At 36.3% G+C, this 72,089-nt stretch overlaps 2 protein-coding genes across 3 annotated transcripts in view; one reads left to right on the top strand and one right to left on the bottom strand.

Annotated features, from left to right (window-relative positions):
• The window catches only part of LOC144965273 (uncharacterized), a 41,546-nt gene extending 20,455 nt beyond the window's left edge, over positions 1-21,091 (bottom strand). Inside the window, exon 1 of the mRNA XM_078900447.1 lies at positions 20,767-21,091. The gene's annotated coding sequence lies outside the window, so the exon portion shown is untranslated. The remainder of the gene's footprint in view (positions 1-20,766) is intronic.
• Positions 21,092-33,361: 12,270 nt separating this feature from the next.
• On the top strand, positions 33,362-69,796 carry LOC144962876 (uncharacterized). 2 transcript variants are annotated; one of them, XM_078896237.1, is made up of 25 exons: positions 33,362-33,611; positions 39,989-40,017; positions 40,669-41,018; positions 42,147-42,201; positions 43,264-43,335; positions 44,624-44,700; positions 45,111-45,162; positions 45,722-45,793; positions 46,595-46,647; positions 46,966-47,011; positions 48,735-48,806; positions 49,462-49,499; positions 50,622-50,751; positions 51,184-51,255; positions 52,216-52,253; positions 53,182-53,230; positions 53,501-53,572; positions 54,498-54,520; positions 55,069-55,370; positions 55,595-55,879; positions 56,198-56,507; positions 57,892-57,991; positions 59,238-59,508; positions 61,070-61,183; positions 63,560-69,796. In XM_078896237.1, exons 1-25 carry the CDS (start codon positions 33,570-33,572, stop codon positions 63,656-63,658), a joined length of 2,823 nt encoding a protein of 940 aa, XP_078752363.1. In that variant the 5' UTR covers positions 33,362-33,569; the 3' UTR covers positions 63,659-69,796. The 2 variants fall into 2 exon arrangements, with proteins under 2 accessions (XP_078752363.1, XP_078752365.1); XM_078896239.1 differs by having other exon boundaries at positions 33,363-33,611; positions 52,219-52,253.
• The last annotated feature ends 2,293 nt before the right edge of the window (positions 69,797-72,089 follow it).

The raw sequence follows: 72,089 nt of genomic DNA, 5'->3' as shown, positions 1-72,089 counted from the left end.
TACATTATTGGTTTCCTGAACGCCTCCATTCTGACCAAGGTCGATCTTTTGAAAGCAAAGTAATACAGTCCTTGTGTCAAATGGCGTGCATCGCAAGGTCGCACACCACCCCGTACCATGGGCAGACTGAGCGATTCAATCCTACTCTGTTAGGAATGCTGGGAACTTTAACTGCCCAACAAAAATCAAAATGGAAAGATTTTATTCCTCAGCTTACCTAAGCCTACAATTGTACAAAACATGCTAGCATTGGTTACACGCCTTTTTACCTTATGTTTGGGCGAGGGCCGAGGATGCCAATAGATGTTGATTTTCAGCTAGCAGATGGGAAAAAAGATCTGCCCCAAACTTATCCAGATTATGTCAGCTCCATGCGAGACCGCCTGGAATACGCACACAAAATTGCTAAAGCCAAAACGGACAAAGCTCAAACTGTGCAAAAGACACATCATGATAGACAAACTAAAGGTGCAAACCTTTCAATTGGTGACTGTGTACTGGTTAGAAACCTATCACATAAGGGGAAACACAAATTGGACGACAAATGGTTGTCTGGTGTATTTATTGTGGTCAGTCAGCCCGATAACCATATCCCCGTGTACACAGTCAAACGAGCCAGGGTAAGCTAAAAACCTTGCATCGCAACCTTCTGTTGCCATATGATTGTGACAATCACCCCATTACCCTTCGCAACTCCCAGTTGCCTGGTAATACCAAACCTTTGGCAAGCACTAGTAAGAATAGGCGGGCTGCGCATCGCGGTGGTGGACAAGAGTCCGCCGATTCTTCCAACAGCTGCCAATTGCCTGTTATGGTACCAACAGACTCGAGTGATCGTGACGATTTGGTGCTGGTATTGCCTCAGGATAATGTTTCCAATGGTGACGTCGTCCAGACAAATGTTTCTGATATAGACAGTACACCGGACGGACAACTCAATTTTGACGACAATGACAACGACAGTCTGGGGTCCTTGGCTGGATCAGAATCTAGCGAAATGCCTGATCGGCCCCAGAGACAGAGAAGACGACCGAATTTGATGGCCTCTGGTGAATTTGCTATGTCGCAGCCATTATTGAAGGTTAAATCCAGCATAGTGAATGCGTCATCCAAATTCAAATCACGATTAAAACATATAACTTTTAATATCAAGATTCATGACATGCCCTTCGCACTGTATATCATATGATTATTATTCCTGATTGTGTTTTTTATAGGTTGTATATGCACCAGATCCTATGCAGTCTTACGTTTTTTAGTCCTGTTCATTTTTTTTTGGTGTGGATTGTATAGTTCATTGCTCTGTATTCCCGGGGTCAATTTTTTAATGTCATGTATATGTCTGTATTTCATTATGAGCGCTCATACATGATTGCATGGACATTATGATAACAATTGCTAATAATAGTTTTTATGTAATTTTCCTCTTTATCTGGGATTAGTTGCTTATAATTTATTAAGTAAATCGGGGACGATTTTTGTCTTGAGGGGGAAGTATGTAGTATGATGGTTTCATACTCCCTGTTTTTTTTAAATAGCACTTTCTGTTATGGTCTCCTTCTATTCGTCTTGCGGTATGCTGCGCGCCGTCGCACATACCACGCACATTTTGGTTGCGTGGGGAGAAAGGATAAAACTAGTGGCACACCTCGCTTCAACGTCATTCGCCTCCCGACTCACGTTGAGAGCTCTCCTAATTTAAATAAAACTATTAGAAAGTAAAATTTAATAGTGTGTTATTTCTATTTATTTATTTGACAGTGTCGCCCTTCGTTATAAGAACCAATCACGACCCTGAGCATTGCGCAAGAGAAAACCCAGCATATCTCTGTTGCTTTGTTCTTTCACTCCCTCTTCATTCATCACAATCCTCAAGAAGCCTGTCACGCTGCCTGCCAAAATAGCGGCACTGGACTACATCTCATTCTCAACAACAAAACTACACCTCATTCTCAAGAAATATCTCGCCACCAAACCTCTCAGAACAACTCCATACATCCTCCCTATTACATCTCCCTCATTTACTCCATCGACTATATTACACCCTCCTCATTAAAAACTGCATACGTAACTTGAAGAAAACTACAAAATATACTACATTGTCCCCTCTGCAACTCGAATTCAAGATATTATATATATATATATTATATATATATATATATATATATTATATATATATATATATATACAGTAGAATTACTTTAAACCGAAATTTTGGGGACCTTCTAAACCATTTCGGTTTAAAGACATTTTGGTTTAAAGCAAGTTCCCGTTTTGCAATGTTTTTCAATGGTAGTAACTTTTTAAGGAATTTGATCATTTAATGGTATCATGGGTTTCCCGTTAAATGGAGTTGTTGAATAAATGCCGTCTTCGTAACCATTAATTTTTTTATTTTTTTTTGGTGTGTTTTAATAATATTTTTGGGGGTTTTCGTTTTCAATTCAAAATTGTTGAAAGAGTTGAGTTCGGGATGCCGTGTTTTTTACATATCTCTGTCTTGATCAACTTTTTTTTCATCGACTTCACATAGTATTTTAATTTTAAACTCCAACGTGTAAGCACAGTGCTTTCTTTTAGTAAAATGCAAAGCTAAAATAAGATCGAAAGTTCTTGTGCGATAATTGATAATGAATGACGCGCAGCTACTCAGAGGTGAAGTGAAATGGAAATGAAAAGGCGTGTCAATGCTAAGCTGTCTACTACTACTAGGCATCTCTCTTTTGAAAAGCCATTAGGTTCAAAGGCCTAATTTCATAGACCCCCCCCCCCCTACACACACACACACACACACACACACACACTTAAACAAAGTGGAAATGAAATGGCATGTCAATGGTAAGTTGTCTACCCCCCCCCCTCCTTCCTTATTCTCGTGTTTAAAATCCAGTCAGTTCCGAAGCATCAACACACGAGCGAGAACATCTCGCTTGCGTGATTCTACACCCCAACTCCTCCTCTTTCCTCATTTTTCGCCTGCCAGTCACCCGCTGTCTTCCTTTTCCAGTCTGTGCGATTGTGGTGTTGGCCGAGCCCAAGTGCAGTGTTTGCCTACACCCCACCCATCACCCTCATCTTATACTTACGCTCTTGTTTAATATCGCCGGGCATTATTACGTGTGGCCACCTTCCCCAATTTTTGAAGAAAAATTGAGAGAGAATAAAGGAAGGTGGTCTCAAATTGATTCGGTTTAAAGAAAGTCCTTCTTAGAAGTATTTCGGTTCATCGTAAGAATTAGTACAAAGATAATGAAGAAACTAGTACAATTTATTAAATTCTTTGAGGTTTAAGGTATTTTTCGGTTTAGCTTCTTTCGGTTTAAAGTGATTTTACTGTATATATATATATATATATATATATATATATATATATATATATATATATATATATATATATATATAGACCGTCTATATATATATATATATATATATATATATTTATATATATAAATTTAATAACAATTAAACACAAATAATTAAATATATATAATATAGGGTTTTGAAGGCCTATGTATGGTCAGTATTATTATATGGTTGCGAAATCTGGACAATTACAGAACACATTAGAAAGAGACTGGAGGCAGCAGAAATGTGGTTTCTTAGAAGGATGTTAAGAATCTCATGGACAGAGAAAAAAACTAATGAAGAAGTATTAGAACAAGCTGAAACTAGAAGGTTATTAATTCGTACAATAAGAAAAAGACACATGCAATTTTTAGGGCACCTAAATCGACATAAATGTATTGAACATCTTGCTCTCACAGGAAAGATAGAAGGTAAAAAGAGTAAAGGTAGACCAAGAAAAACATATTTGAATAGTTTGAACAGCTGGGTGACAAAGAAAGAGAAGAGTAATATTATTAGTTTTCTGAGGTTATCTGATCAGAGAGATGAATGGCGTAACATGATCACCGATGTCTGGCACAGACTTGGTACTTGAAGAAGAGGATATATGTTATTAGAAGAAAAAAAAATATATATTTATTTTATTTTTTTCTCCTAATAATAAACTGCTTGACTCAAATTAGATAACGGCTGATAAAGTAGACAATATTACTTATGTTTTAAGGACAACCTTTTTTATATTTCACGAATAAAACCACTGTGGTTGCAACAGCATAATATTATAATCTTATGCTTTTAATCATTCATTCCTTCTTCAGCCAAAGCATCAACTGCATTATAGAAAACCAAACTACAATACTCGGTTATGAATCAAGTCATTTGTTATTCCATGTATGGAGTGACAGGAACACTTGCATTATTCACCAAGGGCAAGACGAGCCAATTTAGAATACATTCCCTCGCCATATGTTACTAGACAGCAGACAGGAGAAAATATTAAATTTATTATAATGTGCCCCTTCCTTCCCGTTTTAGAAGCGTTTTTTTTCCAGTGTAATTCTTGTATCAGATCGAATGCTGAATGGATTTTTAAAAGTACAAGAAATCATATAATGCTTCTTTATTATGGTTCAAAAATAAAAAAGGACAAAATGGAAGAAGAATTAAACCTAGATGCTTATATATCCAGTTTTCAACCTCCATTTCTACATTCTAACACCACAACCTACATTTAGCAACTTAAGGGGAGCGGACAATAATGGAAGATACAAATAAAATAAAAAGTGTGATTAAGAATAAGAAATAATAATAAGAATATTAAGAAAGACTGGAAAGAACCATACAAGAAAAAAATCTGTGCTGAGAGAATGCACCCCAGAATGATTACCATTCAGACGCGCTTGCAGCCGAAAATCAGAAGATCTGATGTTTGATCCTCTGCCGACAAAAGCTTTTATTTTTAAATATATGTTTTCTTCGAGGTGGCATTATGTACTACAAATATAAATATGAAAACTACACTTTCCTTATTTATGGTAGCAACATAACACTCTTTAGTATTGGAGAATGACTTTACGACATTCAGGCTGTCTGTAATCGAGTTGGGGGGGGGGGGGGGGTTTTCTTAAGCGATTTTATTTCACTAATTAAATTCCAACCGAACGCAACCTTTAATAACAATCACAGAATGAAAAACATGTCAAACAATCAAGGAGAAAATTCAATTCAAGTGTTGAAATAAAAAGGATTGTGGTAAGGTTAAAAATCGACAGACATATAGATAGATAGATGGATAGATTGATAGATAGATAGTCCCCATCTTCGTTCTATCTTTCAGGCCATCTTTCATCTTTATCACGCCCACACAAATAATCAGTCGTAAAAATCTATGACAACAAAATCAGACGTAACACGCCATCAATAACAATTTAAAAATCACAGTGAAAGCGGAACGTTAGAGAAATTGCTGGATTGGATGGGGAATTAAATCGGGGGGGGGGGGGGGGGGGGGGGGGGGGTGTCAAATTGAAAGGATAACTCCCGACCTTTCAGGATCAAAAAGGTATCAGTCACCTCCTACTCTTCAAACACACAAGATCGATGGTAATGGGTACACCCGATAATTGAAATACGGAAGACGCTGTCTCGCATGGATATTACTCTTTTTTTTTGTTTTTTGGTTATTTGTTATTTGTTTGCTTGTTTGTTTGTTTTTATTTGTTTTTTTTTTAATTTTTGCTTTTATAGGTTATTGTTGTAGTTGTTTTAAACATCGGTTCCTACCGCGAACTGACGATGTAGGGGTGAACCAATTACTAACAACATTGAATTATGTAGTCGCAATTTCAGATTCCAGTAGATATATTGATGACCTCAGAACTTTAAACAGCCCTGACCTCTGTAATCCAATCGCCGACGGACTTGACGGAGGAACCGCCATTTAAAGACCTTTCAAGTATTTTGAAAACAGTTCAACTAAATTCTGTCAGATTTATCTTACATCTGTACATTTATTTGTTTAACCATCTACCCTTTTGTTTAAAGTGTTATTTTTGTTGTTTTGTTGACAGTTTAAGCCCGGTGTAGTTCGTGATATAATTTGAACATGCACTGAAGGAAGGTAGGAGCGTCCTGTCACAACCTGTTTTAACATTCGAAGGCTTAATATCCCTGAAATAGCACACGCAGATGATGCAGACTTCATCGGAAAGGGTTTCTTATCAATGTTGATAACGTGGGAAAACCGTTACAAAAACACTACCTCCTTGATAATTCAGACAAAACCAACATAACTGTTTTGTCAAGAAAATAAGAAAACTGGAAACGTACAGAAAAGGTTGGAACAGTGACATGAGACACAGAAAGAAAAAGATGTAGAGATGCGTACTAAACAAGCTTACAAAGGTATGGATCTGAGAGGACGAGATCAAAACAATCACTAAACTCAAACTATACCGGACTCTAGTGAAGTCAGTCTTACTATACAACTGCGGTACATGGTCCTTGACAAAATCAGACGAAGGAAAGCTGGATGAATTCCACCGCAAGCAATTAAGAACAGTACAAAACGTTCGATATCCAAAAAAAATCACAGATAAATCCTTATAAGAAAAAAATAAAATAAATGAAAGACCACTCTCCATCAAAATTCCAGAACGGAGATGGCGTCTTTTTGGGACATATTCTGAGACGAGATTTGAACATTCCTGCCAATATTGCAATGACCGTGTATTTCAAAAAGAGTAGAAATCCATTCAGGCAAGACCATTAGCAGCCTAACTCGTCCGGCTCAACCAAAATCCGAGGGCACTGGAAGATCAGCGACTGAATTTCAACATCATTAATTAAGGATCTTCAGGCACTGCAGACGATTGCTGCGGATAGATAACGTTTGTTAGATCAAAAGCACGACCTGGTGGAGGCAGCCGAGACGTCCAGTCCGATGACAGAGATGCGAAAGGCTCATAATTCAAGTAAGTCAAATATAGACTCCACCAAAGAATTAGAACCACAAAATTACTACATCTACTCATTTCAAACTTCCAATTACTGCATGGCCTCTGTGAATTCACGATTACAGCACAGAGAGAGAGAGAGAGAGAGAGAGAGAGAGAGAGAGAGAGAGAGAGAGAGAGAGAGAGAGAGAGAGAGAGAGAGAGTGGGGGGGGGGGGGGAAGGAGAGAATATCTTTCATTATATTGAAATGCTTCCTCCATCTATAATTATAACCATAATTATAATTAATTATAGACAATTTAGAAGTATTCATGGTGACTTGATTCAAATTCATAGATTGATACACAGGATTAATAATGTTGATCCATCACAATTCTTTACTTTCTCTCTTGTAATGTTATGATGTTATAAACAGATAGATAGAGCATGCCGTTAATAGTGTTAAGTAATGAGCTATTTAGTGGAGGGAGATGGTTATTGTCATTGTGTGCAGGCGTTTGTGTTTGTAAATAATACTGTAATATCAAACAACTCGAAAATGTTGCCTTCATTGTATACTTGTGACCACCAAGGACTTGAAGACCACTTATATGTAATATGTTAGATAGAATATTTAGATCTCATTAAGTGTTCCCCCCCCCCTCCCCTGGTAAGTAGTAAAAGTCCATTTTTTGTGGTTTGGGACTGCATCAAAATAAGTGAAAACATTTCTAGAAATTCAGTAAATATTAGTATTTAGATCAAGGGTTATCCATGGAAGATCATGTTAAAAAAGTATGCCAATGTTGTAACTATCACATTAGAAACATTGGAAGAATCAGACAGTATATTGATGAGATATTACAAAGATGCTTGTTAATTCGTTTATTACTAGCAGATTAGATTATTGCAATTCCCTTCTCATTGGCTGTCAAAGTAGATTAATTCATCAACTACAAAAAATTCAAAATAAAGCGGCTAGACTTATAAAATTAACGAAAAAAAGAGATCATATAACACCAGTTCTCCAGGAATTGCACTGGCTTCCTGTGAAGTATAGGATAGAATTTAAAATATTGTGCTATGTTTTTAGATGTCTGGATGGATTGACACCTGAATATTTGCAGGAACTGATTAAAAAATATGAACCCACTCGAAATTTAAGATCATTTCAGTCCCAACTTCTAAAAGTTACCACCTCAAAATCCACTTTCGGTGAAAAAGCCTTTTCATTCATAGCTCCACGTCTATGGAACGCACTTAGTCCTCGGAGAAAGTCCTGTGAAAATTTATCGTCTTTCAGGAAATGTCTGAAGACTGAGTTGTTCCGCGAGGCTTATTTTTCATAAAATAGATGTTGCTTTGATTCTGTTTTTTGTATGCATGCTTATTATGTATCATGTAGTGTCGTGATTTTTTAATTTTGTAATTTTTAAACATTTTTATTTTTATTTTTATTATGTAAAGCGCCGTAGAGCACGATTAACGTGGATGTTTAGGCGCTATATAAATTCATTATTTACTGTATTTACTATTTTATCACAATTACATTTAATCCAGATTACTCTGTTTTCTTCCTGAGATTTTCATGAGATGTATCGAAGAACAAATATACTTATGATAAAGTGCACATATAAAACTATATCATACCATTGCTTTTGACATGTTATTATCACTCATAAGAGTTTTATGTTGTTGTTGTTGTTGGTGGTGGTGGTAGTGGTGGTGGTGGTGTCAATGCTAATGGCCAACGTGTACCTGTATTGCAGGCCCAATAACCCAAATTGTTCTGGCTCATTGTTGCCATGGAAATATTTTCAAAGCATTAAAACAATATTAAATCAAGTCAATAATTAAATTCGGTTATCAGACCTGCCAATTTGTCCGCATCTGTAATGCCACTTTTAAAACCCATGTAAACGGTTGTAATGAAACGTTCCAATTTAAACACGGACAAATCGGTGGTTAAAGATCAAATGTATACAAAACTCAATAATGATTCAGAGCTGTCATCAGTTTCTGTTATGGAAAATTGCATTGCTAACATAAAGGATTGGATGAAACTAAACAAACTTAAATTTAATGATGACAAGACGGAAATGATAATTTTTGGAAATAGGTATCAACTCTCAAAAATATATGCAAATGAGATACTAGTGGGTGAAAATGATATTAAACCTAGTTCTTGTGTGAGAAATCTTGGGGTGTATTTAGATCAAGGAGTATCCATGGAAGATCATGTTTAAAAAATATGCCAATGTTGTAATTATCACCTTAGAAACATTGGAAGAATCAGACATTATATTGATGAAGATATTACAAAGATGCTTGTTAATTATTTTATTACTAGCAGATTTGATTATTGCAATGCCCTTCTCGTTGGCTGTCAAAGTAGATTAATTCATCAACTACAAAAAATTCAAAATAAAACGGCTGGTCTTATAAAATTAACGAAATAAAGAGATCATATAACACCTGTTCTCCAGGAATTGCACTGGCTTCCTGTGAAGTATAGGATAGAATTTAAGATATTATGCTATGTTTTTAGATGTCTGGATGGATTGGCACCTGAATATTTGCGGGAACTGATTACAAAATATGAACCCACTCGAAATTTAAGATCATCTCAGTCCCAACTTCTAAATGTTACCACCTCGAAATCCACTTTCGGTGAAAAATCCTTTTCATTCATAGCTCCACGCCTGTGGAACGCACTTGGTCCTCGGACAAAGTCCTGTGAAAATTTATCATCTTTCAGGAAATTTCTGAAGACTGAGTTGTTCCGTGAGGCTTATTTTTCATGAAATAGATGATGCTAAGATTTTGTTTTTGTATGCATGCTTATTATGTATCATGTAGTGTCGTGATTTTTGATTTTGTTGTTTTTAAACATTTTTTATTATGTAAAGCCCCGCAGAGCAAGATTAACGTGGATGTTTAGGTGCTATATAAATTCATCATTTACTTATTTACTATTTACTAAATGAAGTAATGAAATCGTGTCGATATCCTATGAAGGGTTTCTCAACACGAGATGTGGCCTGGACTTGCTGTTGTTGTAATTTGAAAACCTCTGAGATTACAAGGTCTTTTGCCTCTTTTGACTCCTACATTAATCTATCTGCCTTTGAAACTGAAACCATTCATCTGTTTAATAAGGCATGATCAATCTCGTACCGGAAGTAATTAAACCGCAGGCCGTTACAATACCAACATGCCTTTTGATATTAGCCATGTTAAAAGCATGAAATGTATGAGACATGTTTTGCTCTGTAAGTTTTTCAAATTACCTTTTTACTTTAATGACATAACGTAGAGAAAGCAAGGTAGGTACATATATATATATATATATATATATAAAATGATATTAACCTTTTAAGAGTAGCACATATTAGATAAGTGGTTGATTTGAGTTAGATTGACATTTTTCAAGGTTATTATCGATGTTATGTTTGAGTTAAATAAATCCTGGCCCCTTTCAATCCGGTGTCGTGTTGAGGTGAACCAGATGTACGGTATATAAAAATAATTGACTTGGAAGTGAAAAATCAAAAGAATTACGAGACTTGAGGATAAGTGATTGTTTTGTTTTGTTGTTGTTGTTGTTTTTTGGGTTTTTTTTTTTTTTTTTTTTTTTAGGGGGGGGGGGTGTTTTTGTTTGTTTATATGTTTTTTCCTTTTTAGTTGTTTTTTTTTTTTTTTGGTTGCTGTTGATCGTTTTCCCTCCTTTCTTTGTTTTCTATTTGTTTTTATTTGTCTTTTTTGTTTTGTTTTGTGATATCTTATTTTTATACTTTTGGTTATATTTAAGCCTCTGTATCTATTCTACTCAATAACCGGTTTAGCTAAGATGACATAATTTCGAGTATAAATTCAATCACCAGTGTATAGCTCATCCCGACATAACGGCAAATTAAGACAATAGATCACGTATAAATTCGTGGGTAGGTGAGATGATTACAGACTTATTTGACATAATATGTATTCCTAATTCCAAAAGTTCCATAAATTATAGAAACTAAGAGGTTTATATTTTGATTAATCTGAATCGTTGAATGAGATTCATGGCTTTGTTTAAAACAATTTTTTGAATCTACAAGATCAATCCTTTTTGCATGTTTTTATTCCATTTCAGTGTTTTCGTGCTCAATCTAAGCTTTACAGACTAGAGGGGAAAATTCAGCCTGTTGGAAAAGGTAGACGCGATGACTTCCGCATTTTTTACAAACATTCAAAAAAGGATGGGGACTATTGTTAAGTGGTCGTATAATATAAAGCTTACACCCAAAGCAGCAGGAAGTTTATACTGAAATCTGGTTGTTAACATCATTTGGGTAAATAATGTGTATCTACATAACATCGCCGCCCATTAACTTAATGGAAGTTGAAGCGTTTTGTGTCAAATATCTTATTTCTCGTTATTATCTATATTATTCTCGTTTATCGATAAAAGTTTGTGCCTGTAGCAATAGCCTATGGTTAAAGAAAAAGAACTGAAAAGGACTAACAAACAGAAGAAGAATGAAAGAGTAAAATCCGCAAGTAAGAATGATAACAACAAGAGATGGAGTGAGTAGGAAAGAGCCAGAAGACAATAGAGAATAAAAATTTCGCGGCGGCGATGGGGGTTTGAACCCGCGACCTTACTGGTACGACAACTCCGCCTAGCCGGGGAGAGTGTGACTCTACTCACTTCATCTCTTGTTGTTATCAACACAAATTCCTGCTCCACTCACTTTTCTGAATTAAAAATTCTCCGCAAGTAAGAATGAAAGAGTAAAATCCGCAATTTCAATTCCTATTAATATGTTATTCAGCAAGATTAAATTCAAATTATGCAAAGATCACTCCATTGATACAACAAAGCCGTTAACATTATAGCCATAAATTAACTACTACAATTAATTGCAAACACAAACACAAGATACTTCTCCTTCTTCATATAAAAGGAATAACTCAGACTATCTAATATTAAATGCAAATAATGCAAATCCAAATTTTTAAAAAGGGATGGTACTTATTTGAAAGTCTGTTATGCATCTTTACGGTCTAAATTTTATAAAAATCTATATATTCTAGCGGAACCTATTTTGGGAGAAAGAGCGAAGATGATCGTCAATTTGATAGAGAAATATTAAACGTTTGATATACCGAGTGTCTAGAGTTTGTCTATTTGACTTCACTTACTTCTTTTTTATCTATTGGTGTCCCTTTAATGACATATGACTTATGTTTTACAACGTTATTTTTGCCTTAGTCTGTAGCTACTTCTTTATGAATTTACCATCCTAATATTTTCATAATGTGTGCACGTGCTTTACCACTCATGAAAGAGTATCTAGTCATTTGCAAAAATAAAACATATCGTATTGTTTTCTCCAACATACAATATTTGGGTATGAAATTATCGTCCAATCTTTGATAAAGTGTGTTTTAAAATACGAATTAGGCTGGTAAAAATGTGTTAACGTTGTTAATTCACGTGATAAAAATTTTACAACCAGGTCCTTTTTCCCCTAAAAGATCTAGCATGACTGATAAGAGAATTTAGTGGAGTCATTCAAGAAAGCAAGCTCATTGTCATAATTTAAAAGACAAACACGATCGTTTGATGAAGAAGCTATAGGAAATGAGGAACTCACAAGATTCTGGGGGAAAACAATGTGACAGATATAGATACAGCAAGTAGATAACAAAGAACATGGTAAAAAGAAATCAGAGGAGTAGAAGGGTGTGAACAGAGTGCTCTGGGTGGGGAGGAGGAGATAGAGAAAGAAGTTGACGAGTAAAAGGATATGGAGGGGAAAGAGGAGAATGTTTAATGAAAAAAAAAGTTAGCAATTGTATGAAAGTTTAAGGAATTGTTAACCGCCTAATCAACAACAGAGGACAAACCATAATTAATGTTAGTATAGTAGTCAGATTTTTTTATTAATGGCACGTGGATAAGCGAATAAGTCATAATTTTGATTCTGTGAATCATCTATGAGTTCAGATCCTTACCAGTTGTCTATTTTAATAAAGCTGTAATAAACGAAATCCTTTCTTATTGTATTAAAATTCATGAAAAAAGATTTTTTCATTAAGACAAATTGATTCCAAGTTCCATACAATTTTTGCAGCAGTGCATTCGGGGACTGTTGGGAAAAAGAAGAAAAAGACACGCCACTTGTTAAAAATCTGACTATAGTTAGGACAAATTTTCTTATAATTCTAAGTAATAGATTGGGTTTTCAAAATCATTCTATATATTTTAATTTGTCGCCCGATTACTTGATAGAATCCCACTATTTCCGATGTGAGGTTTTAAAAAAATCTGATATCTTGAAAAGGAATTTCAGAGCATGGATATAAAAGAAAGGACCTTAAAAAAGTGGACGAGGTCTTCTTTTTGTTTGTTAAAATACAATTACTTCCGCCATGCGCAGAGCCATTTCCATTTTAATGGAGTACTGGGTCAAAATCTCAAGTGTTTGCCTTAGATACCTCTTAATTTTCTATAAAATACTCTCGGAAGTCTTTGCGATTTTTGCAATCATAAGAGTTGCTATGATATACATTTTTATCTCAATGATAATGGTTAACTTTAGGCTTATAAAAACATACTGTTTTTCCCTTTTAAACGCTAAATTAGTTTAAAACTAGATTCAAAAATTTCTGTGGAATGATAGACGCATCCAAATTTACTGCAAACTTTTAAGCAAGTCAAATTTTAAAGTTTCATTTAAAACTTATATGTATGATTTTTTCCAAATAATAATTGTCACGATAAAATATTTTTTTGTTTCGAATTAACACAAAGTATTATAGCAAATATATAGCAAATAAAAACAAACTGTTTACAGTCAACAATTCTGAAGTTACTTCCGTATTGTGTTGTGCGATATCAGAAATGTTCCATATCAATAAGATACGATATAGCAGCGATACTGATATTTTAACAAGAAATATTGATTATCACTTACCTCGTTTGATCTTATCTATGGAAACGGCGACTGCCATCATTCGCAGCTATATTGTTGCATTTATAAACGCAATGTGTATGAAACATGATGGTTTTGTCAATAACTCCGTGAGAAATATCTGTTGAAAGAGTCGCTTAATTTTGAATCGAGGCGAGGGAAAATAGCGAAAGATAGCGCCTCGCTTAACTAATCGTCAGATGAGAAGAGTATATTGATAGTGCGGATTTTCCTATTCATCAAATGAAAAGAGCCAGTTCCGGTATGACACAGTAATAACAGCTGATCGACCCGCGGGAATTTCCTCTTCGGTGGCAGTCTAGTCATATGTCAATGGTTCAGGGCCATGTAGACACTAGAAAGCTGTTGTCATTTTTGGCAACTGTTATCGACTCTTGGTCATTCAACTTGATTGACGATTGATTAATTCAGTTGACTTAAACAATATATATATATTTATATATATATATATATATATATATATATATATATATATATTTATATATATTCTTTTCATTTACATCGATATTGCAGACAAATTCATTTTTATGTGACATGGAAATGAGCAAAATGGAAAAAGCAGAATTGACGAATTAAATGACGAAATACAATAATAATAACAACAAAGAAAAACAACCCCCACCCCCACTCCCTCACAAAGAAAAAAAAAGAATTAAGTAAATAAAAGATAAATGAAAACAACCAATGAGAACTAAAAAAAGAATCGATATGATTTTATGGTTTTAAAATTATTCCAATTAATTAAAAAGAAAAAGAAAGAATCAGAGATCATACCACCACCTTGCCACAACCATCCCATATCTTTATGAGTCAACATTACATAAACTTTCTTGGACCTCAGTCAGGAAAAAAAATGTTCACACGATACCTTTGACTATTGAAAGGTAAAAAGAAAAGCAGTTGTTTTTTTTTAAAGTAGTAAACGGCAGCGGCCAGTTGGCGATAATTTCAGACTGCTATATAACAATTCACAAATCTGGTATTCGATTTTAGGATCTGATAAAGGGACAACTGGAAATGTAAGCAGCACCTGTTGCCAGCAACGAGAGGTAAAATAATCACTCGTACGTTCATTAACCACACGCCTGGTGCTTTAAAACAGAGGCAGAATCTGATACTTCCTACAGGGGCTGTAATTTTCCTAAATTATCGCCAATTTTAGACTTTTGTTTGTCGGACAGAACAATGATTTCTTTTATTATAACACTCTCCTATTTGGCACTCAGAATCTCGAAAGAGAGAGAGAGAGAGAGAGAGAGAGAGAGAGAGAGAGAGAGAGAGAGAGAGAGAGAGAGAGGGGGGGGGGGGTTAACGGAGTAGACCATGAACGCTTATGTTGTGAATCTTAAATTTAAAATTATATATTATGACAACAGTGAAAAGAAAGCATATAGTTTTATAACGAATAAATTGTATTTGTTTATTACGATTACAGTCAATGAGGCAATAAAATAAGATGCAATTCTAAAATAGTAGTTTTCCCTATGGTTAATCCATGGAGTAATTTGTCTTTAGGCTTGAGGGTATATCTTATCTTAAAACAGAGCAAGATTTCTTAGGTGTCAGCTGCCGTGCTGAGCTGTAAAGACTATACTAAGGTTTTAAAAAATTATTTTTACTTATATTTACTGTTTGTTTGTTTTTGATTGTTTTTCTTTTCTTTTCTTTTTAATTTTTAAATTTTGTTGTCTATTTCCAGGAGAAGAATGTGCAGGTCAGCAGTCTCCAACCTTCGTGGTGCATAATATGTATGTCTTCGTGGTTTATGATATGTATCTCTCTGCCACTTTTCATGGGACCATTTTTATGTAAGGTGACGAGATTTAGGCCTTTACCAGTCTATTAAAAGATTTACTGGTCTAAAGCCTGGTCGAAGCAAATGACTAAAACTTATTTTAATTTCGTCCGAAGGTGTCGTAATTTTAGTCTGGGACTTCCTTGGTCAACTCACTTAAGCGGTTTTTTTCCCCAAGTCTTTGACTAAGCGCTAGTTCTTTGTCATAAAAATAACGGGCCATGGTCGTGGAACCCCTCAAGTTTCAGTGTCTTTTCTGCTTTCAATACTTGTTCACGAAAATAAGGTACTTAAGCGGTTTTTTTTCCCCAAGTCTTTGACTAAGCGCTAGTTCTTTGTCATAAAAATAACGGGCCATGGTCGTGGAACCCCTCAAGTTGCAGTGTCTTTTCTGCTTTCAATACTTGTTCACGAAAATAAGGTAAAGTGGGTTCAGAATCGTTCCCCGTCTTGGCTTCGTTATAGCTGGCTTTTAGGATTCAAATTTAAAGAACATTCGCCACCCCCAGGCTGCAATTCTGATTGCCGGCTATAATTCTTGTCAAACTAATATTCTTCTCTTTACACACAAAATTCACAAATCTTTGTTATTTATTTTGCACAATAGCTACACGTTGATTGTTCGTGACGATTTGGAAACATCTTGAGACAGTGTGAAAATACTCAAGCAAAAACAGCAACGGTAAATTTCTTCAACTATCGGTAACAACAACAACAACAACAACAACAACAACAACAACAACAACAACAACAACAACAAAAAACAACTAAAAAAAAAAAGAAAAGAAAAGAAGAGAAATTATGTGCGGATAGCTCAATAATCAGGAATATTTATTTTTAAATCATGTCAAGGAGTTTAACATCGTCAGAATAAATTGATATGTCACATTTACACAATAAAAAAGGATAAAGAAAAATCTTGGAACTTTCCTAATAATCTGTACCACATTTTTATATGGCATAACATTGCTTAGTAACTTCATACCAGCAGGCAGGTGTTCCATAAGCGGAAGGAACTCTCTCTCTCTGTGTGTGTGTGTGTGTGTGTGTGTGTGTGTGTGTGTGTGTGTGTTAGGGGGGGGGGGAAGATAGTAAATATGGTTGTCAACATTAGATGGAGGGATTTTAAAAATGTTTTTCCGTCTATAAGTTTGGGTTTTCATTGACTTCAATTAATTTAGTAAAGATCTATTGGGATCTTTATGAGGTACGGTGTACATAGATATATCATTTAAGACCCGACTCTTATTTACAGTGTGATGTGGCAACTATCCTGATTTTGTATGTATATCGAATGAGTAGTGAGTAGTTTATGGGGTATAGAGCAGTATCTATCAGTTACGGAATTATGGGAATTATGTGAAACTAAGACTTGCAGTTATTTAGAATCACTACAATGCGCCCCCCCCCCCCCCCCATGAAACCCATTTTGTTAGGATTTATGGATTGCCCATTATACAACGTGCAACGTTCGAACCACTGGGTCACCCCTACAACACTCAACACAAAGCTCTATGGTGAGGCTGAGGACCTAAAGCGGACCACATACTTCATAGCAGATATCGGACTGCAGCCATAGATGTCCATCAGAGGAACGAAGAAGAAGAAGAAGAAAGATGAGCGGGGATGAATGAACCTTCTGCTCTTGATGAATTGATAATGACAGAACAATTAATAAGAATTCTCTTTCCTAATTGTTGCATATAATGAGCACCACTGATGTATAATTCAAAATGTCAGCTGGGGCGCATTACTCTCTGACTTTGTCTAACCCAGCGAGTTGCTCCAGACAAATTAAATTATACTTGTCTTGTCAGTGTTAATACATTAGATATTGATGCCAGGGGAGTTTGTCTACGTGTCGTATACAGTCGTACTCTGATAAAAACACTATTTTCCGTTTTGGTTTGAAAACTTGAAAATCCAGTGGATTATAATAACTCCTAACAACTTGTCAAAATTGTCAACAAGTCTCAAAGCCGATATTATTTCTTCAAAAGATGTCTAGATAGAGTCATCTTGGTTTTTAATGGATATTTGAAGTAAAAGTTTTTTGTCTGTCAAGATGAATAAAGGGTCTTTAGACAGAGCACGGCAGTACAACCTTTATTGTTAAATGGATGACGTGGTGACATGCAATGAAGGAGAGGCTTTGCTAGAAATATCACTGGCGTATGTCCAAGAACAAAGTGGAAATGTGTTAAGAAAGGGTGTAAAACATAAATTAGTTGGCGTAGTCCGGTATTGTATTTCTCTTTACTTTGCAGTGGGGTATCTTTCTTATTAACGGGGATAAGTGAATGCTAGCTGTTTTGTATCGTTTGTATATCTTTTTAATCAATGAAAAATGAATAAAATATTTATCAAAAATTTAAAATGCCTGTTAAAAAAAAGGAATATATTTGCGGCCTATGTCTCAAAATGTCTAATAGGACAACGAAAGGTGATTGTATTATGTTTTTAGCGTTTGCTCCGAATGTACGGAATGTACAAGAACAATAATATGTGGATGAATTACCATGTGAAATGAAATTCAAAGAGACTCAGGAATCACTTTATGAGAGCTAAGCAATATAGATAGTATGCAGATGACGTCACTCAGGCCTTTGTTATTGTTTTTGCCATCCGCGTTTGTGAGTTGTTCTCACTAAACTGTATTAACCAGACTATAAAAGTTCATGGTTACACAGAGTTTGTGTGTTGGTCCGTTATACTTCCGGATGGCAATGTTGTGAACTCCTTGGCCAAGCGCATTCTATCTATAGAGTATTGTCTACATTGGAGAGGGGGGGGGGGGGGGGGGGGTGGGGGGGGGGGGTCTCTATACCTTTAAATAGAAGGAAATTAGTCTCATAAGCGAGGGGTATCATTACGAGATTATTTTTTGCTTGTTTTCTCCTCTTAACTCACCTATCTATCAAGCATGGATTCGTTGGGTGTGAAATATGGTGAAGGAATGTCCGAAAGACAAGCGTCCCATCGTAAAGGCAAGTAGCAATGGGAGCGATCAATATTTATGTTTTCGTCCAACCGAGTCATCAATTACGTGATTTGTTGCTGTCCAACGATTGGGCATTTCTGAACAAATGTAAACACGCTGCTTTGTTTATGAAAGTTGTAAACATACCCATGTGTCAAGCTGAATACAATGACCAATCGTAATGTTATATAGTTAAAAATTTGTGAACACTTTTCACTATGTAGGTCACTTTGAGCACATTTTGCAATGTGACCAATGACTTCGAGCCCATGGAAAGTTAATATAGATCATGTCCATTGTTACAATCCTAGAATAACAATGTACCAGATACCGTGATAAACTGATTCCATGGACCTTATTACTCTGAAAGACTATTATACTTCAGGACATGCAAAGAACGAATACACGTGCTTGTTATACTTACAACAGTGCATTTTTAAGGGTTTACACTCGATGCGTTTTAGGGAGTTTCATTTATTCCTTTATATTTATATATCTATATATAGCTAGCTATGCACATGAAATCAAATTTCATTTTTATTCGGTTCACGTCATCTTTTAGACCACCGCTCACTGCAGGCACATTAATTAAAATTATATGCTACCAAATGTGTAGACATATTAATTTTTTTAAATATATAATCAGAATCGATTGGGGTAATGTACCATATAAAGGGATAATAACAAAAATGACGTGAATAGAGAAGTGAGAAAAGCCAATAGAGAATAAAATAACTTTTGCGGTCATGAAGATTTGAACCCCGGACCCAACTGTCATGGCACCTGGCCACGAGAGGGACGCTCTACAATTGACGATATCCGCCAGTCCATATAAAGCCATATACCAAAGGGTGCAACTCTGGGAGAAGAGTTATGTGTCAACAACCGGGGGCCGTTTTCATGAACGCGGAATAGATATAATTATTTACTAGTCTAGTAAATGACTTGCTAGTCTTAAGCCTAAGCGGAGCAAGTGACTAGAAAAAAAATCAGAAATCATTAACGTTTTCTCGTCTCTGACTAGCTAGTCTCTTGCCTAGAAGTGGGTGTTGTAAAGGCGCTGACTGAATCGGCTATTTTGGCTGGTTACATCGCGCTCTCTAGTACACGATGGCAGGTAAGATACCAGCCTTCACACTTTCAACGCAAAAGATTTCCAAAGAGGAAATTAGCAAAACATCCGGTATAGATAACATTTCGTTACGTTTCATATTTGAACTTACTTTTGCCATACTTTTTGAATAAAATCATATATGATATTGACCGTCGACTGATAGACTACCATGATGCCCATGGCCGATTCTATATTTAGCCCTATGAAAGTTTCATTGAAACTCAAACAAATTGAACAAAAAAACAACAACAAAAAAAAAAACAAATAAACAAACAAAACAGAAAGTGTGTTCTGATGAATCACATTATTTCAGTCAATTACAATATCTCCACCATGATTTCTAATGGGTTTTTTTGTTTTTTTTTTTTTTTTTGGTTGCTTTTTGACGCAAAGCCTTCGATTTTGAGTCTCCGTTCACTCGCAACTCGCGAAACGATTAGATTAATTTATTTTTTTCGTTTTTGCTCCCAAAAATGTGTACTTTCGACGATCTGCACTTATCTTATAGTTTTTTTTAAAAGCCAGTGTCAATAGCAACGGGACACTTTTTGCCTCTGTTAATCGTAACCGAAGTATTTTCCTTTTGAATCGAAGCTCTCTCAATCTAAAAATAGCTTCTATGATGTAACCTGGTAACTAGTCTCAGACTAAGCTTAGAGTCAGGCCACAGTAAATGACTAAAACTTGGCCAAATTTAGTCCGAAGGTGCCGTGATTTTAGTCTGGGACTTGCTTAGTCAACTCACATGAAATCCGATGGGTTTTTTTCCAAGTCCTTGACCAAAGCCAGAGACAAAGCGCTGGTCCGCTTTCATGAAAACGGGCCCTTGTTAATGCCGCGCTCAAAATCACATAACTTTGTTACAAAGCGAAACCCCATACGGCTCATGAGCACCTGTGCCAATAATAGTTTTGATGATCGATGCTCAAATACCCAAGGATGCAACACTGGGACAAGTGCTGTATGATCATTGTCACCAACCTAGTTATTGACACGCTCAAAATCAATTGACTTTGTTACAAGACGTAACTCCATACAGCTCATCAGCACCGGTCCCAATTAAGTTTCGAAGATCGATGCTCAAATACTTTTATAAAGATAAATTATTTCTTACCTTGCCATAAAATCCAAATTTATAAACTTGTTCAATTGTTTTGCACGTCACTTGTTCCGCTCCTCTCTCATTTGATATTTCCTAAGAATAATTTTCTTTCTTTCATTTTTTTCTTCAATGTTAAAACTGGTCTTTAAAACTCGTCCTCTGAATGTTGCAAATTTGAGGCTATAATGGAACCACCAGATGCTCACCATCCATTCCACACCTCTCACTTTGCTCACGGCATGGTACTAGCCACTATTGCATTTACATGATAACGCTGACATTATAAAGCTGTGAGTGATGCTAGAATAACATTTTTAAAGACACTCACCTTCTTGGCAAATAGTAATAGGCTGATCGGTCCGGAAAGGTAATCTCTCTCTCTCTCTCTCTCTCTCTCTCTCTCTCTCTCTCTCTCTCTCTCTCTCTCTCTCTATCTATCTATCTCTCTCTCTCTCTCTGTCTCCCTCTCTCTCCCTCCTCTCTCTTCTTCTTTTTCTTTTATATCTATCTATCCATCTCTCTGTCTGTCTATATATATTTATATATCCACCAATCTATCACAGCCCTCTCTATCGATCTACCCCCCCCCCCCCCCCTCTCTCTCTCTCTCTCTCTCTCTCTCTCTCTCTCTCTCTCTCTCTCTCTCTTCCACCCCCCCCCCCCACACACACACACACTTCTCTCTCTTTTTCTTGACCACCTGCTTACAAAATTGATTAAGAACTGTAGTTGTGTGACGAGGAATACACCGTGGCTATCCACAGTCCATATTGATCTACAGTTTCACGCTTGTAAGCATTCTTTCTTCAAGGGCTCAGGATATAGAACCGATTCTTTTGTTTTCAACAATTGTAATTGTATATTCTCTATCTATCTATCTATCTATCTATCTATCTATCTATCTATCTATCTATCTATCTATCTATCTATCTATCTATCTATCTATCTATTTATCTATCTATCTATTTATCCATCTATCTATCTAACTTCTTCTTCTTCAAGTACCAAGTCTGTACCAGACATCGGTGATCATGGTACGCCATTCATCTCTCTGAACAGATAACCTCAGAAAACTAATATTACTCTTCTCTTTCATTGTCACCCAGCTGTTCAAACTATTCAAATATGTTTTTTTCTCTACCTTTACTCTTTTTACCTTCTATCTTTGCTGTGAGAGCAAGATGTTCAATACATTTAATGTCGATTAATTAACTATAGGAAATGAGATTAGCGTCCCTTGATTGGACGTCACCTTTCAGAGAGAACGTCAAAATGGTTTTGCGCATGCGTCTCTCTCGTCCTCGCTTTCGGTGAAGTGTCTCATGCCGCTTTCACCAGAAGCGAGGACGAGAGACACATGCGCACAACCAACATGACGTTCTCTCTCTAATAACTTTTCCGCCGGTGACGTCCAATCAAGGGACGCTACTCTTCCGCTAATCTCATTTCCTATAGATGTATTTTTAAAAAACATGAAATAAAATTGATCGACTTTAATTAAAGGAGCGGTAAATAAATAAAATTATTACTTTTCATCCCTACAATGCTGTTTCGTACTTAGTACAGTCTTCAGGGAGTGTAATGTCGCTGTTCCTCGACTAGGAATGGAACCTCAGACGAGATACTACCATTACACCACAGCGTGTGTAGTTTTGTAAATGGGTTTTGTACCTGACGTGGCTTTGTATCCAAATGATAACCTTAATAGTCTTGGTTAAAACCTAATATGCGCGCTTTGGGCTATCGTTACCAGCTGCGCCACCCAACCTACACCACAAACGGCTTAACTTTAATCAGGGATGATAAAGAATAACGTTACGACCACTTATAACTAATTGTAATAATAACAAGTGAGTCAAGACAATAGCAACACCAAATCCAAGAATAACAATTATTCTATACAAATTTAATTAAACTTTTACAGGAAAAGATAAGATGGAATAAGTGGAAGGTAGAATTAAGAATATGAATGATGTATAATTTACGATATCTATAAATCATGTATCTAATTAATCCCACAAAGAATGACTCTTTCAATCATATTATGTGTGACTGGATTTGTTTTTTGAAAATGGTATAAGCTAAAATCGCTTCTCTTTGATCCATCGGCGATTTGGTATTCAACGGTTGTTGCTGAAGTCTTTCAAATCAATGCTTGGTTGTTTGATCGGTACCCTTCTTGAGACGGAAATGACGTGATGTGCACTGTCAACGAGTTCAAGAGTTGGTTCTGGGTCCTCATGGACCTTCTTTTATAGCAAGGGCTGTTTATGTGTGCTAAAGACCTTTCAAAAAGATATTAGAGCCAATTCTAGTTTATCTTTCGCCACCGTTTAATCCTAAACAGGTATATTTTATAATTTAGATATTTAAATTATGATTAGGATGTGTGGCAGGGGATCGATGGTAGATTACAGGCATTAAATATTGAATATAAAAGAAAACAGTAGCGTGGCTCATAAACAAAATGTTAACTATGGTATAATATACTTAAAGCTATAGTTTTATACAAGTATTTCAACTTACGAACACCAGTAGAATCAAGCACACATGAAATAATAATAATAATAATAATAATAATAATAATAATAATAATAATAATAATAATGATGATGATAATAATAATAATAATAATAATAATAATAATAATAATAATAATAACAATAATAATAATAATAATAATAATAATAATAATAATAATAATAATAATAATAATAATAATAATAATAATAGCATTTGAATTTCACAGTAACATCTCATTCCGCTTAGAACAGGTTAAGCCAATTCATAAAATTACCGTCAGCCGTCATAATATAGTTAAAACTTTTTTTTTTTTTTATTAAGTTTGAAATTTGAGAACGGGTTCTTTTCTGGGAGTTTTAGCGTGTCCGACCGTTAATTCTGAGAGAGATTGAGTTTTGCCAAAATTAGCATGAGAATCAAATCAAGGGATAGCCAATCCGGAATTAAGGAAATCTCTAGACGACCAACCAGGGTCCAGTTATTTGGATTAAAAATGATGGGAAGGTGAGATTAGCAGTGGCGTGGGGCCATTGGATCGAATGGTGCCAGGCACCACACCAATTTTTTAAAAATCATTTACAGCATAATTTAATAAAAATAAAACAGAAATTTTAACTCCACTGTCTTTCGCCAACTCGCCAACAACATACTGCCTTTTTAGTCTCCGCTCTATTCAAGATTCCGAATCACGCACTGCGCCGACTCGTGTCCCCTCGTGGATCTTTACCTTGCAGCTGGTGAGGGGGCTTGAGGCACACGGGAGGGCAAAGGTGTAAATCCCGGTCGACCGTCACGAGACCATCCCGGGTATCGAGCCAACGAGCCACATGAGATGCTCGCCCCGGTGTGTGACTAAATTTGATCCAAACCCGGTGCCCGAATAGCAGCCCTATCCCGGGCGCCACACTATTGTCCTTATGTCGAGTCCCAAACAGTCCCGTCAATGGCGAAGCGGTCTGCCGCCTAGCCAAATAATACCGCGTTCGTGTCGCCCGGGTCGTCGGCACGTCCGAGAAAAAAGCAAACGTCCCATGCATCAATCGATCCGCGGCCTGCCGATTGGAAAATGCGACGGCGGGGATGGCGAACTGACGCGTATATTGTCCCTGAACGTCGAGAGCCAGAGTATGGCAAAAAATGAGCTTTTATCAAAGCTACTGGCCGTTCATTGCGTTGATATCCTCCTTTTACAGGAGACCCACCTTTATTCAGGCGCGCAATCTTCCCGATTCCAGATCCCAGGCTATACGGTGGTCCAACGCGAGGACACTTCGAGGCTCAAAGGAGGGGTTAGCGTTTACGCTAAAGACCCATCGAAGGTAAGGGTCATTGAGAGCGTAACGGACAGCAATGGGGTGAACCGAATTTCCGTGGAAGTAGGTGGACTGTGTTTGCATAATATTTACAAACCACCTAGAGCGACTTGGACTACACCACCGGTACCGGTGGTCAGCCATCCTTCCATCTGTCTGGGAGACTTTAATAGCCACCATCACGAATGGGGCTACCGAGACTGCAACGAGGCAGGAAGACAACTCCGCTCATGGATGGACTGTAATGATCTACACCTAGTGTACGATCCTACAGCCAAGGGTACCTTCCGGGGTACCCGCCATAAGAAGGAGTATACTCCAGACCTCACCCTCGTAACGAAAGGCGCGAACGGTGAACCGTTGCAGGTGAAGCGGACAGTCCTCGGGGACTTTCCGCATAGCCAGCACAGGCCGGTTCTTGTCACAGCTGGGGTGACAATACCGAGGGTGCAGTCTCTCCCACTTTGCAGATGGAATTTCAGGAAGGCTGACTGGGAGGAATTCAGTTCCTATATCGAGCAGGTCTGCCCTGCCATTCCTCCCAAGTCCAAGAATATAACCAGATTTAGTAGGCTACTGGTTAAGAGCGCTCAACGCTCTATTCCACGGGGCAAACGGAAATTCTACACCCCTTGCTGGACAGCAGAGTCGGAAGAGCTGTACCGAGAATACCAGCAGACCCAGTCCCAGGACACAGCCGATAGACTACTCCAGTCTCTGGCAGAGGGAAGGAAGCAACGGTGGCAGGAGACCGTGGAAAGCCTCGACTTTACACACTCCAGCCGCCACGCTTGGCGTTTGATAAAGAAATTGGACCCAGATCGGAATTTCGCGAAGGCTGCACCGGAATGCGAGGCAGACACAATTGCCAAGAATATTAAGAACCGTAGCAAGCGGGTCCCTAATCAGGCTTTTGAGCGCGGTGTCCGCAAGGCATACCGTACGATTTTGGACTCGCTACCTGCGGAGGAGTCGGACTGGACGGCCCCGTTCAGTCCCCGAGAAGTGGGTGCAGCCATTAGCGAAGTGAAGAACGGCAAAGCAGCTGGGATAGATGGTGTATATCCCGATATGGTGACGCATCTGGGCCCCAGGGCACGGGCCTGGCTAGCAGAGGCAATGTCTGACATCCTTGCAAACGGAAAGCTTCCACAAGTGTGGAAGCATGCGAAGATAGTTGCCATCCTGAAGCCAGGGAAGCCGGCGAAGGAGGCAGACAGTTACAGACCCATATCGCTGCTGAGCTGTCTTTACAAATTGCTGGAGCGTGTTCTATTAAACCGATGGGGGCCGGTCCTAGACGCTGCCCTGCCACCTGAGCAGGCAGGCTTCAGGGAAGGGAGGTGCACCACGGAGCAGGTCATTGCCCTTACAGAGCATATTGAGCACGGGTTCGAGAGAAAACAGCAAACAGGTGCTGTGTTTATAGACCTATCAGCGGCGTACGATACGGTCTGGTGCGATGGGTTAATGCTCAAACTTGCAAAAATCATAAGGTGCAAAAAGACCTTGAAGTTGTTCTCTTCGATCTTAGGGGAAAGGCAATTCCACGTCGCGCTGGGAGACGTCACGAGCAAAGTTAGGAAATTGAAGAATGGGGTCCCTCAGGGGTCGGTACTTGCGCCAATGTTGTTTAACGTTTACATTAGCGATATGCCAAACACTTCCTCCCTGAGGCTGGGATACGCAGACGACTGGGCACTCGTTACTCAGAGTAAAGTGTGGACCCGTCTCGAGAGCGTACTCAGCGAGGACGTCACCAGACTCAAATCCTACTTTGACAAGTGGTACCTGAAGATGAACACTTCAAAAACCGTGGCCACTGCATTTCACTTATGCAGTGGTTGGCACACCCGTAAACTGAATGTCCTAGTCGGGGACCAGCCACTCCCATATGAGCCGCGTCCAAAATACCTAGGGGTGACGCTGGACCGCAGCCTTACCTATCGGGTTCATCTCGAAGGGGTTGCCCGGAAGATAGAGAAGCGGAATAGTCTTCTGAGGAAGCTGGCGGGATCGACTTGGGGCGCTAGCCAAGCGCTCCTGAGAACATCCGCCCTGGCACTATGCTATTCCACCGCGGAGTATTGCGCTCCAGTGTGGGGTAGAAGCAGAAACGTTGAGAAGGTGGATGTAAAACTTCGCAAGTCGATGCAACAACCCCTAGAGAATGGGGCCCGGTGATGGCAGCGATCCAGCCCCCCGATGTCCGGAGGGAGACCATTACGGGAAACTGGCTGAGTAAGATCAAAGAGAGAGGGAATGGGGATACCCCTCTCATGCGCATAATGAACGGTGCCCCCGTTTCGAGCCGAAATAAGTCCCGGCAACCCTTGTACGCAGAATCCCTGACTACGGACAGAGCTGCACATACGAGATGGAAGTCGGTTTGGACGAATTCAATCCCTCGTGGGGGCGGGGACCTACACTCCTCTAAGCTTGGTGAGAAGTTGCCAGGCTTTGATACCAGTAAGAGGAGACACTGGGTAGCTGCGAATCGGCTTCGGTCGAGGAGCTGCCTAACGGCCGGTGCGTTACATCAGTGGGGTCTAACTTCCTGTCCTTTATGTCCACGCTGTGGGCAAGAACCCGAAACGGCAGAGCATCTAGTCGAAAGGTGTGTTGTGACGATGCTACCGGGCGGGTTCGCGACGGTGCACGAATGCGGACCGGACTTTGCTGATTGGGTCGATCGTCATAACATAATAGTGTGAACCATAAGAAGCTGCGCCGACTCGTGTGTTGGTGACATCACTGCGCGAATTAGTGACTAAATCAACACCGTGGTGCAAAGCAATCCAAGCCCCAGTTAAATGCTCTATCCTTTAGTATCGCTACAGCTGATTGAGCGAGAAACTGGGTCGAATTATACTATCTTCAAATAGCGGAAAACCCCTCGACTTGTGCCAGGATCTGAGAGCTCCACCGTTGGACTGGAGGGATGCGCCAATGTTGTACCATTTACGTCATAATTAGGGGAACTTCGGCCATCCAAAATATTACATTAACTGTTAAAAACACTGATCATTGTTAAGTTTATTTGTAAATAGCAAAGAAAAACAACATAAAACTTAAAAATATGACATATCAAAATCCCCCCCCACTCCCGCCTCTTTTTCACGATTATTGAATAAAGTAATTCTTTGCAAGGAAGCATTGTGGACGAATTTACCAACATTTTTCTTGCTTGTAGTGCCGAGTTGATGGTTACGTGTGTATGAGTGTTTATTTTTGTGTGTGTGTGTGTGTATGTGTGTGTTTGTGCGTGTGTATTTGTGTCAGTCAGAGAAAGAAAGCGAAGATTGTCAACAGTTATACTTTGGTGTGTTTTTTGATTTCTTAAGTAATTAAGTGGAGTGATTTTTTTCTTTGTGATGCTTTAAGATCTGAATCTACCTTTTATTTGTGCAATCATTAATCGTATTCCACTGATTTCCATTATTTGAGATATCTACTTTGAAGTTATGTTTTGTTAAACAATGAATTGCAATGAATCAAGTTGACTCTTTGCTTCACCGACCGTTTGGGAGATTGGCACTAGATGACAAAATTTAATTAGAAATAAAAAGACTAGTTCCTCACCAACCAACTGATTTTGAATTAACACAGGAGTGGAAATCTCGAAAACGCTCTTTTTCAGTGGCATGGTATGACAGACATGAATGGCTCACAGTTAGTTTAGAAAAAAACCGTTTCTTTTGTTTTTATTGTCTACTTTTTACAGATAGAACAAACACTGACAAATCATGGACATCTATAGGCTATAGTGACCTTAACCACTTCCATCGTATTTCTTGACCTCCTGAACGTTGTTTTAGCACCCTTAAAAGAGTGAAAAATTTCTTGCGAAATTCAGTGAAACAGGAGCGGTTAAATTCGTTAATGATTCTGTCAATTCACAAAGCCGAAATTAATAGATGCCATTCCAGATTTCAATAAACAAATTATAAAAAGATTTGAGATTTTCTTTACAAGTACTAAAAGTAAGTAATTTCTGTCAAAGGTTTCTTTTCTCTTTTGATTTACATTTATCACATATTGATTGCATTCTCTATCAAATCCAATCCTTTAAATGGTGGACAAAGAATAATTACAAAGACCTTTTCACACGGGACTTGTATCTCAGTGTTGTGGCTTGTTGTTTTCATGAATCATTTGTTTTTGTGAGTTTTGTCCACTCGTACTCCTAGAAACCATCGACCCTCCCCCCACCCTTCCAAAAAAGAGAGTTTTTAACAAGTGCTCTCTCCTCTTAATCGTGTTCACTGTTTTAGAATTTTTTTTCCTCTTCTAAACATGGCACCACCATATGCCGTCAATACGCCACGCCGCTGGAGATTAGTAGTCTTACTAATTACGATTTACCTGTCTCCGTAGAGACGCGACTCTGAGAGCATAGCACGCACCTGGACTCAAGTTGAAATAGAAGAACGGGATAAATGCTTAGCAGGAAGTATGCAGACAATTGAACAAATAGGTATGAAGTAGATTAGGCCCGAGGCGGATAGAAATGTGTAGGAAATAGCGTTCGGTTAACAATGGGCAAGTCTGGGATATCGGGACAATTTAATGATTTTAAATTAGACGGGAGAGCTCCTTAGCCTAAATTGTAGTTACTCGATATATAATAGTTGTGACGATTTTAATGCCTATATTTTTCACAAGACGCTAGCTGTGAACCACTGCTTGCGACGTGTAAATATATGCAGATCTGACATCCGAACCCACTTATGGGCTTACTTTAATATTGTTGTAATAGACAATATTTTGCGTAATTTTTAAAGATTTCCATTACAACAATGAGTCCATAATTAATTGGGTTATCAGACCTGCAAATAAGTACACATCGATCACTTGCATCACATGATACAAACATTGATCACGAGATTGCGAGGACGGAGACATTAGAGTAGCTTCATTTTTATTTTTGAAAATGGAGAAATTACGGAACTACTCTAATGTCGAAGATCACGTGACCTTAAAACTATGAACGTTTAATGGATGTTTTGCAGGACATTGAAAAACTCTAACGTTTTAAATAGCCATAGAACTTTTCGTAGACAACGGTTTTTGAAACACTTATATTATAGGCACGTGGTGCGCGTAATCTTTTATTTCAACAGAGAAAAAATAATTGGGTAACGGAATACAAACAAAACACGAATTTTTGTTGTCGTTGTTTTCGTTTTTTTCGATAATGTGGGTCGTGGTATTAATAGCAGCAACAGCAGCAGTAGTTAGTAGTATTAGTAGTAGTATTAGTATTAGTAGTAATAGTAGTAGTAGTAGTAGTAGTAGTAGTAGTAGTAGTAGTAGTAGTAGTAGTAGTAGTAGTAGTAGTAGTAGTAGTAGTAGTAGTAGTAGTAATAGTAGTAGTAGTAGTAGTAGTAGTAGTTGTCGTAGCAGCAGCAGAGTAGTAGTAGTAGTAGTAGTAGTAGTAGTAGTAGTAGTAGTAGTAGTTAGTAGTTAGTAAGTAGTAGTAGTAGTAGTAGTAGTAGTAGTAGTAGTAGTAGTAGTAGTAGTAGTAGTAGTAGTAGTTGTCGTAGCAGCAGCAGAGTAGTAGTAATAGTAGTAGTTGTTGATAAAGAAGAGAATGAAGCAGGATCATCAGCGTCAGGAGCAGAGATCTTCAGTGGGACAATGTTTGAAGGCTGTGTTATGTCAATAATGTATCCACGGTATGATGGTGTGGGGATTTGTGAGTAATCCGCTTCAGTGATTTTTTTGTGATAACATCTCGTCAATTGAAATTGAACACCCCTCCTTCCCATCTTATCAATGTTATTAGATAACTGATTTTGTCGCGCGTTCCGTTGACAAAAATAAGTAGGCTTTGGATCCTTGCCTATTTTCATCTTTCTTCTTGCTCTTTAACTTAATCTAACCTCCCCCCCCCCCCCCCCCCCCCCCCCCCCCCCCGGTGTTTATTTGTTCATTTTTGCTGCCGTTACTCGTATATCAATCTGTAAAAATTAGTCTTATACGTTTTCGAATTGGCAATAATTCTGTGCTCATTGACAAAAATTTAACATTGGCTATACGGAATAATGCTAATCCCCAATCCTAATTTTAAAAAATAAAAATAAAATAAAAATAATATATAGATAAGGTATTTTTCGACACGCCAGTTTCAATTGTTGTCTCTTTTCTGTCAAAGAATTAGTATCATTACTGACTTTATTCCATTCTTATTTTTTGTTATTTATTTGACCGAAGAGAATATTTGATTTAAAAGTATTTTATTTATTTACTAATTTGTTTTCTTTCTTTTAACGTTTATTGGACACGTTAGATTAGATTGAACTATTGGCTCTCCTCTGTCCAAAAAGTAGATTGGTGTACTTTTGCCGCGAACTGAGGTCTTAATGTCATATCGATAGTGTGATTTTTTATTCTGATCTTTTTTACTTTATCCTTTAACGACCTATTTTAAGGTAAACGCAATTTGATAGCTGGATTTAGTTTATAAGATTCCCTCATAATTGAAAAATATCGACAAAAGAAATAATTACAAGATGAAAATTAACTTTAAAAATACCGCCCAAACAATTATACAAGGTCATCAAATTTATCGATATTCTTGTCTCTAGTTAAACACCCTGTGTTGTTACGATGTTTTGTAAATGGGCAATAACTGATATTTACAACTTTAATTATCACTCCAAAAAAATCCGATGCAATATCAATCGATAATCAGTAGTGACTCCATCCACTGTTGCCTATTTAAACTAGATTTTCGAACGATCAAAACATGTAATTCGTGACATACCTTCGAACCGGTCATAGGAAATATAGCTGGCTGTTTATTAACAAATAACAACAAAATGAATTAGATTGACGTCACACTGCTCTTTTTTAAAATTACTTTTAGACAGCTAATTGGGTGATTAGATCTAATTAGATTCTTTACTCGGATTATAAACGTTTAAGGTTACACACATTTTTCTGTGTTTTCTGGCGAGTAAAAATGATGATTACTTGACTTAAACGCATATATGCACGTTGCCTTGGATCCTCCAGAATTTTCATATCCATTTTTTTCTTCAGATTTTTCTCCATCAACTGCCATCTCAGGATCATGTCCATGTTTGGATTGTTTTAAAAATGTCTGATATGTACCTTTTTAATTAGGTAAACGTATATAAGGGACTTTGTGGAAGGCTTTAGCACTTTTCCCCACATCTATCCTGTTCTGAAGAGCGATCATAGATGACTGACAGTAGTTGAGTTTCAAACTCTCTCTTTTTTTGTTTGTTCGGGATCAGTGTTGGGTTCGGTCAGTATATTGTTGGCTCCTGTGTGTGGTATTAATCGTATTATGTGTCCAAAAAGTTTGCAGCAGATTATATTAGGGAAGCAGGATAGCACTTTCTTCCTGAACTTGCTCTGGTCTTAACTTAACTGCATCAATGGCATCTTTTGACATTGGTGAAGTATCTACCATATGGACACGCATCGTTGCTTGCCCTTTTTTTTAAGAAAATAAGAAAGTGCCAACTCGACTCAGGTGTGAATATGTATCTGGCTATAGGCAGTGACGGATATTGTAAGAGTGGTAGTACAAAAAGGACTCCTGACATGAGTCTGGAACTGTATGAAATGGAAATATGGTTCCATGTGGCCTGCTGAGCGAGAATAAAAGAACGGGAGGCGCATTTTCATTTAGCATGAATCCGTGAACTTGCTCGTTGTAAATATTCATTCATTTATATATTATATATATATATATATATATATATATATATATATATATATATATATATATATATATACTTTATACAGGACAACTTAGCCATAAACATTTTTCAAGGCTGTTTGATTAATACGAGTGAGCGAAAAATGCAATCACACTAACTCATGTGCACAAGCTTAGATGACAGTTCCAAATGTTTCCGTCCTTGTAGTCTACTTTGTCACAAATCAAAGGGCTGAAATAAGCAAGAAACGCATTCACAATATTATGGCAAGGCAAACATTCAAATATGATGCATGCATTCGTGTAAATGTTTGGTTATAAAGCTTACTATTTGAAAGTACTGATCCTGCCTTCAACAGTAGCGCGTCATAAATAAAATATGTGGCTTGCCAAACTCTTTGACCCCCCCCCCAACAACAACAAAAACGCCTGTAACCATCGTCTTTATATTGAATCATGGAAGAATCGATGTGAAGTTCATGTTGTTTTCATAAGTACTCATCATACGATAGCACAGTAAAGTTGGTGCCCCAAACGTAAACAAAGGTCGAGAAGCACATGGCAAACCACATGTTCCTGTCTTGACAGCTCACGTTCCAATGTAAATAATAGAAAGAAAATAACCTTTAAAATGTGGCTGTTAGGTGGCAAAAGAAACACATATTCATAAATACTCGATCATGCATCAAATAATGTCTAGATATGGATATTTTATGGAACAAAAGGTAAAATTTATCAAAAGTTACGTCTATCTATTTTTAGACCAGAGCAAATTATTGCGCTGGTATGATCAAAACGAGAATTATTCGGAGCCTGATTTTCATAATAATTTAGTCTTATATTATTATTTCTGCAACTGTTAGATTTTATGTAAACATATTTTCAATACTGAAAGTGTATTGCCTACAACTCAAACTACAAAATTGGGAGACCTATATAGTGCGTAAATTATTCCGGTCCCTAACGGAAATCACTCGCAACTTGTTATTGTTTACGTTTGGGGCACCTAACTTTACTGCTCTATAGCATTATAAGTATTTAGTACTATAACCGATAAAGGCCACCGATAAAAGCCCAGACACGTTTATTACTCATCCTTTGCATGCATCTTCGTGCTGACTGTCTGCTGTTCACTCACGAAGACATGCCAACCTGTTGATTTAACAACTGAATTCACAAATTAGACTAATGAGATTTCCCATTATTTACCTTTCCGGTTATAAAACGCATACTGTGTAATTTTCATACTTTGTACCTAGTTAAAGTTCACCCAACCTAACACAATGGATGACTGGGACGACTCGCCCTCAGCAACTTCGACTTCGGTAAGTATCTACTAATCTAGGTGTCAGTGTGTCAGTACTCAGTTCAGCCCTCGGACTGAGACTGAGACGTACAAAAATAAATGTTTTTTTTTTTTAATAAGCTCGTTGCTATCAAAGAGTCAGAGAGCATAAAATAATAATAATAATATTGGACTGACACTGACACCTTAGAGACTTAGACTTAGACGACTTAGAAAATCTCACTATTGAGGCGTACTGAGAGGTGGGCCTTTGGCCTACCAACCTCCGCTGCACGTCCAACTCGCCTTGAGCATGCATTCACGTAAAATATAAAGATTTTTCTTAAAAACCTACCTCTGTTTCAAAAACTAGCATCTATCTTTCAACTTTCTAAGAAACATTTTGATTTTTCAGAACTTTAGTTCGTTAAAAAATACCGGCCAATCTGACCCGTTGAGTCGAATGAAAACGAAATTTTGTTGTTTACACGGTTCAAAGGAAATGCCGTAAATAAGCTTTCATGGACTTCCTGTGTTGTTTTTACAGTGTCACGTGACCGTTTTGAGAAATTTGTCGTCTGCTACAAATAATTAGACCGGTAGGGGGTAGATATTTTCGTTGGAGCAGAGAAAAAGTATTATTTCTTGGACTTGTAGAGAGGCCTAGGGTCCACCAGCAGTCAAATTGATTGAATAAAAGAAAAAAAGGCCTTTTTTATCCGCCGCCACCACCACCATGGGAGTGGAGAGGGAGGGGGGGTTGCATGATGAAGACGACGAAAGGGAGACGTGTCGCTTGGTGACGTAGAGCATGTCAACGATGCTGGCAGATGTTCTTAACCCCTTAACAGCGAAGCAAATTTTTTGCTTTCAGATAATAGTTTGCTTTTATCTTTATTATTGTTAACGGAGAATACAGCTTTTCCACCAAGAGAGCAGTCAGACTATCGCAACTCGGACTTCAATTGTCTATAATCGTTTTGCCGTTACTTGTCTTTTGATGAAAGAGGATTTGGTGTTAGGTCAAAGATCGAATTTGGCCGCTAAAGGTTGCATTGCTACTGGGTTTGCTCTTCCACCCCCTCCTCCCTCCTCCTTTTTTTCTTCTTTTTTTTTTCAACTTAGTATTGTTGATTGCTATTTCCTTTTTTTATGATTAGCAAGTGCCGTAGGAGTCTCACAGGATGCAGGAGTACTGCAATTAACCCTTTGCCAGTGACATTGATTTTTTTGTTTTCAAATAATAGTCGTCATTTATATTATTTTTTAACGCAGAAAAAAAAGTTTCCACCATAAGAGCAGTAAGAATATTGATAAAAAGCGCTTTGAGCACGTTGGGTGGATATTGCCCTATATAAAAGCTCAAGTTTTTAAATTGTAATTTGTTTTTTGTCTTTTGATGAAAACGGTAAGATTTTATTTTTGGTCCAAGTAAGATTGATATTCGCCTTTAAAAGGTTAAGTTGTTTTGTTTTTTCAGGTTTTTTTTGTTTTGTTTTTCAAATGCGGATACGCTGCTTCTTTTTTTTTCCTCAACTGGCAAGCTATCGCTGTACTTACCCGCATGGCTTGCACACACAAAAGGATACATCTAGGTCACAAAACCTTACATCCAGGTCACAAAATCAGACAACTAGGTCACACCTCAAGACATCTCTGTTTCGTTTGTTCCAAGATAGCAAAACAAACCAGACGTCTTGGAGTTCGAAAGAGCTTTCCATAAAATATTTGGTATTTGCAAGACCCCCAGAAACCAATTCCCTATACAGCTCTTGTGCACGGTTACTTATGACCTTGATTTCTTTCGTACCCACCCCCAAAATCCCACTTATTGTGTGTTATAGGCAGAACATAATAAATAGCTGGGCTGCCACGTGCGTGACTAAATTGGCCAAAGAGAGAATCTATACTTTGGCATTAGACACCCATTACCTGATGTCTTGGTTTTTAATCCTAGCCGAGTGAGGGAGAAAAAACAAAAAAATCATACATTTATCTGCAAACAGCAGAATGTTTTCATTTTACAATGAGGTGGGAAGGGGAAGGGATAACACTAAGAGAGAGAGAGAGAGAGAGATGGGCGGGGGGATAGTGTGGGGGAATGGGAAAAGATGAAAGAAACAATGGGTTGCCTGATGACGTAGATCCAAGGATTGTTACAGCGGTGTTCACGGTGCGTACTTCGTGAAATTTTAACCTTTTACAGTGACACTGATTTTTTTCTCCAGATTGCTTATGCAGAATAAATCGTTTCCACCAAGAGAGGAGTAGTAAGAATATATTTCGACTCGGCTTCAATTAAACTATAAATCGCAAAGCTTGTCTTTGATAACATTAAGACTAAGATCTGTAGTTTGGGGAGTGTAAGATGGAATCTCGCCATTAATGGTTAAAATTGTTCTGATTAAAAAAAAATAACACACACACACGAGCGCGCGCGGTCACGATAGTGAGGACCATCTATTGCTTGTGTTGTAGCGGTAAACCAGTTTACGTGTACGTAGATCCTGAGGCTAGATGCCCCATTACCCGTGTAAGTAGGCACTCCCAAAAAAAAAAAAGAGACACATTCACACACACACACACACAGTCTCGCATCCACTACGAACTAATTTTGCGCACCAATTTTTACTGCACTTATGCACCAAATTCCAGGTGTGTATGGGCTTCTTGACCAAATTGCACACCTATCTAGGGATACTTTTCTCTGTATCTTTTTCTCAATAAACTTTTAAAAAAACCTTTGATTTTGTTTTTTTGCGACGGCACAATTGAAACAGACGTAAGCCTCCACGATTTCGCGAGGAATGAATCATGAAAAAATTAACGATTTCAAACACAACTTTTGAAATTCATCAAGGATTGTCTAGTACCGAATGTTTTTTGATAGAACACTAATGCATCTTCAAATCTAAACTGCTTTTGACGGTAAGCGTTAAGTTTTAAAAAAAATTTTCTGCCCAAACGAATGATTGGTAAGGATTAAGAAGCTAAGTATTGGTAACCCCGGCTCGCCTCTCTAGTAATAGTATAGTAATGCTCTCTTTTTTTGATTTTGTGTTTATGTATGAGTATGTGAATGTGTGCCATGTTGTGTATGATACTATTGTTGAATTTGTATATTTTTCATTCATTTACTGCAATTTTTCTTTAATAATCCCCTTTTTTCATCATCTTGGAAAGTTTTTGTTTAGGGATTATTTTCAAATAAATATTTCTCCAGAAGGCCACATGGAAACAATCTTCCTACCCTTGTCGCGCAAGGGGCGTCCTTTTTGTACCCTTCTTACAATTACAATGGCCATTAGCTGCCTATAGATAGATACACTTGTCAGTGCCTGAGTTCACTGGTGGTATGTGTAAAATGCCTAAATCAATGCTGTTGTACTACAACTTGTAGGAGATTGCTCTAACAAAGAAAACATCTGTTGAAGTCTTGATTTCCCCTCTTGTCAAAATGCCCAGAGAGCTTCGGCAAGTTGCGATATATGCGCTATATTATTATTGGTTCACGAGGTTGAAGCAAAAAGCACAGACAAGAAGTCGAGAATAATGAACGATGTAATGTATAAGTATATAAGCAAACCTATTTAGAAATCGGTTTCACAAATAAAATAATAGTAAGTAATACCATAAAAATCTATCAAATTACAAAGTTTATGATGGTACCAGTACCAGGGACTTTGTAAAAAGCAGTGTTAATGGCTTTCTCAAATGACATTTTTATTATTAAAAGATTATAATAAAGATAATTAACTTAACGAGCAGAATGTAGTATACACGGAACATGCATACATATTCTTATCTATCTATCTCTCTCTCTATCTATCTCTATCTATCTATCTATCTATCTGTCTACAGTACAGAACGAATATATTGCTGTATAGCATTAGTAAATAAAGATCACATGTATCGAGATAAATTTTACCATAAGACGGTTATATTGACGTTCCAAACCATTGAAATAAAGTGAACTGTAATAAATTGCAAATTACGGGAACATCCCTATATTAACAGTTTTTCTGTGCATCATTTTTTTCCTTCTATAGACCAGTCTCATCTCACAGTGTTTGTGTGTAGATCAAGATGAAATCTGGGTACCTTTTTATGTTGGTTAACAAAACTTAGGCCACCAGAGGACTAGATGTTTTTGTTAGATCTTTAAAATATTAATAGAGGTGTTTCTTGAATGTTATTCTTTGGGAGTGGCATTTCCTTATATCCTACTGTTTATGTATTGACACGCTTTCAATCCATAAAATGAATTCATTCCCTTACCCACCCACTGGCCTTTGGAGTTAAGTCAAAAACATTGCAAATGTTGAGAAATTATTGGTTGTTTTGAAAAAAAGCTCACACAACTACCAGGTTAGTTAAATAAAAAATAGCACCTTCATTACAGAGCTTGAGGTCTAGAATTGGTTTGTAGTAAATTTTGTATTCATTAACTTCCTTTTAGTCATATTTTAAAACTTTAAAAGGGTAAACATTTTGTGTTGTCTTCAAGACTACGGCTAAGCAGTGCATGAGGGAAAGGGCCTTAGGACTTCTTCAAAATGGAATGGGTGTATGACAGGCTGCCAAGCAGATAGCTCTCATTCAGAGATTTCGAGATTATTTTGCAGTGACATGAAGCGGTTGGGTAGATAAAGAATCACTTACCAAGTGACGACAGATTAGTTGTTTGTTCTGCTTTAAATCGCAGAACAGTGTCAACGTCCGTGCACAGACAATCCGTAGGTGTCTAAAAGACCAATGCTGCCTGGAACTCACTGTGCTGCCCAACTGGACTGGTGTAGGTGTCAATTGAACTGGACAAGACAGAAATGGGCCCTTATGTTGATACAGATATGAATCCAGGTTCACCTTGTCATTTTGTGAAACGTTCTCATGATCGTTATAGCTGGTTGAGAACATCCGTTTTGTTTGAGGATCCATTTTGGTATGGAGTTGTGTCGAAGTGAACTTCAGATCCCCATGATACCTGCGTATATGGCTGTTCGTTGTCTCTGTCTGGAAAGAAAATGGTATTATGGCCTGGCAGGCTTAGTGACATTTTTAGTGTTGCTGTTGGCTTGGGATCCCTTGTAAAGCGCTCTGAGCATGTCTAGTGGTGTGCAATATAAATGCTGTGTTATTATTTTTATAAATTTTGAGTCGGGGAGAGGTAGAAGAACGAAAGGTTTCGTTTTTTTCCAAGTTCTCGATCACCATACGTTTTATAATGGGTTTCATACAAAATTTAAAAAATGTCTGATAAATCAGTAAAAGAAGAATTAGTTTTCCAATCTTCGTGATTTCCATTGTAGCTACTGGCATGATGGGTAGTACCCATGCCAGTTTTTTTTTTCTCCACACACAGTTGTGACTGTTGAGACAACACGGTCGAGGTAGACTTGACACATGAGATTTGGGATTGACAGACGGCCTTGACTACGTGGTGACTTGATACCAACACACAAAACTGAGTGTAACCTTGAATTATAGTCTACAAATAAAAAATTAAAAAGAAGGGGGGGGGGGGGGGCTTTGCGGGAAGACACTGAGGACTGTACGCTTAACCTGCAACGGGAGTGCTGTCGATTTGTTTTATAAATAATAACAATAATGCTGGATGTGATGACGCATGGATTGTGTCACACCGACCTATACGAGCCCTGTCAGCGGGACATATTGTAAGGTCTATGGGGGTGACAATTTCGCAATCATATTTACTTTGGCTTGAGAATAAAATCTAGAGAAATGAATGTTTGATTTCCCTGGGTGTGGCTGACACCAATGCCCCACACAGTAAAAGAGGCAAACAAACATTTACAGTCATCCCTGGAGTGAACAGCCAGATTATAATATTGCCACTATAATGAATGATGAACCAAAAAAGTGTCTATGAAATAGTGCCAGACAACTCAGAGTGAAAAATACAAGTTAAAAAGGCATCCCAAAAATGCAGCCTGCCTCAACTGTTTTTTTGTTTTTGTTTTTTTAATTGTGATTTTCTGGCACTGTTTCATACACACATTTTCAGATCTTTATCTTACACTGGTACCTGCATCCTAGTTTGTCATTACAAGACAGGCATTGATTTAGCGACCAATTGCTATCTTAGAGTAAAATAACAATGAACAATGGCGTTAAATAAGGATTGGTACCAACATTGTTATAGTATAATTTTATTTGCTTTTTTTAATTGTTGCCTGTGCACCATCAGCATGCAGATTTTCTTATTTGTAGGATTTGCAGGAAAAAAACCTTCAGTTTGTGTACTTTCTTTTTTATAATTTATAGGACGATGAAAAGACTCAGTGTAAAAGAATATGTTCATGTGTCGGCTTAACTGAAAATTTTTAAAAAGCTAATTATATCAATTGATTGATGATACCTGCCATTTCATAATTATTATTTTTTTTTTTTCCTCAGACAAACCAAGACTCTTCCTCTGGCTTTGGGTAAGTATAATATTTCTAATCAAATCGGGAGTAATTGTGACAATTGTCATTCTCCAACTTAAGGGTTGTCTGCCATTTAGTTGTATAAAAAAGAGAATACTTCAAAGTCATGGAGATGGAATTTATCCTGGCTTTAGTAGTGTTTAAGGGTCAGTAGCTATTCCGTTTGGATAGGGTGCTAGTCTGATCAAGTACTCTCTTTGACATCTTACTGACTGGAAAGGTCAGAAATAGATATAGACTGCATTCGGAATCAATATCAGTTCATTTAATTGGGGCTACCACTGAGCTAAATTGGTCTCCATTTTAATAATGGTGAGAAAAACTGAAATTATAATTTCCACTTTCCTATTAGAAATAAACATTATTTTATCACTCATAATTAATTATATATATGGCTGTGGATTTATTAGGTCCTCTCTAGATTTTTATTATTATAACATTAGACTTGCCACTAAACAAATTTTTTTTCTCTCCAAATTTGATTTTTGTTTGATATTTTCGATTTTTCTATGTATGTATAGTGTGTTATGCAGATCTGCAGTTTGAAATATTTCATTCATAAGGTTGAATATGCGAGGCTTACCAAATACCATAGTTTCTATGAGAATTTTCATTTGTTTTTTAACATTTCTATTTTTTTAATATCAGTAAAAGTTCACTGACTCATATTCTTGGAAGTAAAGTCAGAGGCCTTGGCAGAGGTTTTGGTGGAGGAAGTTCTGATGGCCAAGTAAATGGATTTGGGGGAAACAGAGACAGTGACAGTGGTCGTGGAAGTGGATTTGGTGGGCGTAAAAGAGAGGATAATGATTCATCCCGCACCAATGGTTTTGGTGGTGGGAGAAGGAATTTTGGTGGTGATGATGACAATAAAGAAAACAGAAGTAATGGATTTGGTTCTCGAAGTTTTGGCTCTAAAAGTTCAGGATTTGGGCAATCAGATGACAATGAGTCTTCAGGTTTTGCATCTGGAAGAGGATTTGGAGGAAGGGGAGGAGGTGAGTTTTTTGTTTCATTTATATGTGTAAAAGAGTTATACTTCATTAATAAATTTGATGGTCAAATGTGTTTCCTTAAAGTGAGTGAATTTAGAATTGAAATGTTGGTCTTGCTGGGATGTTTGATCATGTCGTGTTGCAGAATTATTTTGATGTAACATAAAAATGTTTCCAATGCTTGATTGTGATAATTTTAAAAAACATACTTCATGTGTGCAGTTTAGAGACAGGGAGATAAATTGTTTATTGGGATTTACTTCCCCACATGACCCAGCTCCAAACTCCTAACCATGTATCTTTCACTGGGTGGGTTATGTTACTCGTATTGTATATCTACTATATATATCCTTTATATTATTTTATACATAGCAGTTTTTCCTTGTGCTAATACTTATGGCTGGATGGGGATCCTGACCTCCCATAGTGGGCAGGGAGGTACTTGCTATGTCTTCTATCCCCTCTTATCTGTTTTCTGTCTTTGTCTTGGAGTGAGATTGCTTGGTTTTGTCCTGACCTTGGTCGGAGTCCTTGGCTGAGAGGGAAACAATCGAATGTATAGTTATTGCTTTGGGAGATGATATTTTTTTTCTTGTAAATCATCTCTCTGTTATGTACTGTATTATGTTTTATTTACATGTTATATTTGATTTGTTAACATTTGAGTGTATTCCTCTTAGTGGGGACCTGTGCTTGTGTCTGGATGGTGTGCTCTTGGAATCTACATCTGTTACCTATTTGAACAAATTCCCCTTTGTCTTACCTTTTCTTGGGTGCTTTAATTGAATTCTAGTAACTTTTTACTATCCCATTTCTTCTTTTTTACTGGCGCTTATATGACCTTAATGTGTTGTAAAACCCTCAAAAAGAAAACAAACAAACATACTTATATGGCCTGAGAGTGTCCCAAATACCATTTAAGGCTTAATAATAATAAACAACAAAACCTAATCATAAATGAAGATGAGCATGTGACCAATCAAGTGAGAACACACTGTCATAGACTAAGATCTCAAAAAGTGCTAGAATTTAATCAATTTTAGATGTTTTTAAAACAAGTTCTATTTGCCTCATTTCCCCCCAATTTAATTTACTTTTGTTCTGTGGGCTCCTTTTTTCATTTTACCACAGGTGGTGGTGGTGGTGGTAGAGAGACCAGGGAGGGAGATTGGACTTGTCCTGATGAGTAAGTTATCAAACTGATAGATCATAACTATTATTCTACTAAAATATTTGATTGTGCGTTTTGTTTGATTTTGTATAATTAATTCATTTATACATTTAAACCCTTTGACCAAATGTAAATTTGCTTTTTAGAAATGACATTTTATCTTTGCTAAAAGATATTAGGAATGATATTTAGGTTGTTTAAAATACACGATTTGTGTGCAGTTCTATTGTATGTCACAATGAGATATGTTTTGAGGCATTCAGAACTGAGAAAAGTGTTGCTCTTTTTAATTTAGTGCATCCAATGCTTTGACCATTCTACAACAATTGATAAAGTACTATTAAAAAAATTGAATCTGGTTCAAAGAGAAAGGTGAATTATTGCAGTCTATTGTGACATGCACAGGGATCCAGCTTCTGGTATAGTCATAGCAGCCAACCAGAGAAAACATTAAAGAAAACAAATGGACTGTTAATATGTATGGAAATTGCAGTTGCCTCCCCCAGGCTTATGCTTTTTTGACTAGCAAATGAATATAATGAACAGGAAAAAGCTCTATTCAGTAGTCCAAACATGTCTGTTTTGGTCATGACAGTATTAAGCCTTTCCTTACCAACCATTTTCAGAATTTTCCCCAAAATTTCACACCCATCCAACACAAAAATAGTTTCATCTTACTCAAACAGAAAGGCAACAAATACATTGTATGCATAATATTGATCAGCAAAATGAACACAGTGTCAGGTTTTTATAGCTATATTAAAACACTTTTCTTTAAATTGTGTGATTTACAAAAGAAATCTGAATGATAAAAGTGCTGGTTGGATCATAACGAATGTGACGATTTTCCTATGGTTGATAAGGAGAGAGTTAAGTGTTACGTGTCCCGTTTTAGCTCTTTCAAAAGGTGGCCGCTATGTATAGGCATATTTTATATTTTCATTGTATTTTTATTTTATTTTATTTTTTTGTTGAGATCTTAATATGATTCATTGGGTCTCCTTCTTTAGGGTGTATGTTGATTTATTAAGTACATGGGAGTCATGGTTTCAACTTCAATATTATTTATTATTTCAGGGATTGTGGCAATAGCAATTTTGCCTCCAGATCAAGGTGCCGTAAATGTGATACTCCTAAGCCAGATGATGGGTAATTTGTGATTTTCATATTAATCTTTTTCTGTGAGAAGGTTAAGGAGTAAGAGTCATTTTTAAGAGTAAAATGTTGACGTTTGCTTTTGTAACTAAAATCAAATACTTAATTACATTTTTATTGGGTGTTATTTGATTGCATTAAGACCAGCCCATAAATAAGTAAATGTCAAATTTTTAATGCAATTTATTGATAAAATTTGGGTTGTCATAAAACTGCATTTTACTTTCAATACTCCATATTTCTATTTTATTTTATTACATGGATAATTTTGGACATATATCATTAACTCGTGTGCGATTGAAAATATCTTGCAAGGTTTGAAAATTATATTACCCTGACACATATCCATGATTTCCCATGGTGGGCAGGTCACACCGTGTCTTCTATCCCCATATTTCTGTTTTCCAAGTTGCTTTCTGTCTTTGTGTTATAGCTTTGTGAGATGATTTTTTTTTTCCTTGTAAATCGTCTCTTATGTATTCTGTACTTGCGGCTATAGAGAGGACGTCAGCCACTCTCTTCGCAAGTCAGTAGTCAGTGGTTATCAGCTAATCCTTGGGTTCTTAGTCAAACGGTTCATCAAACCCATTATTGAGTAGCATGTTGATGCCAGTTGAAGCCATCTCGATGTCGTCAAATGAAGCATCTTCTGTCGTAGCAGTAGAATCGTCAGATGCCGCATTTAAATCCTCCATTCCAGGCGTTGGTGTTGCCATATCGATCTTCGAAATGATTTGGTCTAGACGTCAAGTTGACCGTTCTATGTATGAATAGATTTTAAAGCAATACCTTACATTATATCTTGGTCTACTAAAGTCTTTTTAAATGAACAGCCATGTTTCTATATTTTCCAAGAAGCCAAGGATTAGCTGATAACCACTGACTACTGACTTGCGAAGAGAGTGACTGACGTCCTCTCTATAGCCGCAAGTGTATTCTGTAACATTTGAGTGTGTTCCTCTTAGTGGGATGCCTGGATGAGACTTTCAGGTGATCTCAAACTAATTACATTAATGGTATGCTCTTGGAATCTACATCTGTTCCCCATTTGATCACTTCCCCTTTGTCTTACTTTTTCTTGGGTGCTTTGATTGTAACTCTAGAATATTTTGACTATCCCATTTTCTTCTTTTTGCTTATGACTTAAATGTGTTGCAAGTGCAGTAAAACCCTTATAAATATAAAAACTTATCCATGATTCACTGATGAATATTATAGTTTCAATTTGAATATATAATTCTGGATTTTAGTTTAAGACATTTTTACTGTTTTTTATTCAAAGTGGTGGCGGAGGAAGTGGCTTTGGAAAAGGCAGTAGTGGCTTTGGAGGTGGTAGCAATGGTTTTGGTGGTAGATCTGGTAAGTAACCTCGGGAGATTACTAGGCTTCTTTTTTTTTTTTAATCAGTAGATTATATTGTATCACATTTCCTTGCTTTTTTTCAACTCCCTAGGATTTTTGCTGTTTTTCCTGGTTGTTATAAATATTTTAGCTGTTTGCAAATTTTAGAATATAATGTGACCACGTTCAATGATGTCTTGTTGACACAATGAGTATAGGTAAGTGTGAAAACCACCTGTTAATGGCTGGATACCAATAAATGAAGGTCAGGCTGCACTCTCCTTACTTCCCTTATCATCATTATTTTCATTATTATTGTTACTGTCCCAAGGCCATGATTTCGGAGGATAAGGTCAGGCCGCACTCTCCTTACTTCCCTCATCATCATTGTTATTACTTCTTTTCTTTCTTTTTTTTACCTTTTTCAGGTGGTGGTGGTGGAAGGGAGACCAGAGAGGGGGATTGGACATGTCCTGATGAGTATGTTTTTTAAATGTTTTAACCAATTACCTATTAATCTGCCTGAGTGTATCTGCATCAAAAATATAACCCTGTGATATGTACATTACCACTTTTATGGATGATCAATGTTTACTTAAGTATATGACTCTGTGACCAGCTGAGCTTTTGCCATTACATGAAAATTGGATGTCTTTCAGTTTTTTTGGTGACTGTACGATGTACTTTTGATATAATCAATATTTGAATTAAAGAGATAAAGACGAGATTGATTGACTGCGAAGCACAGTAGGATTTTTTAAAAAGCAGTACAAGTTCTAATGTGTCCCCGATTCTACTTATGAAACAGTTTTCAGTTTCATTATTTTTCTATAATCCTTTATTTAACTTAAAACTTGACCTTCTGGAGATGTGTTTTTGGTATGAAAACTTGTATAAAATAATTGATCTGTTTATAGCTTATTTTGATTTCTTTCCATTTGACCAGTGCCAATCTGTTTTGGCTATGGAAAGTCAAGTATTTCACATTTTTAGCAATTCTTTCAACACTAATTTTTTGATATTTATCCTTTTCTTTTAGGGATTGTGGCAATAGTAATTTTGCATCTAGGTCAAGATGCAGAAAATGTGACACACCAAAACCGGGTGATGGGTGAGTACTATGGAGTTGCCTTACATTTGTATTGTTTTTAGTTTTTGTTTTAAACTGCTATTCTGTTCATCATTTTATATTAATCTTGATTTTCCCAACTCCTTAGAGGATCATGGGAATACCGTAGAATGGCTAAGGGCCACTTTTTAAACATCTTTATATATCTTGACAATGAAATAACCTGTCCGATGCTCTTTTTCTAAAGTGTGAGGAAGGGTGAAACCTCTCAAATAATGTCTTTCAATTTGGGGGTTGGTCTTAGTCACCCCCATTCTACGGTACATACATTAGGCAAAAGTCAGCAGTTTAAAAGGTATTGAGCCTTGTCCTCTCACTTTAGTCTTTGAGAGAAATTTGGGAGGATTAACGAGGAAAAGTGGATTTTATTTAAATTAACTTTGATCAGTGGTTTTCAAAAAAAATTATATAATAATTTGACGAGTTGTTATTTGTCTAACTGTTGAAGTAATAGTAATAACACCTCTTCATCCCCTGTCATATAAGTCCAGAGGTTTGTTTAATTACTGTCGAAATTAAAGCAAATGACTCAAGTTTTTAATTACTATTGATCATGAATTGTCTAGTTTCACCATTAATTGATTTTAACCTGGGAATCTGTGGCCTATGTAATCCTTTCCACTTATACACATTAAATCACTATAAATAATATTTTTCAAAGGAGCAAATTTGATTCAGTTTGGATTTTTTTTTCCCCCAACCCTTGAAAATTTTTTTTATTCATTTATATTTCATCAACACTTAGACAATTAAGATGCATTACATTTTTAATTTTGTTTTTAGTGGACATGGAGGAAGTGGATTTGGTAGTGGAAGTGGTTTTGGTGGAAGATCTGGTAAGTATTGCTGATTGATTTGTTTATGGTATTGATATTAGGCAAGTGATGCCATTTGAAGAATTGTCTTATGGTGCATTCTTATTCGCTTTGATAAATGGTACCAATTCTTGTCTGTAAAATAACAAGTTGCAAACCATGCACCAAAAAAATGTGGGTATTATTAATCACTTAAAATCCAACAAGCCCAATTTCTATGTCAACTGCAATTTTCTATTATTTATTATAAAATCATATTTAATACCTTTGATAAGGTTCAGAACTTTAAAAGTAATTTGTTCTTTACTACCATCTTTTTTTTTTCTACATGTTTCACAGGTGGTGGAAGAGGAGGGAGAGAGGGCGACTGGAAATGTCCTGAGGAGTAAGACTTTTTAAACATATAAATATATAACACATGAAACTATACTGATGTTAGTTTTTGGTTTATTCATATTTTAGCAAGGGATGTCAAGATTACATATTGTTTCATTGTTTTGATCTTTTCCAGATCTTAAGCCCAATACTCTGGGTGGGGTTCCTGACCTCCCATAGTGGGCAGGGAGGTACTTACTGTCTCTTCTATCCTCCTATTTGTTTTCCAACTTTCTTTCTGTCTTTGTCTTGGAATGAGATTACTTGGTTTTGTCCTGGCCGGATACCCTGGCTGAGGGGGAAGCAGTCAAATGTATAGTTAGTTTTGGGAGATATTTTTTTCCCTTGTAAATCATCTCTCTGTTATGCAGCGTATTATGTTTTGTATACATTTTATATATGATTTGTAAACATTTGAGTGTATTCCTCTTAGGGGGGACCTGTGCTTGTGTCTGGATGAGACTTTTAGGTGATCTCAAACAAAGTACTTTGATAGTGTGCTCTTGGAATCTACATCTGTTTCCTATTTGAACCAATTCCCCTTTTCGCTTCCCTTTTCTTGGGTGCTTTAATTGTAATTCTAGAACTTTTTACTTTCCCATTTTTTTTCCTTTTTACTGGCGCTGATATGACCTTAATGTGTTGCAAGCGTCGTAAAAAACTTAAAAACAAAACAATCCCAATACTAAAAGTTCAACCCTTAGTAACATTTTAGTTCCATGAAATCAGAACTTCCATATCATACACCATTGCAAAGCTTGGATTAAGCCCTGGAAGATAATATAGAACATATTATTCACCCATTATTTGAAAATTCCCATGACTGATAGTTACCACGAAGGCAGGAGTGAATATCCTATTTCAGCTTCAACTCCTTTTTTCTCGAATATTATGACATATAGAAGTTAACTCCTCCTAAAAGTTCTTATAATGTCGAGAGATTATAAACAAGACATAGGTTAATTTGTTTTGATTTTTTTGTCCTAAAATTTGTCTTTTTTTGTGATTTTCTCACTAAACATGAATAATAAAAACAACATCCTGGATCTCAAAAGGCTTGTTTAATTTTCTAGATAATCTATACATAATTATTTTAAGTGCCATAAGTTTTTGAGCTTTTGTCTTGCCAAAAATGGCAATAATCCAAGATGTGTGCCAAGAATTTCAATTTTCATGGCAACGGGTGAATATTTTTTTGTCTTGTACGTTACTTATCTTCTTGAAACTATTTATTGTCATAAAGACGAATTTGCGGGTGGTTGGATGGGAGCATCACCCTTGAATCATATACCTATGATGTTCGCATGGGTGTACGATCAGATAGTGATGTCGTTTCTTCTTCTCTTTACTAGCCTATCCTGCTTCTTTGGTTTGTGATTGTATTTTTGACAGGGGATATTTTTTTTCTGTAAATCTTCTGCCTGTTTGTTCTTGGTTATTTATAATTTAGCTTATGATATCTTTAGGTTATGATTTTGATTTACATTTGTACTATTTTTGTTAGATTGCTTGTTTTTTTGTTTCAGCGGTCTCTCATATAACCTCAATTGTGTTGGAAGAGACCTAAAGCAACAAACAAACAAACCAAAAAAAAGACGAATTTTTATTTTATTTTTGCTCCTGCATATCCCTTAACTAATGTACTCTCTGGCTCATTTACCTCATGAGTTTGATGATTTCAGTGTCATACATTATTCTACATTACTATTTGCAATTTTTTCCCTCCTCCCCAGGGATTGTGGAAATAATAACTTTGCATTTCGCAAAACCTGTCATAAATGCGATGCGCCAAAACCAGATGATGGGTAAGTTCTTAAGGAGTTGAATAAATGATGCATTTGACATTGTCAAATTTGCTTTATTGCTTATCATGCCGTCATGCCAACCATTCTTGTGTTATAATTTATCTGACTATAAAAAATGAAGGAATATCTTGGAATTTATGATAAATTTTTGATTAATTAAAAAAGAGCTCATAGGGAGAAACGGAGAATAATGAGGAAAGTTGAGGCACGAGTTTGAAACTAAGTCAAATTAATTTGTTTTGGATGTGATTTCGACAGTATATATTCCACATGGCAGAGATCATATGCCAGCGTCTGTGTTAAAGACAAGGTGTACATACAGCTCTTGGGATCTACCCTGATCTTGGGTATTTTTTCTTGGATTTTTGCAATATCGGATAACCTTTAAATTTACAGACTTTTAATCTACCCACTGTTTTTCTTTTTCATAGTACCAAGATATCCTGAGAACTTTGCAAGCTCTGTTAGATTAAATAATGAATAAATGCACATCAAAAAAGAAAACAAGATTCACTTTTTCTTTTAAACTTTAGGTGTTTCCAAAAATTTAAGGTGAAATTTCAATAAAATTGCATCTTGCAATTAACCAAGAGCACACAGTGTATATTTACACAAACTGCACAATTCATGTTATTATTTTCTGTCACATTTTCAGAGGCAGTGGAGGTAGTGGATTTGGCGGCAGATCTAATGGTGAGCCTAATATATTCATTTTTTGAGAAATATATTGTGGGTGAAATAAAAGATGGCGCAATTGATGATATTTGAAATAATTCCAGAGTTTCAAGTGATTTTGTGGGTGGGATTCCTGACCTCCCATTGAGGTACTTACTGTGTCTTCTATCCCCTTATATCTGTTTTCCAACTTGCTTTCTGTCTTTGTCTTGGAACGAGATTACTTGGTTTTGTCCTGGCCCTGGCCGGATACCCTGGTTGAGAGGGAAACAGTCAAATGTATAATTAGTTTTGAGAGATGATATCTTTTTTCTTGTAAATCATCTCTCTGTTATGCACTATATTATGTTTTTGTTTAAATATTTTTCTGATTTGTAAACATTTGAGTGTAATCCTCTTCGTGGAGACCTGTGCTTGTGTCTGGATGAGACTTTTAGGTGATCTCAAACTAAGTACTTTGATATTGTGCTCTTTTAATCTACTTCTGTTTCCTGCTTGTACCAATTTCCCTTTCTCTTACCGTTTCTTGGCTGCTTTAATTGTAATTCTAAAACTGTTTAATATCCCATTTTCTTTCTTTTTACTGGTGCTGATATGACCTTAATGTGTTGCAACTCCGAAGAATTCTTAAAAAGAAAATAGAAAAATAAAAAACCAAAAACCAAGTGATTTAGGTAGGTAAACTATAATTTAAAATTTGTAGCGTTGTAGAAACTTAAGCTTCATTTATTGATTTTCATCACAAATGGAAGCTGTTGGTGTAAACAAATATTGGATACAACATTAGTTACACTTCTTAATGTTGTAAATGTGTCAACTTATTTATGGTGAGCCAATTCTTTTCATATGAAGATCCTTAGTTTCCATATTTAAAAAATTTTATTTGTCAATTTTTTGAAACTCGTCATTCAGGTATCCATCACTTTGTGTGGCTACTACCAGGTGTTGGAAAATTTGTTTTGTAGAAATTGTTGGGAGTGGAGTATTGGTGTAATTTTTAAAAACGTTTTTAGTTTTTTTTTTTTTGTTCAATATATAATATATACATATATGCAGACAAAAGACTCACATATGACATATGTGTTAATTTTTCTAATTATCATATGAATGTGTTAGTACATGAAATCTCTTTTCTTTTAGGTGGTGGAAGTGGTTTTGGTGGCGGCAACAGTGGTGGTGGTTTTGGTGGTGGCAATAGCAGTGGAGGTTTTGGAGGCGGTGGTGGTGGTGGAAGAGGAGGACGAGAGGGAGATTGGACATGTCCTGATGAGTAAGTTTAAAAAAACAAAAACAACTCTGTAAACATGTTTCTCTCCACTGTAGTAATAGGTTGATTCATCTGATTTTCTAAGTGATTATGATTATCTCAAAAAGCAAATTACTTGGAATTAGTGAAAGAAGACAATTCAAAAGATACAAATATACTTGGTTTTGTTTGGCTTACAGCATGATGTTTACTTTATTTGTTAGGAAGGAAAATAAGAGAAAATGTTTCAAATTATGAATAATTAAATCAAAATGTATTTTCAAGGGGATCTAATTGAAAGGGTAGTAATCCGAAGATACTTTTGGAATTTTCAATATCTCTTAGTTTTCAAAGTCTTTTCCATTTTGTCCTATTGTAAACAAGCAGCCTGTCAAATACTCATGTCCCACTTTTTGTTATAAATGAACTAATTTTTATTTTTCTGTATCTTTTTAGGGATTGTGGGAATACAAACTTTGCATTTCGCAGAAATTGTCAGAAATGTGATACGCCTAAACCTGGTGATGGGTAAGATTCTAAGATACTCATTTATTCTTTATTTTTCAATTTTTTCTCTCTACTGAAGTGTACAATGTTTTTTTCATGTTGCTAACTAGGGTATAAATCTGTTTTTAAAAAATCTAGAATGTTATTTTACAAAATGCATGACAGCTGAAGAGAACACTTTTGTATGTTTTCTGATAAATAGAATTGTAGCATTGTCATTCAAATGAAAGAGTGAATCTATTTTGATATGACACAGCCAAATTTTATATGAACAATTGATTTATATTTCATGCCATTTTAAAGTATATTTGTTTTTTGTTTTTGTTTTTTATTAAACAAATTTCCCGCATTTCTATTGGACAGATATTTTGTTGCCTTTTATTTTCTGCTGAATTGATGCTACATTTGATTTTTTTGTTTTAATTCTGTCATTTTTGACAAGCTATCATATAAAATTATATAGCAACCACAATGTTTTTATACTAAGAAATATACACTTTAATTGATTACCACAGTTTGTGGATCACAATGTTGATAATAGATCAACACTAGTTATTGCAATCCAAATACTCAAAACTTGCAACTGGTTAACAGCCAAATAGCTCTGAAAACCTGATGCACTATCACCTTCTCAAGCTTTCTTATATATGATAACTAAACACTAACCCGGTGTTTATTTTGGCTTTTAGTAAACCATTGAGGTGAATTGTGCTCGCTCAATTCTCTGCCATGTCTACAACCAACTTTACACAAATGGTTGTGTGTTGGTTACTGTTACTATTTTTTGTTGGTGAGCTTACCCACACATACAGTTTACAGTCCTTATTTTCACTTCCTAGCCAGCTTTGCCATTTGGTGACATTTCTTTCCTCTGTTTATATACAAAGTTGTATATTTTTGGCTCCTGAATGGACAATAATATTTTGTTTGAACTTTTAATATTTAATTATTTTACAAGCTATCTTGAATTTTTCATTCCAGCAGTTCAGGTGGGAAGAGTGGCTTTGGTGGTGGATCAGGTAATGGATTAGTTTTTGTTTGTTTTAAATTATTATTTTTTCATTTTATCCTTTTATTCTTTTTAGGATTGGATATACATTTTTTTTGTGCCATATGATTTTAGTCTTATCATCTATGGCAAAAGGGGGTCCCAATAGCTCAGTTGGTAGAGCTTTGGCTTCAGAAGCAGAGGGACTGAGATCTTAGATCTTGACTCTCAAAGTCCACTTAGTGATTGGGTAGCTGGGTCTGTTAGATGTCATGGAAAATGCTTGATAGATATTAAGGAAATAGGTATATTAAGGAAATAGGTAAGAAAATGATAGCTTTAAGTGTTATATGCAACCGTGTGTTTGAATTATACTCTTGACTTTAACATTTGTCCAGATGAGATTGTCTATAATAGGTCAAAAGAGACTTTTATGCGCCACTGAAATGAATGTCAGTTTCTCCCCCAAACAGATTTTGGCAAGTTGGCAGCTCTGCTGTGCTTGTGTCAGGATGAGACATTTAGGTGATTTCAATTGAAGTACATTTATAGTGTGTTCTTGGAATCTACATCTATTCCCTATTTGAACTAATTCCCCTTTGACTTCCTTTTTGTTCTTTCTTGGGTACTTTAATTGTAATTGTAGAACTTTCTACTATCCCATTTTCTTCCTTTTTACTGGCGCTGATATAACCTACTTGTGTTTCAAGCGCTGTAAAACCCTTAAAAGCAAAAACAAACATATCAAAGTTAGTCACATCCAACATAATACTGGGTTGAGACAATGAGAAAAAAAAAAGAGAAAAGAAATACCTGGCATCAATTCTTCCATTGATAATTTACAAAGACAAAGGATAAATAAAACAGGATAAATATAGTTTTTTTATTTTGTTTTTTTCTTTCTTTTTCTTTCACATATTTCATGATGAATTAAAGTGTCTTCTTCTGCTTCAATTCAGGTGGTGGTGGCAAAAGTGGCAGAGATGGAGACTGGATTTGTCCCGATGCGTATGTATTGTATCTATACCTCTAAATTTTTCAAAGTAATTCTATGAAATTAATAGATACTCTTAACTCCTTTTAAGTTATCCAATAAATAATTCTGGAAGAACTGCTTTCTCCACATATATTATTATTTTATAATGAAAAATATCCAATTATGGTGCCTTTTTTCAGGCCACAACACAATATTTTTTAGGAACATTATTTTTGCTTATATTGTATTTGTTAAAAACAGATATATGAAATTTATGTCAAAACAATCATTCTTTATTTCAGTTCTTGTGGCAACAAAAATTTTTCCTTCAGAAGAAATTGTCAGAAGTGTGACACCCCTAAGCCTGATGATGGGTATGATTTAAACTTTTCATTTTTAGATAGATATGTTACCTTTAGAATAACAATTAATTAATTATACCTCAGTACAGATATTAAATTTTCTTTGGAGGGAAAAGTAGAATTCATATAATCTCAATTTATAAATTACCAATTTGTTTTCATTGGGATTCCTAAATATTATGTTCTAAGCACGATTTATCCCCCCCCCCCCCCCCCCCCCCCTCCCCCCCATCTCGTTAGTCAAATGTTATCAAATAGAATGTGCTTGTGTAGGTCTGTAGCTGAAGCTGGGAATTCATAGTTATACAATACTAGCGGACTTTATAAACGTTCAGTGTGTGAAGTTGTTATTATGTGCCCCATTTCCATTAACTGTAAGGTTTATCTTTGTGATTTGACTTTTTAAATTTATGAACAGTTCATACTTGCATGTGTAGCATGTCTGCTGATGCAACTTTTGTCATTTGGGACACACTAAAATCTTGGACTGAAATGAAATTGTATCAATTTATTCTCTGTCGTCTTACACGAAGGAAAACAGTGACTAGTTTTTTTATTAAGCAAGATGCCCAGATTGTCTGAAAAAAATCGCCAACAGACAATTGAAATGCTGAGGGCTGGCAGAATCAAGACGTGGTAGCAATCTTCAGTTACCATAACTCAACCATATTACGCTAGTATTGTTTTTTTTTTTAGAAGTAATAGGCAGGTTTGTTAACAGTCAACTTTAATCTATTGACTATGTTGCAAGTGTTTTGATTTCTTATTGAAAGAATAAAATAAATGTGTAAACCACAAGATGGTGGACTCAAAAACTTTTTGAAAGATGTAGCTTATGGTAGCTTATGGTAGCATTGATGGGTTTTGTATTAAACAAAAACCTATAACCATTTATTTTTTGACTTTCTTATCTTAACTCCTTATTTTTTTTAAACAGGAGTGGTGGCGGTGGAGATTCAGGTAATATATTATAATTTTTTAGATTTAAAAAAAAAAAAAATTACAACCATTTAGTATTATTATTTTTTAGATTGTTAGTTTAGTGCTCAAAGAGCGAAGTCCAAAAAAGCAATGTTTTGCATCACATTTTCACATTTTTTTGTGTGAAATGTCTTTAGATTTTCCAGTTTTCCTTAAAACCATGACCCCTCTGTCTTGATGTTGTGAGAGAAAACAAAATTCCCTCTCAACTTGAACATTGGTGTTCATTTTACACATATCATGTTCAGAAACATGACCTGGGCTGCCTAGTTTGGAGATAATTTTATTTGTTTTTACTTTGTTTCTTAGAGTTATTATTTGTATTTTGATTGATACTTCAACAGATGAAACTCAAATGCAGGCTTGTTTTAAAGAACGTTTCAAATGTTTGGAGTTCTTATCTCTTTTCAATTGAGTGATCAGACTTATGTAAAAGTAGTAAAAGGAAAAGATGTATTTTGATTTAATATTTTTTAGTCTTTGAGTGGATGGTATATATGCATAAAGGATATGTTTATTTCCATCAGATAAACCTCGTGAGGCACCTTACATTCCACCAACTATTGATAATGATGATGATATTTTTGGAAGCACAATTCAAAAGGGTATCAATTTTGACAAGTACGATGACATCCCTGTGGAAGTGAGTGGTAGAGATCAGTGTGGGTTCATTTCTACTTTTGAGGAGGCAACTCTATTCCCAACATTCTTACAAAATATAAAGCGTGCAAAGTATGAGAAGCCTACACCCATTCAAAAGTATGCAATTCCAATAATTGGGCAAGGAAGAGATCTTATGGCTTGTGCCCAAACTGGCTCTGGAAAAACGGTAAGTTTCAGCACACTGTTTTTTCTCAATACAGATCATTATTTATAAAATATTAGCATAATCAGAATTTGAATGAGCCTGTGTAATTTATTACAAATGAGTTGCAAGTACTGATAATTATGTTCTGATAATTTTTTCTATTCTTTAATTTCCTTTAATGGGTTATCACAATTTCAAACACCACTCAAATAACTATAGCTGACAAATTTTAAAATTCTTTTTAGGCTGCTTTTCTTCTCCCTGTGTTGACAACCATGATCAAAAATGGACTGACCACAGATGAACATCAGGACGTTCAAGCCCCACAAGCTATCTGTGTGGCTCCGACCAGAGAATTAGCTTGTCAAATTTATGTGGAATGTCGAAAATTTTCCCATGGAACAGAAATCCGTCCTGTTGTGGTTTATGGTGGGACATCAGTTGGTTATCAGCTCAGTCAGGTTGAGAAAGGGGCAAATTTCATCATTGGAACACCGGGTCGTCTGCTTGATTTCATCAATAGAGGAAAAGTAAGTGCATCCTTGGATTTTTCATTTAGATTTTCCATTGGAAGTTGTGGTGCAAGTGACTTGCTTTTTTTTCAAATGACCACAACATTTTAAAAAGATATTATTTCTCATCTTGTCCCTTAGCGTAAAGACTAACTTTGAAATGGAGTTGTCTTGTATGTCTTTATTTTATAAAATGGATAAAGAATTCCAGATTGAAGATCTGATTTATCTAACTTGTGATATCCATGTTCATTTTGCTGAAATCAAGTTTTATTGCACTATTCACCTCAAATGCATATTATAATTGCCTCTCAAAATTATTTTCAATTTCTCCAGATCACGTTATCGTGTTGTCAGTTCTTGATTCTTGATGAAGCAGACAGAATGCTTGACATGGGTTTTGAGCCAGAGATACGGAAGATGGTGGAAACTATGGGCATGCCATCCAAGACAGAGAGGCAAACTCTTATGTTTTCTGCCACTTTCCCAGAGGAGATCCAAAAACTGGCTGCAGACTTTCTCAATGATTACCTGTTTGTAACTGTAGGCCGTGTTGGTGGTGCCAATACAGATGTCACTCAAAATTTCTTTGAAGTTGACCGAATGCAAAAGAGAGAATGTCTCTGTGACATTCTAGAGAAAAAAAGTAAGACTTTGTCAATTATAAACAATAGATTTTTGATAGGTTTTATTTTTTTAACATTGCGTTTGAATTTAACTCCATATGTGTTTTAATCTTTGAATTGAAACCATGGTTTCCTTTCAGGCTTTCTGTTATAATGGACTTCAACAGTCCATGAGTCTTTTAAAAATATTTTTTTACCCCACTATTGCTTCTATAAAATGTTGCTATGTGAAGGGGGCAATTTGGAAGTAAAGTTGTCTCGCCTTGTGAATATGTAATTATCTTTTCTTGTCCACTTGGGGCATGATTCCAAGGGAGACTACTACAAGAAATCAATTTATTGGAATGTTTTTATTTTCACTTTCCCAAAACTCAAATTTCGATTGCTACCAATCTGTACAATTGAAAGTTACAGTGAAAGTGTTAGAAATTGTTGACAAGGCTTGTTATTGTCAAAGGTTCATGAATTCAGATTGACATGGACTAAATTGCAGGTCTGCTGACCCAAATTGTTATGGCCTCTCATTGTTGTAATTGTAGTTGAAATACTCTAAAACTAAAACCAATGAAAAATATTGTCAATTACAACAATGTTAATGGTTAATGTTAAATCAAACCCACAACCGAAATGTTAGGTTATCAGACCTGATGTGCATGTAGATTCAGATCCTTTGGAATTTTTAATTTTGTTTGAATTTTATGAGTGCTATTGCCATTTCATGTCTATGTGTGCTCCAGTGTGGTAGAAGATACAGATTGTAGACTAGATTAGTATCAGAAATAGATTTGCTACTCATTGTTAGGAAGCTGTCGAGCTCAGACTAAAGTGTTACTCTTCAAGAGTTGGCTCACCGAATCTTGTTTTTCAAATTGGCTGCAATGTAATGGTAGCACAAAGTAAAATAATGTTCAGAATTATAAAGAAAAACTACAATTAAATCACTTGATGGATCGACAATGGTCTCCCATATGAAGGTTAAATACATTTATTGCTACATGAGGCAAAAAAACAAGAATGACAAGAATACCATGTTCAACTTCATAAGTCTCACTAAAAGTACATGTAGTATTGGTGATAATAGTGATGCTGCTTACTTATAGTTTATCTAAGTATTCTAAGGTGAGTTTAATGTCAAATTCAAGTCTTTACTATGAATTATTAGGTAATTACTCATTTAAGTGAATATTTGACAAGTTATTTGTTAATTTTAGCTCTTTAGGACATAAGGGGCCAATTTTTGAAATACCGGAATTCATTCACGCAGAGTAGGTCTTGAAAATTTTTTTTGAGGTCTTGAAAATAATTTCAAGGATTTGGTGGGGACCCTGAATCGCATAAATTTCATTTAATGCACTGGTCGTGTTTTCTATTAATATAATGATTTGTATTTGTTTTCCTTTGCAGAGAATGAGAGAACTTTAGTATTTGTTCAAGCTAAACGAAATGCTGACTTTTTGGCTTCTTACCTTTGTCAGTCAGGATTCCCTACCACAAGTATTCATGGGTCAGTCAGTTAACAAATTGTGATAAATGACCACTCCTTATATATATTGTGGCTTGAAAAATACTCTCAAATTGCTTCTTTCTCATCTGGTGTCATAAATTGTTATAGAAGAATAATGGATATTTCAAAGTCATACAAAGTAGTCCTTTTTTTAATTTTTAAAAATTTGATCAGCTTGTAATATTTATATAAATGACCAGCCAACCCTTTTTTTTTCCTTCTTCAGATTTTAAAATCTCTGACACATGTTGTTGTGTGACTAACTTGAGAAATAGGAGGTGATCAAAAATAGTGAAGATTTGAGTCTAAGTGAGCCACTGTTCAGATGCATATTTTCATTTCATGATACTTTAGTATTCCATTCTTTTTTTAATGCAAATCATTTTATAATGCTCTTTTGAGTAAAGCTCCTTCAATGTTTTTCTCCCATATGTTGTAAGGACTTTGTCTAAAATGATAGTTTAACCTCTTTTTTCAGAGAAATACAGTTGAATATACTTATAGTGAACTTGGTTATAATGAATTGATGGAAATAATGAACACATGCCTGTGCCCCTGTTTTTCTCTCTCTTATTTCAATAACATTGTAACATATAGTGAGCAATGTATAACGAACCAATGGCTGGAACAAATTCCACCAGATATGCCCACCAATGTTTTTGTCTCCCTTCATGACTGATATTACAAGTCAGTCTGTCCAACAGTGGTCAATAACCAGAAACTTACAAAATTCATGTATATTGATTAGACTTTGACGATCCAATAGACACATTTCATTCACCATTTCAATATGTGTATTTATTCATCGCATTGTTGTCGCTGTTTGGTGGAAATGTCAGAAAACATATGCTTTCTATTGTAGCAGAGAAAGTACATAGACCATTTTCTATGGTTTTATCTAATGCATTTTGAAATACTATAACTGACGTATTGATTGATTGTACAATTTTTCATGCGAGTTTATTGGGAGCAATCATTTTTATAGGAAGTTGAGATGTTGTTTTGGGTCTTGTTTAAGGAAGCAAGGGGGGGGGGGGGGGGGGGAGAAAGGCATGGGGCATGAAGATAGCCCTCAAAAGCAAAATTGTGGTGGTGGGGGATGACAGAAGTGTGTGACAGAAGTTGACTGATGTAATTTTTTGTTATATCCATGCTTATTTTCCCCTTTGTAAGAACCATCTCAGCTGTTTTAATTTTGAATCCAGCTTTTAAAAAAAATCACATAAAGTTCATTTCTCCTTAACAGTGACCGTCTCCAGAGAGAAAGAGAGGAGGCCCTCAGGGATTTTAAAACTGGCAAATCTTACATTCTGGTGGCAACATCTGTGGCTGCTCGTGGGTTGGACATTCCTGATGTAAAGCATGTGGTGAACTATGACTTGCCATCATCTATTGATGAATATGTCCATCGTATTGGTCGTACGGGACGTTGTGGTAATCTGGGAATGGCTACCAGTTTCTTTAGTGCAGACACTGATCAACCTATGGCACATCATTTGCTCAGGATTTTGAAGGAGGTAATTTTATTTTGTATTACTTGATGCCTGACCCCCTTTACTTCAAATATAAAGTTGTCTTCTGTTGCTTAGCTCAGCATATAATTTTGGGTTGTTTCAAATAGTGTCACAATAGATATCAGATAGTACTTAACAGTGTTGAAAAAAATCTCACAGCATTTATAATTTATCTCTTTCCTGGTGGACAACGGACATGTAATATATTGGATGACACAAGCAGCCCATTAGGTGCTTATATGTTTTTTTGGACAAAGACGTTGATAAAAAAAAAACAAAGGGGGGGGGGAGGGATTCCTTCGAATTTTTACGCCCGTCTTTGATATGGCGAGGAGAAATGCCTTTCACAAAGACAAAATCCACGACCAACTGTTGAACAAGACAAATTATAAAGGTCGCGCAAGACATGCACGAAAACCCACTGGTCACCCATCGAGCACGGTACATGTTTGCCATTCTTGAATTATGTTCGCTGGGGTGTTTTGAATGTAATAATTTTAAATGTCACTGAATTTAACTTCTTTGATACCAGATTCCATGTAAGTTTTGTATAGTATACCCTTTTAAAGGAACCGCAGGTTTCAAATGCAAGAGGTGCATAATTAAAATGACATAATTAATAATTTGGCCTCTCCACTCGGAGTTCCTGGTTGTAGGCAATCTATTAATAATATTGCTATTTGCCTCATGCCATGAAAAAAGAATTCTACAATTCACCTGAATGGTACAAATTTGCATGTTTAATCCATATTGTTATCAGTTTGTCATGAATGTAGAAATCACAACAAGAAGCAATGTCTCTGAATTTCAACTATTTAAATGTAACAATTGTTTATATCAAGTGTGTACAATTTGCTGTGTCATTTTGAATTCAGGGTGGCAATGTTAGTGATTAGTGCTCGTGAATAGAAACCCTTAGTCAAGCCTGTGGGGAGTTTAATGATCGTAGTCACAACAGAATTTGCTATGTATAATATTGTTAACGGAAACCATCCAAAAGTTCACTCATCCCAGACCCTTAGTTTTTAATATACCATAAAGAAGAAAAATCCCAAAGTATTGTATTGTAACCAATGACAGACTATCGGCTTAATGTCACTAAGAGTTCTCGTGTTTGAGCCAAATATATTTGCTGCTTGATTAATTTGTTGACCTGTCAGATGGGTATCATGATCAGAATATATGTCTGACCCTCAAATTTAGCGCCATGGGAAAGTAAAGCAGTGTAAAGGGTTTTCACACAAAAATTTCTGTTGTGACTCTTACAGACCTGCCCACTTGACAATTGAAAAATTCGTAATTTTTGGGAGATAAAAATTAATTGTAGTCACTATAGTCAACTTTAAAAATAAACAATTTATTCTCACAATGATTAAATGACACATCAAAATCCTTAAGATTATATAGTCTAGCATCATGAAGTTCTAAAATTGGAGCCAAAATTTTGTAATTCTACGAATTTTTTGTAATAGTAGGCAGGTCTGGTTTAAGATGATAAACGGTGGTCTCAATTGCATATAGGAAAACTATTTTTATACCCTTTCTCTTATTTATGAAACTTCAGGCACATCAAGTCGTCCCTGAATTTTTGATGGAACATGCCAGTGGAATGGGTGGTGGTGACTCTGGTGGCTATGGCGGTCGTTTTGGAGGGAAGGACATCAGACGTGGAGACAAGGTAACAGTTTGATTTCATGTGAATATGAATGTTATCAGTCAGACCAGTCAACATTCTCTCCACCACTTCCCAATTTTATCAGGAAATTCCTGATATTCATTCTCATTCCAAGTTCCCTTATAATTTGACTGATTTTTTAAATAGTATTTTATTATTTCAGAAAAAATATCATCACCATCACCACCATCTGTTATTATCGTCACCTCTACTACTACTACCACCATCTATCATCATTTTCACATTTACCACCACCACATCATTGGGTTGGGGTCTTCTGGTGGGCATAGAGGTCACTTTTGCTGTGTCCTATCCATCTATATCTTTTTCTCTTACCATGTTACTCGTCTTTATTCTGGTGAGATTACTCAGTTTTTTTCCTGGCCCTAGCTGAGAGGGAAGCTGTCAAATTTATAGTTCCTTTTTTTGTTTTTTTGAGAGATGATGTGTTATGTATTCGTATAGTATTAGTTTTGAATATAACAAATATGTACTTTATAAGCATTTGAGGGTATCCATTGTTGGATCCTTTGCTTAGGACTTAGTAATGTCAAAAAGGGCACATTGATGGATTGCTTGTGGATCATCTGTTCCCTATCTGAACCAGTTCTCTTTCTCTTACTTTTACTTTGGTGCATTAACTTCAGTTATACAACTTTTCCCCCATCCTTATTCTTGGTGCTGAAATGACCTAAAAATGGCGTAAAACCCCTGAAAACAACGTATCATCATCATTACACTCACCACCACCATCATCATCCTGAACACTGCCACCACCACCACAGCAACCATCATCATCAACTCCATCACCACTATCACTATCATCACCACCCCACCATCACATACTTATTTAAGTCCTAGATTTGCCGAAAATTTTCTGGAATTAGGCCTCTGAAAAGTTGGAAAGACTTATTTAGACAGTATTTTTTTTTCTTTTTCCAATTCTTGCAAAAGGGACAAAATTGGGATTCCTAGGTGCTTTTAATTAATTAGTTGTTTTTTTATCTTCTAGATCCAGTTGCTTCATCTTTTCTTTGCAGTAGGTATTCTGTATAAGAATGATGAAAACACTAGACCTTGGTAGTATGAGAAAAGTGCAGATCCTTTTTTCTGAACACAGCAAATGTCCTCAATTAGTGTCTTGGTGATGAAAACTTAATTTTTTACTTTCTGTTTCCTTAGTTAATTTTCCTTTCTTATTATCCTCGCAAATGTAAGGACAGTACCTATATTCATGTCCTACGCAGAACGATCAACTTTCCATCTCTTCCTTACAAACTGTTCTTTCTTTTAATGAATGTTCACCCTAATCTGCCTCGAGGGTATTGTGTAATTGTTTATTGAAAATTGATGTTCTGTTTTGATGTGTTTGGTTGAAGTAAGATTGTTGATAAAAGCTGCTGGTAGAGTACCACTGCAATGATTATCTTAATGTCCATATCTGCCCTCAGTCTAAATTAACAACTGGTCACTTCTCTTTAGTTCAGTTCCCTTTATTCATCCCATAGGGGAAATTTGTTTTTAGGATCCATTCCAAGGGAAGACTGGAATAACCCCGGCAATGGCGCAAACTGAGCTAGGGCGAGGTGACTTTCTCAAGGCCACACAGCGCAGCGGGTATTGAACTTGGTACCTTTCGGGTACGAAGCAAAGACCTTACTGCTGAGTCACACTGCCCTGTTAAAAGTAATGCTGGAGAATGAATATTATGCACCTGAAAGGGATTGTAGATCTTACTCCTTTTTTCTTCATTCTTAGTTTCCCTTGTAATTGAATTTGACTTCTCTGTTTTTTATTTTTGCAAGCTTATCAGAGAAAATTGACTTTGAAAGTATGTGGATTTTTTTACATTGACTTTCCATTTCTTAGTCCATCATTCTCACTTGTTCAAGTTCTGTCTCAAAGAGACCTCTGGATTTATGAGGAAACAACAAACTTCCTGATTAAAAAATGTAATGGTACCTTGCATTTCAAGGATATCTTGGACATTCATAGGAAACAGAAATGAAAAAAAATTACGCCCTTTCGCCATGGCATCATAGAAATTGTCGCATAGGCATTCCATGAAGGAATATAGATAATCCATCAAACAAGATGTCTGAAGTTAACAGGAATTATCCATGTTGTCCAAAGTGAGCAAATTGGGGGTTAATAATCTTGCCCAAGGAAAAAAAAATGAAAGTGCCTGAAACAGGGCTCAAGCACGGGACCTTATGGGTCAATGCAATGCCTTAACCATTCTGCTACTTCGCCGCCGCCCTAGAACCCTGACCCACAATGTTTTCTCCAAGGAGATGTTATTTGTATTTCCGTTATTTGTTTGAAAGAAGTGCAATTGGTGTATTCATTTATGATTTTATGCATATTTTTTTTTTTCAGAAAAGCAATGGAGGTGATGACTTTGGCCAAGATAATCGAGGAGACAACTGGGCTGCTGGCAAAGGAGCAGGATGCAATGATGATGAAGACTGGGACTAGGTCTTAAATGTTCTACCAAATATATGAGATTGAAGCGCAACGTTCTCAAGTTATTGAGCCAATTCTATCTTGCAGTGTGTACTTACAATCATTTGTCAAATTTTAATGTTTTAAAATTTTTAAGTACTTTATTTCCATTTTGTTTTTACATTAATGATTCTGACTCCAGCAGTCAATGTATTCTTTAATTTGTGTAAAGATTCAAAGGATGTTGATAGTGTCTTTCTTGAAATAAGTAGTCACGCTCTCTCCAAACGATGGCTCCATACAATGTTTTTATATGAATAAGAGTAACTGTCATGATGACAGTACAGTCTGCTAGTCTGCCAGACAGTATTGTCTATTCAAAAGATAAAAATAGTCATTCATAATGGATGACATTGTAAACTAAACATTTTATAGTTTAAGTTGATGGCTAAAAAAGGAGTTTGTTTTGGGGTTCAGGTGTTAAACATTTTCATGAATGAGCAATTTTTATTGAGGTTCTGAGGTCTTAATATATGTTTTAATGTAGTCATATGGGGTGTTTTAATCTTGATGGGAATCTTTTGAGATGTTATAACAAAATTTGTCTTGAAAGACACTATCAAAACAATATAGACCGGTGTAATAGGATGTGGGTCTGCTAGCACATAAGGCATAAGTAGGTTGAGGATGTATATGCTTCTTTTCTTTGATCCAAATTGAATTTGTATATTTGTTATTTTTAATGCTGACTAGCATTCTCTTTTAGAAAATTGTTTTTATCTAAGAAGCACGTAAATCCTGACCACTATTAACGCCTGAAGGTGAAGGTTTAAAGGAGAAATGGATTGTTGAGTCAGCAAAGCAGGCCAGATTTGTATATGATTGTTTGACTGATATAAAAGTTGTTTTTTTCTGGTGCTAATTGATTAATAAAAACTTGTTCAGATTAATTAAGGTGATATTAAATCACTTCTAACTACAGTATGTGCAAGAAGAAAAAAAGAAAAAAAAGATTGGCATCAAGTCCCACTGATCACAGGGGGAGTGATCTATAGGGAAATTAATGTTGATTTTATTTGTGCCTTGGATTCCCGCAATCCCAAAACTTATTCCAAAATCTAAATGTACATAGATCAATCCGTTTAGTTTAAGGGTCAACCTTAAATGTCAAACTTCAACGGGTATTTTTCACATCACCAATCATAGTATTCAGTGCCCAGCACCGTTGCTGTCAGCATTGTCCATTTCCATCTTGATTCCTTCTCCACCTGTGTTCAAGCATGACTGTGATATTACAGAACTTGAAGATGTTATGACTGGAGTACATGTGTTGCAAAAAAAAAAAAAAATTCCTTTGTTACAGATCATTAAAAATTACAGGTCATTTGTCGTAAAAACAATTCGTTTAGTTGTTTTTTTTTAACTTTTTAATTTTCATTAGATATGTGTGTGTAAAAGCAATGCAGCTTTAAAACCTGCAATTGTTGTGGTTGTATGTCCCAACAGGCTTGGGTAAAGTTGGTTTCGCGGGTGGTTGGATGGGAGCATCACCCTTGAATCATATACCTATGATTTTTGCATGGGTGTACGATCCGATAGTGATGTTGTTTCTTCTTCTCTTTACTAGCCTATCCTGCTTCTTTGGTTTGTGATTGTATTTTTGACAGGGGATATTTTTTTTTCTGTAAATCTTCTGCCTGTTTGTTCTTGGTTATTTATAATTTAGCTTATGATATCTTTAGGTTATGATTTTGATTTACATTTGTACTATTTTTGTTAGATTGCTTGTTTTTTTGTTTCAGCGGTCTCTCATATAACCTCAATTGTGTTGGAAGAGACCTAAAGCAACAAACAAACAAACAAAAAAAAAGTTGGTTTCCTTGTGCCATCGAACGTGTTAGATGGGTCCATCTTTGCTGTCTGTTCTGTTTCTATCCCCATTAATGTTGTCTCTTCCATTTGGGGGGTTATTAACGCCCTTGAGTGATATGATTTGGTTTTGCCCGATTGGGTGCAAGCCGTGTGTTTATGAGATTTTTTTGTCATCTGTTATGTAAATCATCTGAATGACTTTTGTTATTAACCATCTGAGAGAATACCTTGTTGTCAATGTGAGACTTGGGTTGGTGCTGATATCTGCTTGTAACTGTTTCCCTTTGTCTTCTACTTTTATGTTTGTGATCTTTCCAAGAATGTTGCAGGCAGTGAACTCTATAAATCAATTGTTGTGTACCATATTCCTTTTCTTTGGTACTTCTTAAATAACAAAGTTATAAGCTCCAATAAATTGGCCGTGTTCTAGCCCTCATGGACTTTTAGCCGAGAAGGAAACGGTCAAAATCAGTTCCTTTCCCTAACCTGCCCCCTAAAATAGTCGCAATCAGACTAGTATCAATCCCAAGTGCAGTCTGGGTAGGGTCTTTGACCTCTCTTGGTGGGCAGGAGGTCACGCTATGCATTCCTGTCAAGTACCTACCCGGATAATATTGGATTTACCCTTCTCTTTTTTGGAGTACCCTGTCTTGACCCCAAAAAAGACAAATTTTTAAAATGCGAGTGCAACTTTTAAAAATTTGTACTAGGTAATACTCATTAAGGGATGCTGGACAACTTTCATAAAAAATATCGGAAATATAGTGAAATGATAGTCTTTTACTTTTAAATAAAATTTAGGTTTACCCCTATTCTTTTCACCTCCTTTTCTTTTAGTTTGACTCCTATTTTTTTTTCAGCATAGGTTGGCAGGTATGCGCTTTGTCTTCTATCCCCTTATATCTGTGTTTTCCAAGTTGCTCTCCGTCTTTGTCTTGAATGGGATTACTCAGTGATGTCAAAACTCCGGTCTGGAGCAAAATATTCCGGGTTCCGGGCAACTTCCGTCAAATTCCGGTGAGGTCAGGGATACCCTTCCAACCACTACAACCATCACCACCGCATCATCACTACCACTACTACTACAACCACAACCACCACCACTACATCATCATCACTACCACTACAACAACAACCACTATCACATCAACTATAAATATGTAAACACATTGCCAAATAGCGGGTGGTTGGATGGGAGCATCACCCTTGAATCATATACCTATGATGTTCGCATGGGTGTACGATCCGATAGTGATGTCGTTTCTTCTTCTCTTTACTAGCCTATCCTGCTTCTTTGGTTTGTGATTGTATTTTTGACAGGGGATATTTTTTTTCCTGTAAATCTTCTGCCTGTTTGTTCTTGGTTATTTATAATTTAGCTTATGATAATGATATCTTTAGGTTATGATTTTGATTTACATTTGTACTATTTTTGTTAGATTGCTTGTTTTTTTGTTTCAGCGGTCTCTCATATAACCTCAATTGTGTTGGAAGAGACCTAAAGCAACAAACTAAAACAAAAAAAATCTGTCATATAACCTCAATTGTGTTGGAAGAGACCTAAAGCAGCAAACAAACAAACAAAAAAAACATTGCCAAATACCATTCCAATTCCCTTTTCTTGTCTTGTGTGCAGAAATTCCTCTTTCGGTATCAAAATTCTGAGTGGTGTCTGAAATTCCTGTGAGCCAAATTTACAGTTGACGTCTCTGGATTACTTAGTTTGTCCTGAGTCCTTGACTGGGAAGGAAACAGTCAAATGTATAGTTAGAGTTTTGGGATATATTTTTTGTCTTGTAAATCATCTCTGTTATGCACAGTATTGTTTTTGTTCGACATATATGATATGTAAACATTTGAGTGTATTCCTCTTTGTGGGGACCTGTCCTTGTGTCAGGATAAGACAGTTGGTGATCTCAAACTTAAGTACAATGATAGTGTGCTCTTGGAATCTACATATGTTCCCGAATTGAACCATTCCCCTTTGTCATACTTTTCTTGGATGCTTTAATTGTAATTCTAGAACTTTTCACGATCCCCCTTTCTTCCTTTTTACTGGCGCTGATATGACCTAAATGTGTTGCAAGCGCCGTAAAACCCTTAAAAACAAGCAATCAGTTTTTCTCTTTCTGTTCACCCAGCAGTGATTTGGTAAAAATGAGAAGTGCCAGAAGACCATATAAACGCTTGTGTTAATGTTAGTCAAACTTGAGACCTGACAGTTACCTACAGTATTCTCCGCATTGCTGGGAGAGAGATGATCTCGGGGTTCCTACAATATCAGGGTAACTGGGGAAAAGGTTGGGGATTAGATAATTTTCTTCTTGGGTCTGGAGAAAAGGGTAAGGAATTTTCACTTATTTCGGTACATCGGTCTGGAAATGGTTTGGAATTAGTTCAGGTCAACATCACGACTACTATAACCACCGCCATCTCGTTATCATCACTACACCCACCACTATCTCATGACTACCACCACTGCTACAAACACCATCACATTGTCCTCATCTAATCACCGCGGGTGGTTGGATGGGAGCATCACCCTTGAATCATATACCTATGATGTTTGCATGGGTGTACGATCCGATAGTGATGTCGTTTCTTCTTCTCTTTACTAGCCTATCCTGCTTCTTTGGTTTGTGATTGTATTTTTGACAGGGGATATTTTTTTTCCTGTAAATCCTCTGCCTGTTTGTTCTTGGTTATTTATAATTTAGCTTATGATATCTTTAGGTTATGCTTTTGATTGACATTTGTACTATTTTTGTTAGATTGCTTGTTTTTTTGTTTCAGCGGTCTCTCATATAACCTCAATTGTGTTGGAAGAGACCTAAAGCAACAAACAAACATCTAATCACCACTACTGCAAACAGCCCAATCTCAAAAACTACCAACACCACATTATTATAACCACAGCCTCAATCACTACCACCACAACCTCGACTACATCATCACTACCACCACGACTGCAACCTCCTCAACCACATTATCATCGTCACTGCCACTATTACAACCTCCACCACCACATCCCCACTACTACAACCAACGCCTCCACATCATCATAACTCAACTTACTAACACCGCATCATCATCCCTACTACAACCTTTAAAATTGCAACAACAACCACATCATAACTAGAACCACCACCACATCAACATCGCTTCCATCACCTCTGCAACCAGTACCACCGCATCATCATAACTCTTTCACATCAGCAACACACCTATTTAAATGACATCTGAAATCCTTTTTAGAACTTGACAACTGGTCTTTCCTTCTATCTTGAATTTTGTGGGTCTGGAATTTTTCCCCCATGATGTTGTGGGAACCCTATGCTCTACAACAAACGAAAACTTTACAAGTTATATACTGTCATCGTGGTTTTTCGCGGCGCAATGGCAAAATTCGCACTTTTCTGCTATTCACCGCCAAGTTTACAATTTTTCATAAAAATTCTCTATTTTGCACTATTTTTGAACCCCGGTGGTAAAATTAGGGTTTTCAATGGCAATTTTCCGCGATGTCAGTGTAATGAAAATTTGATGTTTCTCTTTGCAGGCTTCTGGGTGGGGATCCTGACCTCCCATAGTGGGCAGGGAGGTACATACTGTGTCTTCTATCCCCTTATATCTGTTTTCCAACATGCTTTCTGTCTTTGTCTTGGAATGAGATTACTTGGTTTTGTCTTGGCCCTGGCCGGAGTCCTAGCTGGGAGGGAAACAGTCAAATGCATAGATATTTTTTTGGGAGATGATATTTTTTTCCTTGTAAATCATCTCTCTGTCATGTATTATTATATTTATTTTGATATTTTTTTCCTTGTAAATCATCTCTCTGTCATGTATTATTATATTTATTTTTAATGTATAATGTAGGCATTTGAGTGTATTCCTCTGTTGGATTTTGTGCTTGTGTCCGGATGAGACTTATAGGTGATCTCAAACTAAGTACATTGATGGTATGCTCTTGGAATCTACATCTGATCCCTATTTGTTCCCAGTTCCCCTATGTCTTACTTTCTCTTGGATGCTTCAATTGTAATTCTAGAACTTTTTACTATCCCATTTTCTTCCTTTTTACTGGCGCTTATATAACCTAAATGTGTTGCAAGCGCCGTAAAACCCTTAAAAACAAACAAACAATCTGTGCAGGCTTCATTCTCTTGTTTTGATATAAGGTTGATGTCTTTAAATCATTTTTCTTTCTGATTTGCACCCGAGTGACTTTTTGTTTGCATCTTTAGACCAATGTAATATTCAATTGACCTCCAGGAATAAATAAAGTTGCCTAAATCTGAATCTGAATACGAATTTTGTTGTGTGACAAAATTTGGGATTTCAAATGGCAATTTTCTGCAATGCCAGGTTATATATAGCGCAATATCCACTAAATATGCTCAAACTCAAAGCGCTTTACAACTTCTTACATCAATGATGAGACATGTCGCATGTTAGGGACATTACAATTTTTTTTTTTCCAGACAGAAACAACTGTTAACGGCCAGATACACATTTTACACCTTGTTCGGAGAGAGAATGATCAGAGAAAGGTCATTGTATTTTGTAAACAATCATGCTTGTCCGAGCACGTGTGAAGGTGTGTCACAAATTCTATGTTTTGATTGGTCAAAAATCTACTGGTTAACCGGTTCTAGTCAGATCTTGAGGAGAGTACTTAGCTATTGACTACCATCCTATCCAAAGGGTAGCAATCAATTTTAACACTACAGAAATGAATCGACTTCTGCACCGTCAAGTTTAACATTTAAAAAATAATTATACATTTCAATTTTAGTTTGGTTTTACGACTAGCAATTTTCTTCCGAGTTACTACTGTAGAGCGTATGCCTTATGTAACCTTTTGCTAGACATTCAACTCAATACAATAATGAGGAAAGTCTTGTATCGGCATCAATTGTGAAACAAGCCAGGCTTGACCCTCATCTGTATACAACCATAACACCTTATGTGCTTTAATTATAGTTATAGTGTTAGTAGTATAGTCATTGCAATGTATCTGTCAATATTAAAATTGTTACCAGTTGAGAGATGCACTAATTGCAAATGATCATCTTTGGCCGAGTGGATTTTGAGGTAGGCTAGTTAATACCCTCATACAAAATACAATCCAAAACAATGCTTTTTCCCCCTCTCCTTCACTCAATTCTTCCTGTGTCAGCACATTTAGGTCATATTAGCGCCAGTAATAAGGAAGGAAATGGGATAGTAAAAAGTTCTCAAATTACAATGGGCATGATCTATATTACCTTTCCATGTGCTCGAGGTCATTGGTCACATTGGAATATGTGCTCAAAGTGACCCACATAGTGAAAACAGCTCACAGATTTTGAAATATCAAACATCACGATTGGTCATTGTGTTCAGTTTGACACATGTGTATGTTTATAACTTTTGTTAACAAAGCAGCGTGTTTACATTTGTTAAGAAATATCCAATCGTTGGACAGCACCAAATCATGTGATTGATGACTTGGTTGGACGAAAACATGAATATAGATCGCTCCCATTATAGCACACAAGAAAAGGTGAGACAAAGGGGAAGTAGTTCAAATAGGGAACATGTTGAGATTAAAAGAGCATACTATCGGTATACTTGGTTTGTTTGTTTTGTTTTTAAGGGTTTTACGGCGCTTGCAACACATTAAGGTCATATCAGCGCCAGTAAAAAGGAAGAAAATGGGATAGTAAAAAGTTCTAGAATTACAATTAAAGCACCAAAGAAAAGGTAAGACAAAGGGGAATTTGTTTAAATAGGAAACATGTAGATTCCAAGAGCACACTATCAAAGTACTTAGTTTGAGATCACCTAAAAAAAGTCTCATCCACACACAAGCCCAGGTCCCAACTAAGAAGAGGGATACACTCAAATGTTTAAAAATCATATATATATAATATTTAAACAAAACAATACAGTGCATAACAGGGAGATGATTTACAAGGAAAAAAATTTCATCTCCCAAAACTCTATACATTTGACTGTTTCCCTCCCAGCTAGGGTATCCAGCCAGGGCAAGGACAAAACCAAGTAATCTCATTCCAAGACAAAGACAGAAAGCATGTTGGAAAACAGACATAGGGGGATAGAAGACACAGTATGTACCTCCCTGCCCACTATGGGAGGTCAGGAACCCCACCCAGTATACTTGGTTTGAAATCACCAAAATGTCTCATCCGGACACAAGCACAGGTCCCCACTAAGATGAACACACTCAAATGTTTACAAATCCAGAGACGCCAACTTTAAATTTGGCTCACAGGAGTTTCAGACACCACTCGTAGGAATGTCAATGCCGAAAGAGGAATTTCCGCACGCAAGAAAAAGGAATTGGAATGGTATTGTGTTTACATACTGTATAGTTCTAAATAGATAACTGATTAGAATTATTTTATGATACATAAACACACTGCCAAATACAATCCCAAAGTTTCCTTATTTCAAATGAAGTAAAGTGCCAAAACCTTATGGTAGAGATTGTAGTACTGGTGGTAGTGAGGATGATGTGGTGTTGGTGGTTGTAGTAATAATGGTAGTGATGATGAAGATGTGATAGTGGTTGTTGTTAGTGGTAGTG

The sequence above is a fragment of the Berghia stephanieae genome, chromosome 1, assembly GCF_034508935.2.
Source record: "Berghia stephanieae isolate SIO BIC M18660-M18661 chromosome 1, UCSD_Bste_1.3, whole genome shotgun sequence".
Lineage (NCBI taxonomy): Eukaryota > Metazoa > Mollusca > Gastropoda > Nudibranchia > Aeolidiidae > Berghia > Berghia stephanieae.
This window is presented reverse-complemented; position numbering and strand designations above follow the sequence as displayed.

Bases quoted from the DNA above. Each gene is read 5' to 3' on its own strand.
- LOC144962876 (XM_078896237.1), top strand. From the start codon at position 33,570: ATGGATGACTGGGACGACTCGCCCTCAGCAACTTCGACTTCG. The intron at 44,701-45,110 runs GTAAGTAACCTC...TACCTTTTTCAG, and splicing joins TGGTTTTGGTGGTAGATCTG to GTGGTGGTGGTGGAAGGGAG. The intron at 45,163-45,721 runs GTATGTTTTTTA...CTTTTCTTTTAG, and splicing joins GATTGGACATGTCCTGATGA to GGATTGTGGCAATAGTAATT.